This window comes from Tamandua tetradactyla, chromosome Y (assembly GCF_023851605.1).
Source record: "Tamandua tetradactyla isolate mTamTet1 chromosome Y, mTamTet1.pri, whole genome shotgun sequence".
NCBI classification, from domain to species: domain Eukaryota; kingdom Metazoa; phylum Chordata; class Mammalia; order Pilosa; family Myrmecophagidae; genus Tamandua; species Tamandua tetradactyla.
Genome location: NC_135354.1, coordinates 19,116 through 83,831, shown reverse-complemented (window position 1 = coordinate 83,831; position 64,716 = coordinate 19,116). Strand labels below are relative to the sequence as shown.

General features: G+C 46.6%; 2 long non-coding RNA genes across 4 annotated transcripts; both read left to right on the top strand.

Moving 5' to 3' along the window:
- The first annotated feature begins 4,126 nt into the window (after positions 1-4,126).
- Positions 4,127-17,332, top strand: LOC143672612 (uncharacterized). Of its 2 annotated transcripts, none has more exons than XR_013169912.1 (4): positions 4,127-4,149; positions 5,587-5,697; positions 15,575-15,712; positions 16,645-17,332. It is a non-coding gene; the product is annotated as an uncharacterized LOC143672612 (long non-coding RNA). The 2 variants fall into 2 exon arrangements; XR_013169913.1 differs by lacking the exon at positions 16,645-17,332 and adding an exon at positions 16,199-16,311.
- Positions 17,333-18,641: 1,309 nt separating this feature from the next.
- On the top strand, positions 18,642-39,830 carry LOC143672615 (uncharacterized). 2 transcript variants are annotated; one of them, XR_013169917.1, is made up of 6 exons: positions 18,642-18,707; positions 22,003-22,268; positions 22,807-22,880; positions 23,830-24,070; positions 25,348-25,528; positions 38,292-39,830. It is a non-coding gene; the product is annotated as an uncharacterized LOC143672615 (long non-coding RNA). The 2 variants fall into 2 exon arrangements; XR_013169916.1 differs by lacking the exons at positions 22,807-22,880; positions 23,830-24,070 and having other exon boundaries at positions 25,375-25,528; positions 38,292-38,521.
- The last annotated feature ends 24,886 nt before the right edge of the window (positions 39,831-64,716 follow it).

Sequence of the window (64,716 nt, the reverse complement as noted above, 5' to 3'; positions counted from 1 at the left end):
TTTGGACATTTTTATCACCTTAGAATAGTAAATTTGTACCCTAATAAATTCCCTTTATAAAAGTCAATCCATTCCTGGAATATTGAATGAGGATTAAAGGACATGGCTTTTCTGGGGTGCACAACAGATTCAAACTGGCACAGGAGATGCAGAGGGTCTAGAAAAGGACTCTGAGGTCCTAGTGGATGAAGGAGCCATAAAATGAATGGAGCCTGGGTCCCTGAATGACTGCATGGAGGAGAGGCCTCTCCCAACCCCAGGCTTGACTGGACTTTACTCCTTCTCTCATCTGGATCACTGGATGTTGGCCAATCTGGATCACTAGGAAGAACCATCCAGACCAGGGAAACAGCATGAACAAAAGCATGGTGGGAGACAGAGTCTTCAGAGGTCATGTAAGCATGCATGCATATGTATTTAATTTAATCCACTGTGGAACTAACTTGGACTGAGATAGAGAGCATCAGCCCTGGAAAGTCCCTGAAGAAGAATCATTGCTTCTAATGAACAAGTCACAATTTTGGCTGCTGCAGTGTAGCAGCCTGAGGATCTAACGGGCTTTCTAAATTTTTAATTAGAACAGATGCTCCATTCAGGCATTCTAGCTTCTCTTCAGCTCACCTTTCACATTTCCATCTCCATGTCTTTCGTGCACATCTGTCCTCCTGCCTAGAATATTCCCTTCCAAGTTCTTCCCAAAGACTGTCAGTCCTTCCAGGTGTGATTCTCCCAGGAAGTCTGTGCCAGATTGAAAGTATTACATATCCCAGAAAAGTCACGTTTTAATCCTGATCCAGTCTTGCAGGCGAAGCCATTCCTTCTAATCCTGATTTTATAATGTAGGTTGGAATCTTTTGATTAGGTTATTTCCACAGAGATGTGATGCACTCGACTGTGGGTGGGACCTTTGATTAGATGGAGATGTGACGCCACCCATCTCAGGTGGGTCTTGATTAGTTTACTGGAATCATTTAAAAGAGGAAGCATTTTTGAGAGAGTCAGAAATGACAGAAGCCTCAGAGCTGGCAGAAACTTCACTGCAGAGCTGACACAGATGCGGACATGTGGAGAACAGAGGCACGGATGTTTGGAGATGCTTGGAGCCCAGCAGACGTCGCCATGAGATATTAAGCAAGCCAGAACCTGGAGAGAGCCAAGGGAAGCCAAGAGATGAAAGCTAGCCCCAGAGAAGCAAAGTGAGGATCCCTCACAGGAACAGAGGCTGCAAGCAATGGAGCCCAGGAATGAGCGACCAGCAAATGCCAGTCACATGCCTTCCCAGCTGACAGAGGTGTTCCAGACAGTATCAGCCTTTCTTGAGTGAAGGTCACCTCTTGTTCATGCCTTAATGTGGACACTTCAACTTCCTTAGAACTGTAAACTTGTAACTTATAAAATTCCCCTTTATAAAAGTCATTCTAGCTCTGGTGAGTCACATTCTGGCAGCTTCCAAACTACCACGAAGTCTTCCCTGACCACCCTGGGACAAAGTGATCTTCTCTTTTACTAGCAATAGTGGAGGTTATAATAGTTTTTGGAGACTCGTTATGTGTCAAGAACTGTGCTTGGCAGAATGCATTCATTATCACACTTAATCTCTACAACAGCCCTATAACATAGGGGCCATTGTTATCCCCAGTTCACAGAAAGGGAAACTGAGGCACCATCAATATAATAGGAGCTAATCATGTCCCAGATGCTGAGCTAAGTACTTTTCGTGGATTACCGAGATTACCCTGCAATAGCCCCATGAAGTTGCTACTGTTACTACAAGTTCCACTTTACTGATGAGACAACTGAGAATCAGAAAGGTAAACTAGTTTCTTTTCCCAGAGATTAGATGATGGCACCAGAACCAAGTGAACATTCAGTCTCCAGAACTCGTGTTCTTAGCCCCACTGCCAGACCGGCTTCCATTGCCCAACTGTCCAGACCATCCATTTAGCTCTTCGCTTTGCTGTTAAAGTGCTGTATTTTGTTTCCATGTCTTACTTCTCTAACTGCACTGCAGTTTTCAGGAAAAGCAACATGTCCTTGAGATCTCAGTACCCCTCAGGATCCCAGCAAAGCACCAACAACACATGGGTGCTTTATTAGTATTGATTAATTGATTGATTAATGAGACATCTCATCTGTCAAAATAACAATTCATTTTCTTGAGTATGGAGAGATTTTGTAAATTACCAGCCCAAATTCATATTGCAGAAGTGGTGATTTCAGATTCCATTTTATTTTTATACCTTATAAAGCAGATCATAGCATCCAGGCGTGAAAGTCTCCCTGGCGCCATGGGAGATGACTCCCAGGGATGAGTCTGACCCAGGCACCGTGGGATCAATAATTCCATCCAGACCAAAAGGGTGAAAAGTGTAACTAATAAAGTTATCAATGGCAGAGAAAGTTCAAATAGAGTTGAGAGATTACTCTGGAGGTCACTCTTATGCAAACTTCAGTTAGACACTGCTACCTATCATAACCTGCCAAATCCCAACCAAAACCATTCCAGCCAATCCTTAAGAACACTAGGGCAATGTATACGATTCTACAATGGTTCCATGCATTAGGGTAACTTTCCAGAAACCTACAATCTCCAGATGGGCCCCTGGACCAGGTAAGTTCTAAAACCTAGAGGGCTGAGCCTTTCCAGAGCATCAACTATTTCTATCTCCCTACCCCATATTATTGACAGCCCCTTCCAACAAAAAATTAGAATGGCCATAACCCAAATACCCCTAAAGAGTTGGATAGAATGATCAAAGGTGATGGTAGAGTCATGCAGAAAAGGTAGGGTTTAACAAATGAATATGATTGCTGAATCATTAGATTGATATTTCTTTAGTATCCAGTATCTTAGATCAGCTAGAAGTAAAAATCTGAAATTGTGGAATGGTAACCCATACCAAACTCCAAAATCTGTTCTACAACTAATTGTTGTACTGTGCTTTGCAATTTTCTGTTTTTTTGTATATATGTTATTTTTCAAAAAAAAAAAATGAAGGAAAAAAGCCGATTGTGATGATAAAAAAATATTTAAGCCCTCTAGCCTCCTATATTCTGGAGCAGCTAGAAGGAAAAATCAGAGAGGATGGTATGGGAGCCCATGACAAACTCTGGTTCTGTCCTGTAACTACTTGCTGAAGAGTGCTTTGGAAACTATTGCTTTTTACTTTCTTTGCTTTGTATATATGTTGTAGTATACAATTTTAAAAGTATTTTTAAAAAGCAGATCACAGAATTAAAATGTTAGGTTTATTATGTTAGTGTGCTTAATAAAAAAATAATGAAACGTAAAAAAAAAAAAAGTCAATCCATTCCTGTTATATACTGCAGTCTCACCGTTTTAACACACTGAAAACCAACCAAAAAGAGAATCCTAGGCAAAAGAAAGAAAATGACCCTAAAAAATAAAATAATCAAGAAAATCAAATGCCTAGATGCCAGCAAGAAGTCATGCAAAGAAACATGAAAATATGGACCCGCATGCGCATGTCCGAGTTCACCACCAGGGGTCCTCTTCGTGCGCTTGCGCACACCCGACCACAAGCTCAGCGGATGCGAACACGATGCGCCTGCGCCCGCCCGGAGTCCTCGTGGCTCCCACAGCGCGCCTGCGCACACCGGCCCCCTGCTCGCCGAAACTCATTTGCCGCCCGTGGCGCCGCGTGAGGGTCACGGCAGTTGGTGTCTGTCGTGGCTTGGCGGGCGTTGGCGCTGGTTGCTGGTCCTCAGGGAGCCGCGGCGGTCCAGTCAGCGGCGGGCTGACCTGGCGTGGGGTTCCGGGCGATTGCGTGGGGCCGGGCGGCCGCGTCCGAGAGCGGAGGCCGGACAGAGCCGGAGCCGGAGCCGGATCCCAAGCGGAAGCGGCGGGGGCGGTGCGGGGCCCGCCCATGGCCGGGTGAGTGGGCAGACGGGCGCGGGTCCGCAGTCGCAGTGTTTCTTGTGCTGGTCCCGCGCGCACCCTGGGGCCGCTGGGACCCTCGGGAGGGGGCTTCGCCGAGACCATGAGGAAGTTCCACCTCAGGAAAGGGCTGGACGGCCTGACTGCCGGATCGTCCTCGGCCGCACAGCCGCCGCCGCCGCCCGCACCATCTGGCAGCCGCGAGCCGGAGATCACCGAGATGCTGCCGGGGAGCACTTCAGCTCTGCAAGGTGAGCCCGGGCGGGCGCGCGGTGGCAGAGCACCGGGGAGGGGGGTAGCGGGTGCGAGTGGGGGTGGGGGAGCACCCGGCGGGGTGTAGCGCTGGGCGGGCGGCGGGGCGCGGGGCACGGGGAGTAGCGCGCGCGGGTGGTGAGGCTCCGGGCCTGGGAGTGGGGCTCCGGGCCTGGGAGTGGGGCGCCGGGCGCCAGAGCAGGGCGCCGGGCGCGGGAGTGGGGCGGTGTGTGCAGGGAGTGGGGCGGTGGGTGCAGGGAGTGGGGCGGTGGGTGTAGGGAGTGGGGCGGCTGGGCGCAAGAGAGGGGCGGCTGGGCGCAAGAGAGGGGCGGCGGAGCCGCGTCAGGGAGCGGGGAGCGGGACTCCGGCCTGGGGAGCGGCCTGCTGGCTAGGCCGCAGGGTTAGGGTCCTTGTTCGCAGGGCTCTGACCCCGCCGGCAAGGCCTGGAAGCCTTCTGTGGGAGCGTTTTTGGCTTAACCAGCCGACTTTAGTTTCCTTTGGATGTTTGATCTTGGCTTTTCTCCTAAAATGTGCAGTGAGTGGCTGAAAATATGAAATTGCATTATGTTCCGTTAAGAAGTTAGGGCTTTGATTTTTGCCTGTTTAGGAGGTTGGTGCCATGGTGTGCAAAAGCCCCCTGTAGTGGTTGGTTTTAGATGTTTCTCCGGGGGGTGGGGGTGGGGGGGGGCTTGGACCCCATCTGTTTGGCGGGGTTTTCTGAGTTCCTCCAAGCATCTGTTAAAGACGAGGGGGGCTGGCCTCACCTATAGTGGGCCCCTTTGCATCTTTTTATTTTTTATATTTTTTACTGTGAATATAACATTTATACAATGAGAAATCTATTTTGAAGTACACTGTTAGAAGTAGTTATCAAACAAGAGTTTGATATGGGTTACAGTTCCACAATTTTGTGTTTTCTAGCTGCTCCAAGACACTAGTGACATAATAGAAATACCAATATAGTGGTTTAGCAGTCATGCTCATTTGTTACATTCTAAATTCTCACAAACACCTCCTTCTCCTTTGACCCTTCTCCCAGTCTTAGGGATATTTGGACTCTGCGCATTCTAACTTTTTCATGTTGCAGAGGTGTATCAGCAATATAAGATGGGGGGGATGGAACTAGTTGATGTTCTTAGAGAGGCTCATCCCTCTGCGTTTCAGGACTTACTTGGCCTAGGAACCATCTAGAGTTTGTAGGTTTCTAGAAGTAATCTTAGTGTGTGAAGCTTGTGTACAATCTCTGACAAAGCCGGGGGTGTTCTTTAGGATTGGCAGGAATGGTGTTGGTTGGAGTTGGCAGACCAGGGTAATTAACAGTGTCTAGCTGAAGCTTGTGTAAGAGTACCCCCCAGAGCAGCCTCTTGAGTCTACTTGAACTCCCTCAGCCACTGATACCTTATTTTATTACATTTCTTTTTCCCCTTTTGATCCAGAAGGCATTGTGGATCCCGTGGTGCCAGGGCTAGACTCAGCTCTTGGAGTCATGTCCCATTTTCCCAGGGAGACTTTCACCGCTGGATGTCATGTCCTATGAAGAGGGAAAGGTAATGATTTTACTTGTTATGTTGGGCTTAGAGAGAGAGGGGCCACATCTGAGCAACAAAAGAAGTTTCCTTGGGGGTGCCTCTTAGGCCTAATTTTAAGTAGGCTTTCCTATCCTTTGTGGGGGTAAGTTTCATATGAACAAACTCCCAAACTCGTGGCTCAGCCTATAGCTTTGGTTGTCCAGACTGCTTGTGAGAATATCAGGAATTCAACTTGGGGAAGTTGAATTTTCCCCCGTTCTCACCATTCCCTGAAGTGGACTTTCCAAATACTTTTTTATTCACTGTTCAGATGATTCTGGGACTTATCGGGGCATCACTCTGGACAAACCAACAAAATCTCCTGTCCTTCTCAAGGTTCCTTGTACTTATGGTGTTCAGTTAAGCTGTCTACATAAGTTGTATTAGGAAATGCAATAGTCAGAGTATAAATTTTGTACCAAATAAACATTTTTTGCTTTAGTCTCACACATAATTTGAAATTTAAAAATATTAATTACCATCTGTTTTCAGCACCCAGCAGTAAAGACATTCCTTTGTTCTTCCTCATGCAGAAACATTTTAAAAATTTGTACATGTAATCTAGTATCCAGAATTTATAAAGAGATTGTTCAACTCAACAACATAAAGACAGCCAACCCAATTGCAAAACAGGCAAAAGACGTGATCAGACACTTCTCAGAAGAAGAGAGACAAATGGCCAAAAGGTACATGAAGACATGCTCAACTTCCATGGCTGTTAGAGAAATGCAAATCAAAACCACAGTGAGATGTCATCTCACACCCACCAGAATGCCCATTATCAATAAAACAGAAAATGACAAGTGCTGGAGAGGATGTGGAGAAAGAGGCACACTTATCTACTGTTGGTGTGGCTGTCAAATGGTACAACCGCATTGTCTAGACATTCCTAGATTATACCACCTCAGTCTTTGTTGTCTATCTTTCTTTCTCATTTCATTTGTGCCCCCAGCTCTCCTCCCTCTATTATTCCCACATTCAGCTTCATTCAGTGTTTTAACATAATTATATTACACTTAGGTAGTACTGTACTGTCCATTTCTGAGTCTTTACATTCAGTCCTGTTGCACAATCTGTGTCCCTTCAGCTCCAGTTACCCAATGTCTTACCCTATTTCTATCTCCTGATGGTCTCTCTGTTACCAACAAAATTCTCCCAAGTTTATTCTGTAATGTCAGTTCATATCAGTGAGACCATATAATATTTGTCTTTTTGTTTCTGGCTAATCTCACTCAGCATAATATTCTTAAGGTCCATCCATGTTGTTACATCGTTCATAACTTTATTCTCTCTAACAGCTGCATAATATTCCATTGTATGTATATACCACAGTTTGTTTAGCCACTTGCCAGTTAACGGACATTTTGGCTGTGTTTCCATCTCTTGACAATTGTAAATAATGCTGCTATGAACATTGGTGTGCAAATGTCTGTATGTGTCCTTGCCCTCATGTCCTCTGAGTAGATACCTAGCAGTGGTATTGCGGGGTCACGTGGCAATTCTATATTTAGCTTTTTGAGGAAACAGCCAACTGCCTTCCACAGTGGTTGTACCATTTGACAGCCGCACCAACAGTAGATAAGTGTGCCTCTTTCTCCACATCCTCTCCAGCACTTGTCATTTTCTGTTTTATTGATAATGGGCATTCTGGTGGGTGTGAGATGACATCTCACTGTGGTTTTGATTTGCATTTCTCTAACAGCCATGGAAGTTGAGCATGTCTCCATGTACCTTTTGGCCATTTGTCTCTCTTCTTCTGAGAAGTGTCTGATCACGTCTTTTGCCTGTTTTGCAATTGGGTTGGCTGTCTTTATGTTGTTGAGTTGAACAATCTCTTTATAAATTCTGGATACTAGACCTTTATCTGATATGTCGTTTTCAAATATTGTCTCCCATTGGGCAGGCTGTCTCTTTACTTTCTTGATGAAGTTCTTTGATGCACAAAAGTGTTTAATTTTGAGGAGTTCCCATTTCTTTCTTTCTTTCTTCAGTGCTCTTGCTTTGGGTGTAATGTCTAGAAACCCGGCTCTAGGTATGAGATTTATAAGATATTTCCGTACATTTTCTTCTAACAGTTTTATGGTCTTAGATCTAATGTTTAAGTCTTTGATCCATTTTGAGTTGACTTTTGTATAGGGTGTGAGGTTTGGGTCCTCTTTCATTGTTTTGCATATGGATATCCAGTTCTCTAGGCACCATTTATTGAAGAGACTCTTCTGTCCCAGGTGAGTTGGCTTGACTGCCTTATCAAAGATCAATTGTCCGTAAGTAAGAGGGTCTGTATCTCAATACTGTATTCAATTCCGTTGGTCAATATGTCTATCTTTATGCCAGTACCATGCTGTTTTGATCACTGTAGCTTCATAATATGCCTTAAAATCAGGTAGCATGAGACCTCCAACTTCATTTTTTTCTCAGGATACTTTTAGCTGTTTGGTACATGCTGCCTTTCCTGAAAAAATTTGGTTATTGGTTTTTCTGTTTCTGAAAAGTAAGTTTTTTTTTGGATTTTAATTGGTATTGCATTGAATCTGTAACTCAATTTAGGTTGAATTGACATCTTAACTATACTTAGCCTTCCAATCCATGAACACGGTATGCCCTTCCATCTATTTAGGTGTTCTGTGATTTCTTTTAACAATTTCTTGTAGTTTTCTCTGTATAGGCCTTATGTCTGTTTAGTTAAATTTATTCCTAGGTATTTTATTCTTTTGGTTGCTGTTGTAAATGGAATTCTTTTCTTAATTTCCCCCTTAGATTGTTCATTATTAGTGTATAGAAATACTACAGATTTTTGAGTGTTAATCTTGTAATCTGCCACTTCGCTGTACTCATTTCTTAGCTGCAGTAGTTTTGCTGTGGATTTTTCAGGGTGTTGGTCATAGAGTATCATATCATCTGCAAACAGTGAGAATTTTACTTCTTCCTTTCCAATTTTGATGCCTTGTGTTTCTTTCTTTTGTCTAATTGCTCTGGCTAGAACTTCCAACACAGTGTTGAATAACAGTGGTGACAGTGGACATCCTTGTCTTGTTCCTAATCTTAGGTGGAAAGTTTTCAGTTTTTCCCCATTGGGGATGTTGTTAGCTGTGGGTCTTTCATATATTTCCTCTATCATTTTGAGGAAGTTCCCTTCTATTCCTATCCTTTGAAGTGTTTTGAATGGAAGAGTATGTTGAATTTTGTCAAATGTCTTTTCTGCATCAATCCAGGTGATCATGTGGTTTTTCTGCTTTGATTCATTGATGTGGTTTCTTGTGTTGAACCCTCCTTGCATACCTGGGATGAATCCTACTTGGTCATGATATATAATTCTTCTAATGTGTTGCTGAATTCGATTTGCTAAAGTTTTGGTGAGGATTTTTGGCATCTATATTCATTAGAGAGATTGGTCTGCAGTTTTCTTTTTTTGTAATATCTTTGTCTGGCTTTGGTGTGAGGGTGATGTTGGCTTCCTAGAAAGATTCTGGAATGTTTGATAAAATTCACATGTGAAGCCATCTGGTCCTGGACTTTTCTTTTTGGGGAGCTTCTTTTTTTTTTTTTTTTTTCTTTTAAAGAGGGAGGAAGGGAAGGAAAGACAGAGAGAAGGAAGGAAGGATGGAAGAAAGGGAAACATCTTTAAACATTTTCTTGTTTTATTATATTTTGTTTGTTTGTTTGTTTTTTACATGGGCTGGGGCCGGGAATCGAACCGAGGTCCTCCGGCATGGCAGGCAAGCACTTTGCCCGCTGAGCCACCGCGGCCCGCCCTTGGGGAGCTTCTTAATGACTGATTCAATTTCTTTACTTGTGATTGGTTTGTTGGTATTGTCTATTTCTTCTCGAGTCAGTGTTGGTTGTTCATGCCTTTCTAGAAAGTTGTCCATTTCATCTACATTGTTGTATTTATTAGCATAAAGTTCTTCATAGTATCCTGTCATTACTTCCTTTATTTCTGTGGGGTCAGTGGTTATGTCTTCTCTTCCATTTCTGATCTTATTTATTTGTGTCCTCTCTCTTCTTTTTGTCAGTCTTGCCAAGGGCCCATCAATCTTACTGATTTTCTCATAGAACCAGTTTCTGGTTTTGTTGATTTTCTCAATTATTTTCACATTCTCAATTTCTTTTATTTCTCTCTGATCTTCATTATTTCATTCCTTTTGCTTGCTTTGGGGTTAGTTTGCTGTTCTTTCTCTACTTCTTCCAAGTGGACAATTAGTTCCTCGATTTTTGCCCTTTCTTCTTTTTTTGATATAAGCATTTAGGGCAATAAATTTCCCTCTTAGCACTGCCTTTGCTGCATCCCATAAGTTTTGATATGTTGTGTTTTCATTTTCATTTGCCTCGAGATACTCACTGATTTCTCTTATAATTTCTTCCTGGACCCACTGGTTGTTTAAGAGTGTGTTGTTGAGCCTCCATATATTTGTGAATTTTCTGACACTGTGCCTATTATTGATTTCCAACTTCATTCCTTTATGATCTGAAAAAGTGTTTTGTATGATTTCAATCTTTTTGAATTTATAGAGACTTGCTTTGTGAGCCTGCATATGGTCGGTCTATCCTTGAGAATGATCCATGAGAACTTGAGAAAAAGGTGTATCCTGCTGTTATGGGGTGTAATGTTTTATAAATGTCTGTTAAGTCTTGCTCATTTATTGTGTTGTTCAAATTCACTGCTTCTTTATTAATCCTCTGTCGAGATGTTCTCTCCATTGATCAGAGTGGTGAATTGAAGTCTCCAACTATTATGGTAGACGCGTCTATTTCTCTTTTCATTGTTTGCCTCATGTGTTTTGGTGCATTCAGGCTGGGTGCATAAATATTTATGATTGTTATGTCTTCTTGCTGAATTGTTCCTTTTATTAATACATAGTCTCCTTCTTTGACTCTTTTCACTGTTTTACATTTGAAGTCGAATTGGTTGGGTATTAGAATAGCTACTGCTGCTCTTTTCTGATTGTTATTTGCATAAAATATCTCTTCCCAACCTTTCACTTTCAACCTATGTTTATCCTTGGGTCTAAGATGTGTCTCCTGTTGACAGCATGTAGATAGGTCCAGTTTTTTAATCCATTCTGCCAGTCTATGTGTTTTCATTGGGGAGTTTAATCCATTGATCTTTAGTGTTATTACTGTACGGGTAGTCTTTTCTTCTACCATTTGGCCTTTTGGATTTTATATGTCCTACCTAATTTTCCTTCTTTTTACTCATTTTACTCATAGTCTTCCTTTCTTCACTCTTCTGCACACCTCACCTCTCTCTTCTGTCTTTTCGTGTCTATCTCTACTGCTCCCTTGGGTATTTCTTGCAGAGCTGGTCTCTTGGTCACAAATTCTTTCTGTGATGTTTTGCCTGAAAGAATTTTAATTCCTCCCTCATTTTTGAAGGGCAGTTTTGCTGGATATAGAATTCTTGGTTGGTGGTTTTTCTCTTTTAGTAATTTAAATATATCATCCCACTGTCTTCTTGCCGCCATGGTTTCTGCTGAGAAATTGATGCATAGTCTTTTTGGGCTTCCCTTCTATGTGATGGATTGCTTTTCTCTTGCTCCTTTCAAGATTCTCTCTTTCTGTTTGACCTCTGACATTCTGATTTTAGTAAGTGTCTTGGAGTGTGTCTGTTTGGATTTATTCTCTTTGGGGTATGCTGCTGTTCTTGGATCTGTAATTTTAAGTCTTTCATAAGAGTTGGGAAATGTTCAGTGATCATTTCCTCCATTGGTTTTTCTCCTCCTTTCCCCTTCTGTTCTCTTTCTGGGACACCCACAACACATATATTCGTGCACTTCATATTGTCATTCAATTCCCTGAGTCCTTTCTCATATTTTTTCCATTTTTTCCCTATATTTTCATTGGCTTGTTGGATTTCAGATGTCCTGTCCTCCAGTTCACTAATCTTGTGTTCTGCCTCTCAAAATCTACCATTGTGATTTTCCATTATTTTTTTCATCTCTTCTACTGTGCCTTTTATTTCCATAAGTTCTGTGATATGTTTTTTCAGAACTTCAGTTTCTTCTTTTTCCTCATTCCTTGCCTTTCTTATATCCTCCATCAATTCATTGATTTGATTTTTGATGAGGTTTTTGATGTCTGTTCATATATTCTGAATTAATTGTTTTAACTCCTGTATCTCATTTGAAGTGTTGGTTTGTTCCTTTGGGCCATATGTTCAGTTTTCCTGGTGTGATTTGTTATTTTTTCCTGGTGTCTAGGCATTTAATTACCTTAATTAGTTTATTCTGGAGATTGTTTTCACTTCTTTTACCTAGGGTTTTTCTTGCTGGATGAATTTGTTGTCTGGCTGTTCTTTGACATTCAGTTCAGCCTTTTGTGGACCTCTAGCTTAGGTTTTGTTTAACAGAGGAGAATTGTTCAGTTCTTCTTTTCTTGTTTCTTGCTCTGCCTTTATTTATACTGTGCCTTACCTCCCTGTCCCACCCTCCACCCCACCCCCTGCCCCTGCAACTTGTACTCTAATTTCTGTCTCCCTGAGCTTGATTTTCTCTGATGTTTTGTTTGTAGTTACCGGGGCTTAACTTTAAGGTCCTTAAGCAATAGCGGTCTTGTTTACTTTGACACCAACTTCAGTAGTAAATGCAAACTGTGTTGCTATACCCCTCCAGCCCCCCATCTTTATGTAGTTCTTGTCTCTTAGGTGTTAGGTGTGGATTGAGTCCCAAACCACTGAATTATCATTGTGTTCTACTCACCTGCCTTTTAGATCCTGAGGGAGATAAAAAGTGCAGTTGCAAGCCAAGATTACACTAGTCCTGTCATTACAGGTATCCACATTGTTGCCCCACCAGAGATCTCTGCTTCTTCAGGCAGCTTTAGGTCTTGTCTGTTGTTCTTTCCTTTCAGCCTGTAGAGCCCTGTTGAGCATATGGGGTGGCTTGGGCCCTATGCACCCCAGAAAAACATGTTCTGTAATGCAGTCTGCTCGTGTGGTGTGTGCCCATTGTCAGTAGGAGCTTCTGGTGAGGCCACCTCAATGCAGATGTGGCCCAGCCGGCTCAGGATGGGTCCTGTGCTTTGACCAGAGGCCTCATGGGGAAGGAAAGCCACGGGAGAGAAGGCAGGAGGGTGCCTGTGGAGGCTAGAGTCCATGGGACACTGGAGAGAAGGGGCTGGCCAGGGGAGGCCACTGGGAACACTGTCCAGGGAGGGAGGAGGCTGGGCGCAGAGGATCCCAGAAAGGGAGGAGCCTAGGGAGGAAGGGGCCCAGGGTGGGAGGAGACTGGAGAGGAAGGAGCCTGGGTAGGAGAGAGCCCGGAGAGGGAGGAGCCTGATTAAATTTTTGGCCCCTGACAATAGTGATACGTTCTGGGATATGAAAGTTATAACTGACCAAGGTCAGCATGTTGGTAAATTAAAATGCAGTGGAAAATATTCTGTCATATGAATGTAATGAAATTTTCTATGAAGTTTTAAAGATTAATCAGAAAAGGGCTGTGTCTTATGTAATGGGTTAACATGGGCACCCACAGAAGCAGAGCTGGAGTATTAGTGGCAATTTGGTGCGTTGCCATGGCAGGGGTCTTTGTGGTGGGATCTGTGGCAGTCATGATGCAAGCTGCCGGCTCAGGCCTTGCTTGGTGTGGACCAGGGATGGTCAGTTGGGGAAGGTTGACCTGGTCTAGCTTCAGATCATCATCAGTGGGTTTTTTTGACCTCCAGAGACTTTCGGGTCTGGTGTGTCTCCTTGCTATGTTAGTCAGCATTCAGTGCAGAGACAGGAAGCACTCAGATGGTTCAGGCATGCAAGGTGTAATGCAGGACGTTGCTGTCTCGGAGGTGCTGGACCCTGTGAGTGGACATGTTGCTGCACCCCAGAGACCAGGTGCTGCGTGTAGACCCCTGCTGCCTGCTTTTCCTCCCTGTCCACAGAGCAGCAGAGCCAGCCCCTGAAGTAGCTGTAGGGATTCCCTCTACATCCTCGTGTGCTTCTACATTTACAAGATCCCTCACCATCCTCCTGTGCTTCTGCATTTGACAAGGTTCCACTCCATCCTCATGTGTCTCCTACACATACCAGACCTCATTCTTCGTGTGCTGAGGTCTCTCTCCATCTTTGTGTCTTCTACATGTGCTGAAGTCCATCTCCATCCTCGTGTGTCTCCTACACATACCGAGGTCCCTCTCCATCCTCGTGTGTCTCCTCCATGTACCGAGGTCCCTCTCCATCCTCGTGTGTCTCCTCCATGTACCGAGGTCCCTCTCCATCCTCGTGTGTCTCCTCCATGTACCGAGGTCCCTCTCCATCCTCGTGTGTCTCCTCCATGTACCGAGGTCCCTCTCCATCCTCGTGTGTCTCCTCCATGTACCGAGGTCCCTCTCCATCCTCGTGTGTCTCCTCCATGTACCGAGGTCCCTCTCCATCCTCATGGGTCACCTACATGTGCCGTGGTCCATCTCTATCCTCGTACGTCTCCTACATGTGACATAGTCCTTCTTCATCCTTGAGTTTCTTGTCCATGTGCTGAGGGCTCTCTTCTCCCTTTGAATCTCTCCTATACATACCGATATCCCTCTCCATCCTTGTCTCTCCCACATGTCTCCAGGGCGCTGTGGGAGGTCCAAATCAAGGTGTCATCAAGGTGATGCTTCCATTCCAAAGACGGTGGTGATTGGGGTCTGGCTGCCAGCATGATTGATCCTTGTCGCCTCTATCATGTGATAGTGTACATGCTGCTTTCTCTAGCCTCTGACTTCTCTTCTGGTTTTCCGTATTTCCTTCTGGCTGTTCCTGTATCTTTTTCTCTCTCTGAGCTTCCCTATAAGGCCTTCCATAGTAAGATTAAGATCCATCCCGATTGAACTGGGCCATACCTTAGCTGAACTAAGCTCATCAAAAGGTTTATCTATGAAAATTCACAGCCGCAGGAATGGATGAAATTTAAGAGCATGTTTTCTGGTATACAGAGCTCCAAGCTACCGTAATGGCTAAATGTCCAGTGCCATTTGTTTCATGGCTTCTTCCTGAAAATTGCTAGGTTTCATTGTGGGTCATGTTCTTAGAGTCGTTACATAACCCATAAATCTATGTTTTCTGTCACTATGGAGATATAAATACAGACACATGCATAGTCTTAAGTGTTCTAATATGCTGTCTCTTAATATTCAGTGGAATTGTCTTCTTAGTTTTACTTTTTATGTGGAAGACTTCTCAGTTATTCTTTAAATACTTTATCCTTTAAGCCCTCAGTACTCTTCCTGTATGTTCAGGGGTGTTGATGTCTTCTCACTAAGTGCTTGAGATTGTGGCGTCAGCTCACCTGTAGTTGACTCCCTGGTGGACACTGTAGAGGGCTCTACTAACCCATGGTTGACTCCCCCATGGACACTGAAGAGGGCTCTGCTAACCTGTAGTTGACTCCCAGGTGAACACTGTAGAGGGCTGTGCTCTCCCCTAGTTGAACCCCAGGGGAACATTCTAGAGGGCTGGAGCAGAGAGCATGTGCCTACAGGCCAGGAAGTAGACCCGGCCACTCCTCCAGGCCCCTGAGAGTTGGCCTGTGGACTGAAAGCCAGGTGAAAGCCAGGGGCGGGAGTGTCCTGCTGGGAAGCAGCCTGAGCCCAGGTGGGGATGGTGATGGGGCCAGTGACACTCATCTCATGGTGGCTTGGAAGGGCATATGGGTGGACCACCAAGGATGTGCTAGGCACCCCAAGGCTGCCCCCGATTCCTGACCCTTGCCTCCTCCTGCCCCAGCCCACGTGTTCATGTATTCTCACCCCCGTGGGGAGGGGCATGGTAGGTGGCAGTCCACCCTCCTCACTTTTCTGGAAGTACACGTGTGAGGGATCCTTTCACACAACTCCTGAAACCTGTGTGCCTTTTCTCTCATTGTCTTTTGGGTTTTTCCTCCAGCAGGGTGACATTTTGCCATCTCCCCTTCCAGAGTAAGTGGCTGTATGTGGGCACCAGACGAGGCAGCATCCCCATCGTGACCATGGAGGCCTTCTCGCTGTCCAGCCACGTCATCATGTGAAACAAAGCCATCGAGCTGTGAGTCTCTCACCTGTCCAAGAGTGCCTGGGCCTCCTGCTCTCCTGTGCACACCTGGTTGGCAGTTTACAGATTTGAGTGCTTTGTGCATACTCCTGCAGGAACCCTGTGCACACCACAGTATTTTCACGTGGGCATGAATCAGAACGTGCTGTGTAGAGCAGTCCTTGCTCTTGCTGGGTGAAAAGCCTCATCCTTCTCCTTCTCTTCTGATGCCAGTTACAACCCAGTAATGATTGTTTGAAAATATTGCCTCAACCCCACTTATTTTAAACCTAGTAATTGATACCTGTGACCTAATTTCTGGTGAAGGTCCACAGACTGCCATGTTAACCAAAGCCTGGTTTTTCTTAGTTTAGGTGTGTGGTGATTGTTTTAACTAATTTTAACAACAAAAACCATGGGACCCTAAGGATTCTAACTTGGTGAGGTGCTTTTTCAGTGCTGCTTTTTGTTCTTTCGTTTTCTCTTTTTTTTGGTGAACAGATAGCTTGTAGGTTGCACTCACGACATCCTCGTGTCTCTGACCCGAGAACAGCATTGACTGACCCCCACAGCTGTTGGTGCTGCACAGGGGTGGTGGAGCCTACACCCCTCCACAAGCTGGGTGCCCTGGTCACACAGGTGCTGGCCTCCTCACCTAGGCTCCTTGTTCTCTACACAAGGCTGCCTCCCTCTACCAGGGGAAGAGGCATTGCTGCCTCTCAGCTGCCCCACTGGGGGCTCAGGTGGTGTGCTGGTTTGAAAAAAAGTATTCCCCCTAGAAAATCCATGTTTTAACCAACATCCCATTTTATAAAGGTAGAATAATCTGTATTCAATACTGCATGTTTGAAACTGTAATCAGATCATCTCCTTGGATGATGTGATTTAATCAAGAGTGGTTGTTAAGCTGGATTAGGTGATGACATGTCTCTGCCCATTTGATTCAGAGAGAGCAGAGAATGCTACAGCACCATGAAGCAGAGAGTCCACCAGCCAGAGACTTTGGAGATAAAAAAGGAAAACGCCTCCCATGAGCTTCATGAAACTGAAAGCCAGGAGAGAAAGCTAGCAGATTATGCCGTGTCCGCCATGTGACCTTCCAGCTGATAAAGAAGCCCTGACTGTGTTCACCATGTGCCTTCTCACTTGAGAGAGAAGCCCTGAACTTCATCGGCCTTCTTGAAACAAGGTAGCTTTCCCTGGATGGATGCCTTAGATTGGACATTTCTATAGACTTGTTTTAATTGGGACATTTTCTCGGCCTTAGAACTGTAAACTGGCAACTCATTAAAATCCCCCTTTTGAAAGCCATTCTGTTTCTGGTATATTGCATTCTGGCAGCTAGCAAACTAGAACAGATTTTGGTATCTGAGAGTGGAGTGCTGCGGCAGTTTGCAAATGCCACATATGTTGGAATGGTGTTTTGGATGGCTAAGGGGAAGCTTCTGGAGGAATTGTGAAGAGAAGGAGAATTCCTGGAGTGCTTGAAGAGATGGTTGGTGTAAACGGAACCACTGCCAATCTGGACAAAGGTGGACACAAAAGGGAGAGATTGGAGTTTGCAGAGTAAGAACCATGGAAGCTCGGATCTGAAGCCAAGAAACCTCAGCCTGAAGAGTGGACCCACCCATATACATGGAGTTTACCCTAAAGGGTGAGGTTGAGTCTCCAACCTTGTTGCAGTGGAAGAGCCTTGCAGCCTCAGGCCTTGGAGAAGGTAGAACATGCTCATTGGGGGACTGGGGAGAGCCTGGCTGCCACCACATGGTGGGGTCCAGCATGTGCCCTGGAAATGGCAGAGAGCCCAGGGGTGGCCCTGATGCCTGGGGAGAGTGGAGCCAAGATAAAGGTGGTCTCCTTGATGTTCCTTGAGGTTGATTTGAAAAGAGGCGGGCCACTGTATAGGCCCTCGGAAAGGGTGGGATTGCCAGTTTCTAAAGCTGAAGGATAAATGACTTGACTTTGAAATCCAGTGGTGTTTGCCGTGCAAGTTTTCCTTCCAGTTTCTCTGATCCTGTGACTGTCCTCCTTTGCATATTGGCATCAGATAACTTGTTTTGGGATTCACAGGTCTGCAGCCAGAAGAGAATTTTTTGTACCTGTTTAAGGTGATGCTTGTCATTGCCAAGTTGACGAGGGGTGGACATGTGATAGTTAGATTCAGTTGTTAACTTGGCCAGGTGAAAGGCACCTAGTTTTGTTGCTGTGGACATGAGCCAATAGTATGTGAATCTCATCTGTTCCTGCTTACATCTGCAGTTGGCTAGGAGGCACGCCTGCTGCAATGAATGACATTTGACTTAATTGGTTGCTGCTTAAATGAGAGAGCACAATGTAGCACAGCCAAAGCAACTTAGCATACCTCATCTCAGCACTCACAGCTCAGCCTAGGCCTTTGGAGAATCAGAAAGAAATTACCCTGGGGAAAGTTGTTGGAACTCAGAGGCCTGGAGAGAAGGCCAACAGAGACCATTCTGTGTGCCTTCCCACGTAAGAAAGAACCTCAATAGAAAGTTAGCTGCCTTTCCTCTGAAGAACTAACAAAATAAATCCCTTTTTGTTAAAAGCCAACCCATTTCTGTTTTGTTGCATTCTTGCAGCTAGCAAACTAGAACAGGTGGCATGAGGCCAACACTGACAGTCGTGTAGAAACCTCAGCTTGGAGAACTCTTCTGGGTACCGGTTTCTGGGGTATGGAATGCTTTGACTGAATCCATGAGTCTTTCTTACACAGGAGGTCTTTATTTGCAAATTTTGCTGGCTTGTATCAACATACAAGTTCTTTCCATTTTTTTCCTCTTCCTGCTCTGATCCATATCAAGGTATTATTTACTGAAATGTTTGTATCCTTTATACAGACCTCTTTATTTCCCATGTATTTATTCTCCTTTAGTTGTATTTGAAATTTTTGAGAAAAAACATCTAACTAACTTTTTTCCCTTTTAGGTCATCTAAATTTCACCCAGGACCTGTGGTCCATATAAGGGACAGTCCAATGGATGAGAGAAAGGTAGAATTTCTTCTAAAATTTATATTTATAATATAAAAGAATGAATCTTGGTATCCTTAAGTATGTAAACTCTTCTAGTACTGTAATTATGCAAACCTGAGGTTGCTTACAAAGGTTGTGTATCTCATATACCAAATGGCTTATTTATACATTATGAAAAACAAGTGAAAAAAGTAGAATCATTTAAAATTTTAAAGAACCAAAAAGTACCCTAAAATATCAATAAAGTTAAATACATTTGAAAGTGTTTTTTTTTATGTTTGGCTTGTTCTAAATAGTTTACCAGATTTTTCTGATAATCCTGACTAAAAGTATTCTTTGATAGTTTTGAATTATTTTCAACACACTTGATCAGTTTTTATGTTATTACATGTTGCCTTGTGTTAGCATCATGTCTAGATCTCATCTCCTCTAAGTGTTTGTTCATAAATTAACAATGTAGGTATTAAAGTGCATTATTTAATGTAGCATTTTGAACCATCTTATGTCAATTATATATAAGTTTTAAATTCTGAAACTAGTTTCTTACAGTCAGCATCTCAATAAACTTAAAAAGCATAGAGTTTCCTTTCCCATAAATCTGGTTGTTAATCAAAGCCAGCCTGTGAGGTAGTTCTGTGTAATCATAACCTTCCTTCTGCCATAGAGTTTTCTGTGATAGCCTAAGTGAGTGCTGGGCAGTGTCTGTGCTCCCAGGGCCTGGCCACCTGGACGTCTGGGCTTGGGGTTGGGGTTTGCCCAGGTCTGCCCACCTTCTGTCCGTGGAGGCCCACAGTGTCTGTCACACTGCCTTCTTGGTGGAAATTATGATGAACCTGTTTACATAATGGTTTGCATTTAGAAAATTATCTTCTATCTCTTCTTCCTATTTCTAGTTCATTCATTCATTGACTCAGCAATTATTCAACAACTATTGGTACCTACCCTGTAACTTTTTTAATTTTGGTTTTACATTGTCTGTATTATCTTTTTTAATTGAGGAATCTTCAGACACATGCAGTCCATACATAGTGTACCATCAGTGACTCACATTACCATCACGTTGGTGATCACCATAATCATTTCTAGAACATTTGCATCACTCCAGAAAAAGAAAGAAAAAGAAAAAAGAAAAAGCGTATACATTCCATACCCCTTATACCTCCCTCTCATTGACCACAAGTAGGTCAATCTACCCAATTTTTTACCTTTTATTCCCCCCACCCCCCATTATTTATTTATTTTAACCTTATTTTTTCACTCATCTGTCCATACCCTGGATAAAAGAAGCAGTGAGACACAAGGTTTTCATAGTCAAACAGTCATATTGTGAAAGGTGTTTAGTTATATAGTCGTCTTCAAGAATCAACACTTCTGGAAGATAGCTCAGTGGTTTCAGGGACTTACTCCAGCCACTCCAATACACCATAAACTAAAAAGGGATATCTACATAATGCATAAGAATAACCTCCAGGATAATCTCTCTACTGTTTGAAATCTCTCAGCCACTGAAACTTCATTTTGTCTCATTTCCCTTTTGGTCAGGAAGGGTTTGTCAATCCCATGATGCTGCTACCCTGTAACACTTTTCAAGGTGCTAATCATCTTCCTATGTATCTACTTTATATCACTTTCATGGCTGTTTTGACATTCTCTTAGGGATGGGGGGCAAGTTGGATGAAAAGTTCATAAAAGTGTTTTATTCATATCTTGACTCTCTTCTTTCTTTTTCTGTCTTCTTCCTGCCTGCTCAGCTTTCCCCATACCTGTTCTCTCTCTCACATACACACACATACACACACTCACACACATGTATTTTTTATTTACTTCTGAGTTCCTTTTTTGCTATACTTTATTTTAGTCCAGAATGACTTCTCGTAGTGGAGCATTTCACTGGGGAAAATTCAAGTTTCAGCTGTCAAAGTGTTGTGGTGGCTCCTTTATTGAAAGAAACATCCTGCTTTTTTGATGTGGGTCTCTGGTTAATGACATTAAGTCCTCTTAAGCCTTAGCCTCCAACTGCCACCTCCCTTCAGTTCCACAAAGATGAACTAGTGATAATAGTTTATATTCTAGGTTTTAAACTTTTATGCAGGGCCACGGTGGCTCAGCAGGCAAGAATGCTTGCCTGCCATGCCAGAGGACCCAGGTTTGATTCCCGGTGCCTACCCATGTAAACTTTTATGCACATCCTTTGTTCTCTTTCCTGTTTCCTGATTCCGTACCCCCACCCTCTTCCTGAGAACCAGTGCTGTGTTCATGTATAAATTCATGCAGAAGGATAAAGGAGAAACTGGAAAGAGGTTCTGCCCACCTGTATGCTTCCACCTCCATTCTCAGAGCAAAATGGAAAGGAACATTCTTGGCTCAGGATATGGGAATCAGAATGGGATTTTTGCCCCACTTCTCCTCATCCAGCTTTCTGTCTCCTGCTCTCCTTCTGAGAAGGAAAAGAGAGTTCTCTGTCTGCATTTTTTGAGATTCTCTGTCTGGCTGTCTTGAGTTGCTACAGAGGTACAGTGTGGCCTGGGATGACATCTTAACATGTTCATTGAAAGTTCATTTCAGGGGTGTGTGGCAGAACAGCAGGTGAGCTTCTTTGGCAAAGAATTCAGGGAATGTTCTCTCTTCTTGCTGTGCTCTCACAATCTTTCCAGAGCAAATTATTATCCTTTCAGACCAGATGAGAGTTAAAACCACGTGCCTCAGTGGACTTATTCACCAAATAAACTAAGATTTAGATGGCATGCCTGACATACTTCTTGAACAGCCGTCCTGAAAATATATTTGTTTTTATTTGAATGTTAAGGTGATGCCTGGAGGGTGATTCATTTGCAGTGGTCATATTTTAAGTTAAATCACGTTAATTTGGTTCTGTTTGTCTTTTTTAAATCCTATGTAAAATAAAAAAAGTAAAATAGAAATAAGATTTTGTTCAAATACAGGACTATAGTTTTCAGCCACAGGCAATTTTAAACAAGGTTCAAGGGGTATCTGGGAGATTGCAGCTTCCCTTTCTAGGGGTTGGCCTGTGGCTTTAGCTACTCTGGCTGCATCCTCAGTATGCCTATGTTATGCCTTCCTTTCCCCACCATCCATGGTGGTTAGGGGCTCATTGATCAGTTAACTACCAGCCTCCTCTCCCCACTGGAGACTTGGAGCATGGGGCACCTAGTACAAGTTCTGCAGGGCCTGGCCACTCCCTCAGGTTGCCAGGAACACTTACCCTCTGGGGCTCTCTGGCCTTACCCCCCTAACCACTGTGCACTCAGTGTGCACTCAGGTTTCTCTCTCATGGTTCCCACCTGTCCTGCAGGAGCTCCGCACCTGGGAGGAGGAGCTGACGTGGGCTGCGCTCCAGCAGAAGAACCTGGAAGAGCTGCTGTGGCACAGGGAGCAGGAGCTGGCTGAGCAGGAGATCGACATCTTGGAGTGGGAGCTTAACATCATACTCCACCAGCTGTGCCAGGAGAAGCCCTGACTGAAAAAACACATGGACGAGTTTAGGAAGACCTGGCTGAAGCTTAAGGATGGCAACTGCATCAGCCTTCCCTCTTGTCAGTGGCCAGGAGCCTGCTGGAAGTAAGAACAGAGAGCCTGGTTGTGGGGTGGGGCAAGGGCTTGGTATGGGCAAGGATCCCTACCTATTCTGTCCCAATAGTAGGGACTGAGCTTTTGGAAACACAAGACCTAGGGTTTCAAAATGGACCTTTGTTGAAATCGGCCATTCTGTTCAGTACAAAGATGCTAGCCTCCTGAAAATCTCGCCCACTTTAGGGGCATTATTGACTGTGACTGAACACAGAGAGTGAACTGATAGGTGAGTGTGGTCCAGGCTGCTAGAAGCATGGCTGCTCACATAGGCACCTTTCCTTTTAGGCAGACTTGGAGAAGGAAGCATGTGATTGGGGTGGGGTGGGAGAGCAGTTTGTAAATTTCAAGGTGTATATGTGTGAGACAGGAGAAATCTTGCCTTTGCAGAATAGCTCATGTCAAGGTTTATTTAAATGACTAGTTCTCTGAATGCATTTGAGTTTATGTTTAACTCACAGGACTTTGATTTACACATAAGCTTTAGAAACACATTGGCTAAAAAAATATATATTTTTGACTTGTACAGACTTGGAAAAATGCAAAGAAATATGAAGCTATGAATTAGAATCTTTGTGGTGTATAATGCACCCATTGAAGAAGGTGAGTGTTCAAGTGTATGTTTGTATAGATAAAAATGTTCACTTATGTTCTGATATTAAGGCCCAAGGAAGCAAGCTTATTAGAAGTATAAGGAACTAAGAAAAAATAGCATGATAGAAATAGCAGTGGTTGGCTTTCAATGGTAGTATAGACAAGGGAATTAATTCACTGAAATTCAGTGAATGCATTCATGGGATGTGTTTACTGATCTCCTTGTTGCATATCTGTTTCTTTTCGGACAACCTTGAGTCTTTGAGCACCTCTTGAGCATCTAACATGTGTTGCGCATATTGCCAGGTGCTGGGAATACAACTTAGTGGGGAGACCCAGGTGCAGACAAACAGCTGTTGTTATTCCTCTTTGACAGATGAGGAAAGTGAAACTCAGAAATTCAGAGCTAAACACAAACCCTGGTTTACTGTCCTTAAGTTCTGCATTCTTTCTGCTGTACCATAACTGCCTTTGGAAGATATTAGAGTTTGGACCATCTCCCTCATTTCCTTAGGTTTTCTCACCAAGCACTAGTTCTTAATACCCACCTCTGCCCCCCCATAGTAAAAAGCATCAGTCCCTCTGCTTTGTTCCCTGAGAAAAGGGGGCAAGTACTAATAGATCATATGAAATAGAGACTTTTCAAGTTAAATTTCCTAGAATAATATACAAGGTCTCATTGTCTAAAAAGCTGTTCTAGATATATAATCATATTACCTATAAATCTGTATTATATATACAGCTTTCTGAAGACTGTTTAATGAAAAGTCACTCAGAAAATGAATTTTCCTCCTTTCCGTATACCCACCTTCCATGTCCCTTTGGGAAAAAGAGAGGATTCTGAAAGAACATTTTCCAGGTCAACAATGAGCTTTTCAGGCCTGCCAGTTTTCTTACATGAATTTCATTATAGGAAAATTCAAATGCACATGCTATCTGTCTGTGTTTCCTCAAGCAGATTTCCAGCAGAATTTTATGGTGCAGGCATCTCCATCCATGAACAAAAGGAAAAGTCTGATCAGCAGCCACTATAGTCCTCCTGCAAACCCCGCCATCATTCCTCGCCTTTGTGCCATCCAGCGTGAAACCATTTCCTTAATTAGTTGGGGTCAGGACACACCAGATGTCTGCTCTGTCCAGCCACCAATGGGTCCAGGCTTGCTCCATCCATAACTTCTGCCACCTGTCCTTGACAGCATGTATGTACATATACATACATATGCATACACGTAGCCTTTCCCTTTGTCTCTTTCCATTAACTTTACTATGGTCTCCTTTACCTTTTATTCTTAGTCAAATATCAGCAAAGGGTTTTGGGGGTATCAATGGTAGCTCAACTGATTTACGAAGTGATTTGCAATCTAGGGTCTTGTGTTGATATAGGTTGGTACCCTGGCCTGGGGCCCAGGCATGTCCTCTGCCCTATTTGGGGCATCATTGTTTTTCTTTTGTCCATCCTTCCCAGAAAAGGGCTTTTGCAAAGTCTGAGTCCTGAAGAAACTTGCTAAATCCTTTTTATGGTTAGCTGGATCTCGACCAATTTTGCTTTTGTTGCAGTGTGAAAAAATAAATAAATAAAATAAAGAAATAATTTTCCTAATTTATAGATAGAGAGATTTCACCAAAACAAAGGGGAAAAAATTAAATTAATAAAAACAGGGACAGGCCACAATGGCTCAACAGGTAGAGTTCTTGCTTGCCAAGCCGGAGACCCAGGTTCAGTTCCTGGTGCCTCCCATGCAAAAAAAAAAAAGGAAAAAAAAACTAAAACTAAAAACAGAATTTATGACTTTTATTGAAAGATCAAATCACTGGGGTCTTTTACATGTGTCCACAGTTTGCTGGAACTGATGGGCTCTTTCATATGCTCTAAATTTCGCTTCAGTCCCCTCAACTTCCTGTTTGATGGTAACTGGCTCCGTTCACACAGTTTAGATAGAAGCAGTTGACTTTTGCTCCAAGGTATCCATGTCAGAAGAATGCTCCTTTTCTCTTTTGTTTTGTATTTCTCTAGGCCTGTTCTTTTCCCATCACCTCCTACTCTTGACTTTCTTCTCCTTAAGCTTGAACTCCTCATTTTCTTAGTTTCAGACCTTTCTTCTTTTGCATTTTTCATCTTCCTTAACCCCTTCTCCTCTTCTTCTCTCCCACCTCTCTTCTCATCACCCACCCTTGCCTCCCCATCCCACCCAACAGAGGAAGTTGCTTAAGTCAGATCTGTTTGGAACTCTGATGTCTGGTTGGTCTGAGCTTCAGCTTTGTGTTGGACTTAGGGGAATTTAGGAAATTTTTCTATGTGCTTTGAGAAAGGTAAATGATTGGTGGCTGAGGCCTTTATTACTTTCGTGGAAGGCTCTACTTGGGTACAGAGGTTTTTTTTATGAAGTTTAACTTTTTTTCCTGCAGCTCCAAATGTGGGTGTTTGTCTGGCAGAGTAAGGGTTAATCTGGGAAGGGCTCTGTGTGTCTTTTTCCAGATCCCACCCATCCTTTGTAATTCACAGTGACACCAGGTGAAAGCAGCAAAACCTGGGGGAACAGCTCAGTCATTCCTAAGGAGGAAGGTGAGGAAGAGGAGAAGAGGGCCCCAGTGAACAAGGAATGGACATGGGGGCCCAGTATTCTTGGACAGAAGGAACTTGCCTCGGGAGATGAAGGGTAAGAGCCAGATGATGTGAAATTCTTTCTCACTGAAAGATGGATGCAGTATTTTAAAATACCTTTTTCTATGTTGAGTGTTTCAGTGCTTTTTGAGAAACCACCTGAGTTTTACAGCAGAGTTTTCCAGTGTCTTTGTTCTCTGAAACTTCCTAGTACAGAGATCAGCAAACTTTTCTCTAATGAGCCAGATGGTGAATGATATTTTAGGCTTTTCAGGTCATAGGGTTTCTTTCACAACTAATCATCTCTTTTGTTGTAATGCAAAAGCAGCCATGGACCATGCACAGTATGTAAATGAGTGAGCTTGTCCAGTAAAACATCACTGATAGAAACTGGTGGTGGGCAGGTGTGGCCCACCAACTGTAGTTTACCAGCCCCTAATGGTGTCCTACTGAAAGTGGTGAGCAGCCCAGGTATTAACCAGATACAAGTATTCTGGCTGAGTATGCTACTTATACCTGGCTCTTCCTCTTAAAAGGTCTGTTCAAGAGAGGGATCAGAGGACTCTCTTTTTTTATGACTTTATTGTGTTCTGTTAGCTTTTACAAACCTTATATGCAAATATGGCTGGCTAAAACATTCTTTAAATGCTTCCTAACAAGAATCAGTGGGCAGTGGTGGTTCAGGGGATGGCTGAAATCAGACAGGGTCAGAATCCCAGCTCCACCTTCCCAGCTGTAGTGACCTTGGGCAAATGACTCAACATTTCTATGCCTGCAGCTTCTCCCCAGGAAAATGGAGACGTCCATCACAGAGAAGGTGGTCATACATACTTGCCGCTGATTTTTTTTTATTATTAATTAATGGAAAAAAAGATATTAACCCAACATTTAGAAATCATACCATTCTACATATGCAATCAGTAATTCTTAACATCATCACATAGATGCATGATCATCATTTCTTAGTACATTTGCATCGGTTTAGAAGAACTAGCAACACAACCGAAAAAGATATAGAATGTTAATATAGAGAAAAAAATAAAAGTAATAATAGTAAGAACAAAACAAAACAAAACAAAAACCTATAGCTCGGATGCAGCTTCATTCAGTGTTTTAACATGATTACTTTACAATTAGGTATTATTGTACTGTCCATTTTTGAGTTTTTGTATCTAGTCCTGTTGCACCGTCTGTATCCCATCAGCTCCAATTACCCATTATCTTACCCTGTTTCTAACTCCTGCTGAACTCTGTTACCAATGACATATTCCAAGTTTATTCTCGAATGTCGATTCACATCATTGGGACCATACAGTATTTGTCTTTTAGTTTTTGGCTAGACTCACTGAGCATAATGTTCTCTAGGTCCATCCATGTTATTACATGCTTCATAATTTTATCCTGTCTTAAAGCTGCATAATATTCCATCGTATGTATATACCACAGTTTGTTTAGCCACTCATCTGTTGATGGACATTTTGGCTGTTTCCATCTCTTTGCAATTGTAAATAACGCTGCTATAAACATTGGTGAGCAAATGTGCATTTGAGTTTTTGCCTGTAATTCCTTTGAGTAGATTCCCAGCAATGGTATTGCTGGGTCGTATGGCAATTCTATATTCAGCTTTTTGAGGAACCGCCAAACTGCCTTCCACAGTGGTTGCACCCTTTGACATTCCCACCAACAGTGGATAAGCGTGCCTCTTTCTCCGCATCCTCTCCAGCACTTGTCATTTTCTGTTTTGTTGATAATGGCCATTCTGGTGGGTGTGAGATGGTATCTCATTGTGGTTTTGATTTGCATTTCTCTAATGGCCAGGGACATTGAACATCTCTTCATGTGCCTTTTGGCCATTTGTATTTCCTCCTCTGAGAGATGTCTATTCAAGTCTTTTTCCCATTTTGTAATTGGGTTGGCTGTCTTTTTGTTGTTGAGTTGAACAGTCTCTTTATAAATTCTGGATACTAGACCTTTATCTGATATGTCGTTTCCAAATATTGTTTCCCATTGTGTAGGCTGTCTTTCTACTTTCTTGATGAAGTTCTTTGATGCACAAAAGTGTTTAATTTTGAGGAGTTCCCGTTTATTTATTTCCTTCTTCAGTGCTCTTGCTTTAGGTTTAAGGTCCATAAAACTGCATCCAATTGTAAGATTCATAAGATATCTCCCTACATTTTCCTCTAGCTGTTTTATGGTCTTAGACCTAATGTTTAGATCTTTGATCCATTTTGAGTTAACTTTTGTATAAGGTGTGAGAGATGGGTCTTCTTTCATTCTTTTGCATATGGATATCCAGTTCTCTAGGCACCGTTTATTGAAGAGACTGTTCTGTCCCAGGTGAGTTGGCTTGACTGCCTTATCAAAGATCAAATGTCCATAGATGAGAGGGTCTATATCTGAGCACTCTATTCGATTCCATTGGTCGATATATCTATCTTTAGGCCAATACCATGCTGTTTTGACCACTGTGGCTTCATAATATGCCTTAAAGTCAGGCAGTGCAAGACCTCCAGCTTCGGTTTTTTTCCTCAAGATGTTTTTAGCAATTCGGGGCACCCTGCTCTTCCAGATAAATTTGCTTATTGGTTTTTCTATTTCTGAAAAATAGGTTGTTGGGATTTTGATTAGTATTGCATTGAATCTGTCAATCAATTTAGGTAGGATTTTTTTTATTAATTAAAAAAATTAACAAAACATTTAGAAATCATTCCATTCTATATGTATAATCAGTAATTCTTAATATCATCACATAGTTGCATATTCATCATTTCTTAGTACATTTGCATCGATTTAGAAAAGAAATAAAAAGACAACAGAGTAAGAATTAAAACAATAATAGTGAGAAAAAAAAGCCTATACCTCACATGCAGCTTCATTCAATGTTTTAACATAATTGCATTACAATTAGGTAGTATTGTGCTGTCCATTTCTGAGTTTTTATATCCAGTCCTGTTCATAGTCTGTATCCCTTCAGCTCCAATTACCCGTTCTCTTTTTTTTTTAATTAACGGAAAAAAAGAAATTAACCCAACATTTAGAAATCATACCATTCTACATATGCAATCAGTAATTCTTAACATCATCACATAGATGCATGATCATCATTTCTTAATACCTTTGCATCGGTTTAGAAGAACTAGCAACACAACCGAAAAAGATATAGAATGTTAATATAGAGAAAAAAATAAAAGTAATAATAGTAAAAACAAAACAAAAACCTATAGCTCAGATGCAGCTTCATTCAGTGTTTTAACATGATTACTTTACAATTAGGTATTATTGTGCTGTCCACTTTTGAGTTTTTGTATCTAGTCCTGTTGCACAGTCTGTATCCCTTCAGCTCCAGTTGCCCGTTATCTTGCCCTGTTTCTACCTCCTGCTGGACTCTGTTACCAATGACATATTCCAAATTTATTCTCGAATGTCCGTTCACATCAGTGGGACCATACAGTATTTGTCCTTTAGTTTTTGGCTAGACTCACTCAGCATAATGTTCTCTATGTCCATCCATGTTATTACATGCTTCATAATTTTATCCTGTCTTAAAGCTGCATAATATTCCATCGTGTGTATATACCACAGTTTGTTTAGCCACTCTTCTGTTGATGGAGATTTTGGCTGTTTCCATCTCTTTGCAATTGTAAATAATGCTGCTATAAACATTGGTGTGCAAATGTCCGTTTGTGTCTTTGCCCTTAAAACCTTTGAGTAGATTCCCAGCACTGGTATTGCTGGGTCGTACGGCAATTCTATATTCAGCTTTTTGAGGAACCACCAAACTGCCTTCCACAGTGGTTGCACCCTTTGACATTCCCACCAACAGTGGATAAGTGTGCCTCTTTCTCCACATCCTCTCCAGCACCTGTCATTTTCTGTTTTGTTGATAATGGCCATTCTGGTGGGTGTGAGATGATATCTCATTGTGCTTTTGATTTGCATTTCTCTAATGGCCAGGGACATTGAGCATCTCTTCATGTGCCTTTTGGCCATTTGTATTTCCTCCTCTGAGAGATGTCTATTCAAGTCTTTTTCCCATTTTGTAATTGGGTTGGCTGTCTTTTTGTTGTTGAGTTGAACAGTCTCTTTATAAATTCTGGAAACTAGACCTTTATCTGATATGTCATTTCCAAATATTGTCTCTCATTGTGTAGGCTGTCTTTCTACTTTCTTGATGAAGTTCTTTGATGCACAAAAGTGTTTAATTTTGAGGAGTTCCCATTTATTTATTTCCTTCTTCAGTGCTCTTGCTTTAGGTTTAAGGTCCATAAAACTGCCTCCAGTTGTAAGATTCATAAGATATCTCCCAACATATTCCTCTAACTGTTTTATGGTCTTAGACCTAATGTTTAGATCTTTGATCCATTTTGAGTTAACTTTTGTATAAGGTGTGAGAGATGGGTCTTCTTTCATTCTTTTGCATATGGATATCCAGTTCTCTAGGCACCGTTTATTGAAGAGACTGTTCTGCCCCAGGTGAGTTGGCTTGACTGCCTTATCAAAGATCAAATGTCCATAGATGAGAGGGTCTATATCTGAGCACTCTATTCGATTCCATTGGTCGATATATCTATCTTTAGGCCAATACCATGCTGTTTTGACCACTGTGGCTTCATAATATGCCTTAAAGTCAGGCAGCGTGAGACCTCCAGCTTTGTTTTTTTTCCTCAAGATGTTTTTAGCAATTTGGGGCACCCTGCTCTTCCAGATAAATTTGCTTATTGGTTTTTCTATTTCTGAAAAATAAGTTGTTGGGATTTTGATTGGTATTGCATTGAATCTGTAAATCAATTTAGGTAGGATTGTCATCTTAACTATGTTTAGTCTTCCAGTCCATGAACACGGTATGCCCTTCCATCTATTTAGGTCTTCTGTGATTTCTTTTAACAGTTTTTTGTAGTTTTCTTTATATCAGTTTTTTGTCTCTTTAGTTAAATTTATTCCTAGGTATTTTATTCTTTTAGTTGCAATTGTAAATGGGATTCGTTTCTTGATTTCCCCCTCAGCTTGTTCATTGCTAGTGTATAGAAATGCTACAGATTTTTGAATGTTTATCTTGTAACCTGCTACTTTGCTGTACTCATTTATTAGCTCTAGTAGTTTTGTTGTGGATTTTTCCGGGTTTTCAACGTATAGTATCATATCGTCTGCAAACAGTGATAGTTTTACTTCTTCCTTTCCAATTTTGATGCCTTGTATTTCTTTTTCTTGTCTAATTGCTCTGGCTAGAACCTCCAACACAATGTTGAATAATAGTGGTGATAGTGGACATCCTTGTCTTGTTCCTGATCTTAGGGGGAAAGTTTTCAATTTTTCCCCATTGAGGATGGTATTAGCTGGGGGTTTTTCATATATTCCCTCTATCATTTCAAGGAAGTTCCCTTGTATTCCTATCCTTTGAAGTCTTTTCAACAGGAAAGGATGTTGAATCTTGTCAAATGCCTTCTCTGCATCAATTGAGATGATCATGTGATTTTTCTGCTTTGATTTGTTGATATGGTGTATTACATTAATTGATTTTCTTATGTTGAACCATCCTTGCATACCTGGGATGAATCCTACTTGGTCATGATGTATAATTCTTTTAATGTGTTGTTGGATATGATTTGCTAGAATTTTATTGAGGATTTTTGCATCTATATTCATTAGAGAGATTGGCCTGTAGTTTTCTTTTTTGTAATATCTTTGCCTGGTTTTGGTATGAGGGTGATGTTGGCTTCATAGAATGAATTAGGTAGTTTTCCCTCCGCTTCGATTTTTTTGAAGAGTTTGAGGAGAGTTGGTACTAATTGTTTCTGGAATGTTTGATAGAATTCAGATGTGAAGCCGTCTGGTTCTGGACTTTTCTTTTTAGGAAGCTTTTGAGTGACTAATTCAATTTCTTTACTTGTGATTGGTTTGTTGAGGTCATCTATGTCTTCTTGAGTCAAAGTTGGTTGTTCATGTCTTTCCAGGAACCCGTCCATTTCCTCTAAATTGTTGCATTTATTCATGTAAAGTTGTTCATAGTATCCTGTTATTACCTCCTTTATTTCTGTGAGGTCAGTAGTTATGTCTCCTCTTCCATTTCTGATCTTATTTATTTGCATCTTCTCTCTTCTTCTTTTTGTCAATCTTGCTAAGGGCCCATCAATCTTATTGATTTTCTCATAGAACCAACTTCTGGCCTTATTGATTTTCTCTATTGTTTTCATGTTTCAATTTCATTTATTTCTGCTCTAATCTTTGTTATTTCTTTCCTTTTGCTTTGGGATTAGTTTGCTGTTCTTTCTCCAGTTCTTCTAAGTGGACAGTTAATTCCTGCATTTTTGCCTTTTCTTCTTTTCTGATATAGGCATTTAGGGCAATAAATTTCCCTCTTAGCACTGCCTTTGCTGCGTCCCATAAGTTTTGATATGTTGTGTTTTCATTTTCATTCATCTCCAGGTATTTGCTAATTTCTCTAGCAATTTCTTCTTTGACCCACTCGTTGTTTAGGAGTGTGTTGTTGAGCCTCCACGTATTTGTGAATTTTCTGGCACTCCACCTATTATCGATTTCTAACTTCATTCCTTTATGATCTGAGAAAGTGTTGTGTATGATTTCAATCTTTTTAAATTTGTTAAGACTTTCTTTGTGACCCAGCATATGGTCTATTTTTGAAAATGATCCATGAGCACTTGAGAAAAAGGTGTATCCTGCTGTTGTGGGATGTAATGTCCTATAAATGTCTGTTAAGTCTAGCTCATTTATAGTAATATTCAGATTCTCAATTTCTTTATTGATCCTCTGTGTAGATGTTCTGTCCATTGACAAGAGTGGTGAATTGAAGTCTCCAACTATTATGGTATATGTGTCTATTTCCCTTTTCAGTGTTTGCAGTGTATTCCTCACGTATTTTGGGGCATTCTGGTTCGGTGCATAAATTTTTATGATTGTTATGTCTTCTTGTTGAGTTGTTCCTTTTATTAGTATATATTGTCCTTCTTTGTCTCTTTTAACTGTTTTACATTTGAAGTCTAATTTGTTGGATATTAGTATAGCCAGTCCTGCTCTTTTCTGGTTGTTATTTGCATGAAATATCTTTTCCCAACCTTTCACTTTCAACCTATGTTTATCTTTGGGTCTAAGATGTGGTTCCTGTAGACAGCATATAGAAGGATCCTGTTTTTTAATTCATTCTGCCAATCTATATCTTTTGATTGGGGAATTCAGTACATTAACATTTAGTGTTATTACCATTTGGATAATATTTTCCTCTAACCTTTTGCCGTTTGTATTATATATATCATATCTGATTTTCCTTCTTTCTACACTCTTCTCCATACCTGTCTATTCTGCCTTTTTGTATCTGACTCTAGTGCTCCCTTTAGTATTTCTTGCAGAGCTGGTCTCTTGGTCACAAATTATCTTAGTGACATTTTGTCTGAGAATGTTTTAATTTCTCCCTCATTTTGAAGGATAATTTTGCTGGACATAGGAGTCTTGGTTGGCAGTTTTTCTCTTTTAGTAATTTAAATATATCATCCCACTGTCTTCAAGCTTCCATGGTTTCTGCTGAGAAATCTACACATAGTCTTATTGGGCTTCCCTTGTATGTGACAGATTGTTTTTCTCTTGCTGCTTTCAAGAGCCTCTCTTTCTCTTTGACCTCTGACATTCTAAGCAGTAAGTGTCTTGGAGAATGCCTATTTGGGTCTAATCTCTTTGGGGTACACTGCACTTCTTGGATCTGTAAGTTTAGGTCTTTCATAAGAGTTGGGAAATTTTCAGTGATAAGTTCTTCCATTAGTTTTTCTCCTCCTTTTCCCTTCTCTTCTCCTTCTGGTACACCCACAACACGTATATTTGTGTGGTCATATTGTCCTTGAGTTCCCTGATACCCTGTTCAAATTTTTCCATTCTTTTCCTGATAGTTTCTGTTTCTTTTTGGAATTCAGATGTTCCATCCTCCAAATCACTAATTCTATCTTCTGTCTCTTTAAATCTATCATTGTAGGTATCCATTGCTTTTTCCATCTTTTCTACTTTATCCTTCATTTCCATAAGTTCTGTGATTTGTTTTTTCAGTTCTTCTATTTCTTTATGTTCAGCCCATGTCTTCTTCATGTCCTCCCTCAATTTATCGATTTCATTTTTGAAGAGGGTTTCCATTTCTGTTCATATATTCAGCATTAGTTGTCTCAGCTCTTGTATCTCATTTGAACTATTGGTTTGTTCCTTTGACTGGGCCATATTCTCAATCTTCTGAGTGTGGACCGTTATGTTTTGCTGCTGGCGTCTGGGCATTTAGTCAGATTTCCCTAGGTGTCGGACCCAACAAGGTTGAAAGATTTTTCTGTGAAATCTCTGGGTTCTGTTTTTCTTATCCTGCCCAGTATGTGGCGCTCGTGGCACACGTTTGTCTCACATGTTTGGAAGGGATCCCCCCGGTCACCGATCCCTGCGGTCTGGGATTTCCGATCCAATTCTCTCCGTTGGTTCAGGGGGCCACGTGTGGTAGGGGCGTCAGCCGCTGTGGCTTGAGGGGACCCTGTGGCTGGTCGCCGGCCGCAGCGGTTCCGGGGAATTCGCCACCAGACCAGGAAGTCGCCCGTGGGGGAGGGGCGTCGGTCACTGTCTGCCGTGGCCTGTGAAATTCCCCACCGGACCAGGAAGCCGCCCGCGGGTGAGGGTCACTGCGTCTTGGGTAGCCCTCTGATCTAACACTCGTAGCCGGACCAGGAAGCTGCCCGCAAAAGAGGGGCTCCGGCCTCCTCGGCTTGGGAAATGTGCCTCTCCAAGACTCTCAGCCGGCCTGGGAAGGAGGGAGGGAGGAACTCCGGCCGCCACAGCTGCCGCTGCTTGGGAAATCGTGCCCCGCTTGGGGATCTCACCGCAGCCGAGTCTCGCAGTCAGACTAGCCCGTCCAGACTGGGGTATGCTGTGTGTCCATTCCCTGTCGTGGCCCCGGGAGCTGTTCTGCACTGTTTCAGTTCACCTAGTAGTTGCTTTGGAGGAGGAACTAAGATGCACATCTCGCCGCTGATTTTGCTCTGCTTCCAGAGGACTCTCTTGCTAGAGGTTCATACTGAAGCAGGGGCCAGCAGAATAAACCCAGCCTGGTAGTGCAGTAGGATTTAAGTCTAGGGCACCAGTGCTTCTTTCAGTTCCCCTACTGCAGCCACACTGACATGTGTTTGTGCCCCCTCTGAACAAAGCACAATGCATGCCTTGGTACCTTGCTTGTGCTTGTGTTCTGTTTGTGGTCTTGTGGCATAGGAGTTAAATTATCCTAGGTCCCAGCTCTTCTCAGGCCCATCACTCTGAGTCCATGACTTCCTGGGAGTGAATCTTGCCTCCACTATTCCATTATTGTGATCCTCTGCTTCAGTGTCCTCATCTACAAAAGTGGAATAAAACTAGTCCCCATCTCATAAAGTTGATGTGGTGACTACATAAATCCACATTTGTGAAGTGCTTAGATTGTCTGGCTCATCATGAGCATATATGAGAATCAGCTGTGGTGATGACTATTCTCAGCTTCTCAGGCAACTTTGTTTCTATACCTGAAGAATGGCCATAGTGGTTTATACTTTTTGTTCTTGGTGCGAGTGTCTAGAACTTAGACTTCCCTAAGTGTGAAGGTAAGCAGCACACCACCCTACCCCTCACCCTGGCTGCCCTTTTTAGTGACTTTCTTAGGGGCATGTGAGATTGAATATTAGGCTTTAGATCCCTGCTTACAGGTGTCTTGAATCTGTAACTGGCCTGGGTAGTCCTTCAAATACTAAGATTTCATATTCAAAGTTTGTCTTTCCCTATGTCATATTTTGGCTGAAGGTGAAAATAACTTATATAAAAGATGAACTCTCTGAAGCCAGGCTTCAGAAAGCAATTAAATAACTTTGGGATGAAAAATTAAAATATGTAGAACACACTACCTAAGCTACAGTGATTGACCCTTCATGGGATGAAAGTTACTCTTCTGTACTACATTCTGTAGGAGCAAAAGCTAGTCTGTCCTTTGAACCCTGACTGGAATGGAGTTGAGCCCAGTCTGAGAAACTCAGTTAACCTGAATCCCTTGATACTGTTAACATTAGCACGATTCCAGATAAGATTTGCGGGGTGGCTATAAATTCCAATAGGTTCAGTGGTTCTGCTTCATTTAAAGGTATTTCCTGCTTTTATATTAATTTTAATTTTATTTTGCATTAGGAAATATTAACTTTTGACATTTTCTTCCTCCATATGTAAATTCGCCCTTGTAAACTTTTGAAACACATCAAAATATATGATGTAAATTTCCTGATTCTCAATTCTTATTGACATAAAATGTCAAGTAAAAACCACTTTAATGCCAGAAGTTTTTGAGAAGCCCAGGAAGGTAATGTTTATATTTTAGTATTTGTCAATGGAATAAAATATGTAATGACAAAAGGTATCTTGAATTCAGTAATGTTAATTGAATCTGTTTTGTGAATCTTAGCATCATAGCCCTTTTTAAAAAATAGTACATATTGAGGAGGAGCCAAGATGGTGGCTTAGCAAAGTGTGGGATTTAGTTCGTCCTCCAGAACGGCTACTGAATAACCAGGAACAGTACAGAATAGCTCCTGGGACCACATCAGTGACTGGACACATGGCATACCCCAGCCTGGACCAGTTGGACCGGCTGCAAACCACCCCCCCAGAACCATGAGTTCCCCAAGCAGAGGCGGCCAGTGCTGCTCCCCAATAGGCTGCTTTCCAGAGGGGAAAGGAAAGGGACTTGACCAGCAGGAGGGGCTGATCACAATTTAGGTTCAAGTGTGAAATTAATTCACAAATTCTGACTACTAAAAATAGGCCCCCAGCTCAGGTGAACCTGGTCAGAGCAGAGCTGGCTCGTTTTTGCCCTGATGCTAAGGGGGCAGGGCTGACAGAAAAAGAAAAAAAAATGAAACAGGTTTTTGTGGCTGTGTTTCTATGGAGGCTTGGCTGCCTTTGGATATAGTGGCAGGACTTCTGGAGCTGCAACTGCCCCAGGCATAGGCAGAAACAAGCTTCTTTGAGAGCTTGTCTGGAGCCGGTGCCTTCCCCAGGGGAGGGGTGAGGCCCAGTTCTGGTGGAATCCCTCCCTCAAGGAATTCAGACATCAGGACTTGGTAATTTGAAGCCATTAAAACCAGCCTACAACCTCTCCTCTGTCTCTGCCATGCCCCCAGCAGGGAGAGTCTGCCAAAGTTAAGGGTACCACATCATCTTATGCTGGTGGGGCCTGCAGGCAGACAAGCGCCACATACTGGGCAGGACAAGAAAAACAGTGTCCAGAGACTTCACAGGAAAGTCTTTCAACCTGCTGGGTCTTGCCCTCAGGGAAAACCAATGCAGGTGACTCTTTCCTCCTGATAGGAGGCCAGTTTGGTCTGGGAAAATACAGCTGGGTTCTATAATACCTAAGTAGACTCTCCTAAGGGTGGGTGGGCAAAGGCACCATATAGGCCAGGCAAGAAACAAGAAAACAAGAACCGAAAAATTCTCCTCTGTTAAACAAAACCTAAGCTAGAGGTCCAGAAAAAGTGAACTGAAGGTCAAAGAACAGATAGAGAGCACATTCATCCAGCAAGAAGTCTCTAGATAAAAGAAGTGAAAACAATTTCCAGAATAAACTAATTAAAGTAATTAAATGCCTGGACACCAGCAAAAAATAACAAGTCACACTAGGATAATTGAAGGTATGGCCCAGTCAAAGGAACAAACCAACAATTTAAATGAGATACAGGAGTTGAAACCATTAATTCAGAATATGTGAACAGACAATGAAAACCTCATCAAAAACCAAATCAATGAATTGAAGGAGGATATAAAGTCAAGGAATGAACAAAAAGAAGAAATCAAAAGTCTGAAAAAACATCACAGAACTTATGGGAATGAAAGGCATAGTAGAAGGGATGGAAAAAAATCAATGGAAACCTACAATGGTAGATTTCGATAAGCAGAACATAGGATTACTAAACTGGAGGATGGAACATCTGAAATCCAACAAGAACAAGAAAATATGGGGAAAAAGGATAATTTAATTCCCTGAGACTCAGGAATTGAATGACAATATGGAGCACACAAATATACATGTTTTGGGTGTCCCATAAGGAGAAGAGAAGGGAAAAGGAGGAGAAAAACCTAATGGATTAAATTATCACTAAAAGTTTCCCAACTGTTATGAAAGACTTAAAATTATACATCCAAAAAGTGCAGCATACCGGAAAGAGAATAGATTCAAATAGATGTACTCCAAGACACTTACTATTCAGAATGTCAGAGGTCAAAGAGAAAGAGAGGATCTTGAAAGCAGCAAGAGAAAAGCAATCCATCACATACAAGGAAAGCCCAATAAGACTATGTGTAGATTTCTCAGCAGAAACCATGGAGGCGAGAAGACCTTGTTCACTGCCCTCCCTCACGGCCCCAGGACTGTGAGTGTGAGTGTGACTCCTGCTGTTGGAGCTCGGGTGTCCACATGGAGCCCAGATGTGCACTGTGAAGAGGTACCCAGGCTGTACCCCTGGCAGTGTCCCCCATCTCGGGGCTGTGAGGTGACCGGGGTCCCTGTGCTGGGTGCCCAAGGGAATGCCCCGGCTGCATCCCCGGCAGGGTCCTCCATTTGGGGGCCTGTGAAGTGACTGGGGGGCTCTGTGCCCATTACTCAAACATACACAGGCTTGCCAGCTCCTATCCCAGCTGTCAGCATCCTTCACTCATCCCTTCCTCTGCCTCGTGGCTGTCAGGGTGTGAAAGTGTTGGAGCTAGCACCCTTGTGTCTGCAGAACTGTGAGTTGTCTGGGTGGGTTTGCATTAAAGAGTCACCTTTTCTCTTCCAGAGAGCTCCTGTGAAGTGATGTGATGATGGAGTTCAGTATGGCTTGCATCTACCTGCATGAGGCTACGAGTCCCAGGAGCAGTTCACAGTAAGCTGTCATTGGCCTGGGACCCCAGGGTGAGGCCATGGGTGGCTGGAAGCACGGCTTTCCCTGGTGAAGTCCATCACCTTGGTCTGAAAGGTCTCTGTACCTCACAGAATGCGATGGCACTTTAGGTGAAGACCCAGCTGCGTCTCTGCAGCCCTTAAATGGTGGGGTGGAGCCTGCAGTGGGAAGGGCCTGCTGTGTAGAAGGAGCCTGTTATATGTGGTGGAGCCTGCTGTGTGGGTGGAGTCTGTCATATGGGGTGGAGCCTGCTGTGTAGGGCAGAGCCTACCAAGTGGGGTGGAAGGTGGAAAGCCCAGAGGGACAGAGTGCTGCATGCAGGTGGCTCTGAGACTTCAGAGGAGTGTGGCACCTTCTGCAAGGCTGTGTATGGCCACTTGGAATGGCTAGAGTCTTGTGGGGGCCAGCTACAGATAGGCCAGACCCTCTGCTCAGGATAGGTGGAGGCACCTCTGAGCAGAACCACTCGAGCAGGATTTTGGTAGCTGTTTTCTGGGTGGGAGCATGATCGTCTCAACACCCCGCCTCTAGGGAAGCCCCAGCTTCCCTCACAGTGGACCGTTTCCTCACCTGTCCTCCCTGCCCCCCCACCCTTGCAGTGTGTGCAGCACCCATGTGGGATCTGTCTTCCCCACAAGGCCTGGTCTGTGTCATCGGCTCGTCCTTGAGCCCAGCAGAGGGCTTAACACTGGCAGGAGCATGGCCCACCTGGGGCTGGATGGAGTGCTGGGTGTGAGTGCCTAGGCCAGTGTGGGGGAAAAGCATGCCATTGGAGGGTACAGGGGAGCGGGGAGTGGGCCAGGGTTTCTAGTGTTGTTAAATTGGGATATCTGTGCCGGCGATAGCAAGGAGCTGTCCTCACCCTTCCTGGCCCCCAATCCCAGCCTCACTCGGCCTCTTCACCTCATCCAGCCTCACCGTTCCCAGTGCTCAGGCACACCCACAGTGTCCTGGCCTCGGGCAGAGTGCGGCGGGCGCACAGGGGTCAGAGTGCATGGACAGAGCAGTGCCCAGCAGTGCTCCACCTCTTCGTCTGGAGCTCATCCAAGAGTCCGCCCCTCTGCCTGTTCCCTGCTGGGGTGATGGCACCAGGCCAGCCCACCAGCTTCCTGCTCTGCCATGCAGCCCTCTCCCACCAGCCTGGCACTGTCTCCCTCATGCTGGACGTGGTGAAGTAGATCCTGCACTCCAAGGCGTCTGGGAGGGCTGGGCCGCACTGGCCCTGGTGGTCAGCCTCCCCGCCCCAGTCCCCTGGCCTCTGGCTGTCAGAGGAGGGAAATTGTCAGAGGAGGCCCATCACCCTGGCCCCTGAGAGCACCCGCCACCACCCTGCAGTGGGGAATGAGGCAGCATTCATGGGCTGGCGTGGAGGGAGGTTTCCCCTGCAGGGCTTCATGCTGGATGGCCAGCTCAGCCTCAGGAAGATGAGGCTGGGGGCCCAGTTTGGGAGAAAGGAAGATCTTCTGGGGGGGTGTTGAGGAGGGAAGGGACCCAAGGGGTGGGGAGATGGGGTGTGGCCGGGTGCCCTGCGTGGCTGGGTCTGCGGAGCTGAGCAGGTCTTCCTGGGGCCGCCGTCCCCTCTGGGCTGGGTTTCGGGCCCAGTCCAACCTCCGGATACTCACCAGGACCTTCCCTTGTGTGGCTTCTCATCAGATCGTGGAGGGCAGGCAGGCCTCGGGGTGAGACCCTGAGCTCAGTGCTGTGACTGTGCTTTTTTGGCCACAGCTTGGGTGGGCTTAGTTGAGGCCATGCATGTGGTCGGCCTGCCCAGGACAGCACCAGGTGTGGACAATGCTGGGTGTGGACAGCAGTAGGTGTGGACACGGCCAAGTGCTAGAACAGTGCTGAGTGCTCAGGAGTGTATACTGTGTGGACAGCATTGGGTGCTCAGGACAGCATGGGGTGTGAACAGTGCTGGGTGCTCAGGACAGCATGGTGTGTGGACAACATACTTAGGACAGCAGGGGTTGTGGACAGTGCTGGGTTCTCAGGACAGTGTGGTGTGTGGACAACATTGGGTGCTCTGGACAGTGCAAGGTGTGGACAGTGCTGGGTGCTCAGCACAGTGCTGGGTTTCCAGGACAGTGTGGTATGTGGACGTCATCGGGTATGGACAGCACAGGTATGGACAGGTCCAAGTGCTAGGACAGTGCTGCCTTCTCAGGACAGTGTGGGGTATGGAGAGTGCTGGCTGCTCAGGACAGTGCCGGGTGTGGACAGCACTGCATGTGGACAGTTCTTGCGTGTGGACAGCATCTAAATGTTAGCTGCTGCTGCTGCCTGCCCTCCTCTCCAGGTGGTCTATGTTTGCTGAGCCCAGACCTGTGCAGCCCAAGGAGTCAGTCCATCCACTTCTCGCTGTTACAAGGAGCACTGGAGAGAGATCTGTGTCACTTCACTTTCTTTCAGCCAGTGCACCCAGTGGGCATCCCTGCCGGCCCATAGGGAGGACGATGGTGAAAGTGAGGAGTGGTGGGCAGCAGGGTGTGTGTCCAAAGTAGAGATACAGGGATCAGCCCAGGCTTAGGGGCAGTTGAAGCAGAGGCCACAGCACCCATGTGGTCTGGGTGGTTGGGTCACCAAGATGGCACTGCACACAGCCTTTCACCCCCATGCTGGCCCTCTTGTTCCCCACCTGGTATCAGTTAGCTCCAACGTGCCCTCTGCTCCCCAGCTCAGAGTCTCTTGTGGTTCTCATTTCCCTGAGAAAATGCCCATGGCATAATACCTTCAGGGTCCTCCCAGCCTGGGCCCCCTCTCCCAGAGCATCTCTGGTCCCACCTTGGTCCTGGGTCCCAACCACACTGCTGACTGCTGTGCAGTTCTTGGAATAACCTACATGTTCCTACCCCAGGACTGATGCTTGTGCTGTCCCTTGGACATTTCCTCACTGCAAGTGCATGGACACCCCCCCACCTCCGTGTGGCCTCTGCCATGGTGTCCTGTGGGCAGGGAGGCTGCTGGGTGAAGGATCTGGAGCAGCCCTTGTAGCCCCTCCATCCTTCTGGGGCATTGTGCTAAGTGAATGGCTTTGGGTTAGTGGCTGAGTCCCCAGGGGCCAAGCAGTGCTGGGGGTAGGAGGGCCCGTGAAGTCCATCTGTGGATTAAATGCGAGTGCCTGTTACCTCCAGCAGTGAGACAGGTGTCCACGTGTGTAGAGCTCAAAGGCGAGTCAGGTCGAGGAGCCAGATGGGGGCCCTGGGGGTGTAGCTGTTCAAGTCAGGGGCTGGTGAGCTACCCCAGGTGTTGAGCTTGGTATTGGTCTATCCTGGGAGGGAGGCATCCTGCAAGGCTCATGTAGTCGATGACTTGCAGGAGGAGGGCGGACTGTGTGTCCCTGTTGGGGATTGCTCTCTGCCCGGCAGCCAGCCTCCCAAGGCCCTGAATCCTTCCTGTGGCTGCCCGAAAGGATGACTCTGTCCTACAGGGTCCTGCCAGAGAGCCAGAGACCACAACCCGCCAGGAAGGCCATGGCCTCTGAGTGGGTGGGCTCAAGGCGAGGGGCTGCACCATTTGGTTTCTGTATTACAACCTTAAACATGTTGGGTCTCCTGCAAACTTTGATGAATCAGCACCCCAAGAACATTTCTGTATGGATTCCATATTGAATCACCAACGAGTTTTTAAGAGTTTCCAATTCTATCCTCTGACCATGGGAAATAGAACATTAGCTTTGTTTCCAGAAGAGAATCAAAGAGAGGAAATTGCTGTGCCCTGGAGGGCTCCTGAGAGCCCACCGTGCCACACACCAAGCCCTAACCAACCTCATGGGTCATTCAAGCACTCTCCATGGGGTGAGCTGAGCCTGGGGATACCCGTGATCAGGGAGGAGTGCTCCCCAGAGATACCCATCTTGAAACCTGGGTCCACCCCTGCCACAGAGATGGGCACCTACCTGGCCTAGAGTACTGGGGTCTGGCATCAGTGCAGCTCCAGCAGGGGTCAGGCTTTCCAAGGGTCACCACACCTCTGGTCTCAGCATGCACCTCCCCTGGAGGACCTTTCCTGCTGTTGCCCTTGGGATGGGTGCGCCTCCATGGATATGATTCAGGTGAGTCCTTCCCTGGCCTCTGGCACTGAGCAAGTGCTTTGTGGGGTTTGTGACCTTCCAAGGGGATGGCCTGGCCCCTTCCGAGACATGAAACCATGCAGCCCACAGAGGAGCATAAAAAACTCATCCCTCCTTCCCGAAGCCAGCTCGTCAATAGAAGGACGCTATGGCAGTGACTTCCCTGGTCCCTGGCTTCCAAGTGGCTGAATGAGGTAGAAATGGCAAGTTTATTTTCATATGATTTCTTGTCACCTTCTCTGGCTGCATCAGCATGGCATCACCCCAGGAAGCATCGTGTACTCTCCTGATTGTCTGACTTAAGAATGTTGAGAGAATGGGAGAAAGGGGCCATGGAGCCATTGCCAGTGTCTACATTGGTCAGTCGTGACCCTGAAGCCAGACTCTCTGTGGGGCCTCTCTTCCAGGCCTTGCTCTAGGCAGGGTCCAACAGCTGCAGAGAGATCCTCAGATCCTATAGCTGGAAGTAGGGTTTGTGCTGAACTGAGGGACGGAGTTCAGCAGGTTTGTGCTGAGCCAAGGCAGGTTCGAACCTGCAGTGTGGCAGCTCCTTCCACTGTCCAGGCCACACCGTCCCTACTGCAGCTTTCTTCAGGGGTGTTGCTGGTGGCTTGGCCTGGGACAACCAGTGCCCCAGCCCTGTTGACCAGCAGGTGGGCATGTCTGTTCCTGCTGCCATTGGCACTGCCAAGAAGCCTCCTTCCGTGGAGAGCCTGTCATGTTTTGAGGGCAGGCTGAGCCCAGAAGACTCTCCCACTCCCTGCAGACAGCTGGGAAGGAGCTGTGGGCCCTGTAAATCTGCTCCTGTGCCAGAGCCTCCTTGGCAACCTGGCGGACCTGAGTTGTGGGTGCTTGTGGTTGTTCAGGACCCTGTAGCAGCATGATGGAATGCCAGTCAGTCTTGTTTGTCTTGAGATGCTTTTCATTACTAAGGCACTCTGAATTTGGGACTAAACCCCCAGTGCACCATGCAGCTCCGTGCAGCCTGGACTGGGAGAGTGCAGGTACTGCGGACAGAGGAAAGGAGCCCAGGGTGCAGGTGCCGGGACAGAGGGAAGGAGCCTAGGGTGCAGGTGCTGGGACAGAGGGAAGGAGTACAGGGTATAGTTCTTCAGAAGAAAGGCAGCTAACTTTCAACTGAGATTCTTTCTTACATGGGTAGCCACGGGGAGGGTGTAGGGGTGGGGTATCTCTGTTGGCCTTCTTTCCAGGCCTCTGGGTCCCAACAGCTTTCCCTGGGGTGATTCCTTTCTGCATCTCCAAAGACCTGGGCTGAGCTGTGAGTGCTGAGATGAGGTATGCTGAGCTGCTTGGATTGAGTGCTCTCATTTAAGCTTCCAGCCAATCAAATGAAACATCATTCATTGCAGCAGACACGCCTCCTCGCCGACTGTAGATATGATCAGCAACAGATGAGCTTCACTGCCATTGGCTCATGTCCACAGCAACAAAGCTAGGCATCTTCACCTGGCCAAGTTGACACCTGGACCTAACTACCACAGCCAGTAACATTCAGGGTTTCTCCCTCAGCTTGAAAGGCACATGGCCAACATGGCAGCATCTGCTGGTTTTCTCTCCAGTCCTCTTGTTTATTGAAGTTTCCCAGGAGGCGTTTTTCTTCTTCACCTCCGAAGGTCACCAGCTGGTGGACTCTGTGGTTCTCTCATCCTTCTGTTGTGGTTCTTTGGCTCTCTCATTCTCAAAAGGAACTCTCTCCAAAATGTCTCCTCTTTATAGATTGATCAAGTCCCACATAGAATGGATGGAGACGCTTCTCCATCTAATGAAATTTAAAAACCAGAATTGAGTGAGTCACATATCTGGACATAACCTAATCAAATTTCCAAATGATATTACTGAATGGTGATTAGAGGAAATGGTTGCTTCCACAAGATTGATTAGGATTAAAAAATGGCTTTTCTGGAGGATGTAAGCCCTTTCAAACTGGCACACGCCCCCACACAAGTTCTCGAGCAGAGGTGTGAGCTCCTGCAACAGAGCTCTACAGCTGTCTGCCAAAGACTGGCAGTGGGTGGGCTGCCCAAGGGGGTGGGTAGGGTGCCAAGTGAGGGAGTGGGGTCTGCACACTCCTGGCTGTGAGCTCCCACACTGCCATGTCCACACATTGGATGGCCTCTCCCCACGTGGGTCTAGAGATTCAGGGCAAAACCATTCAAAGTCTGACTGGGTTCCTTGTGAAAACTTGAGAAAGTGGTTCTGAATTTTATAAGAAAATATCAACAACCTAGAATAGCCTAAACAACTTTTTGAAAGTACAAAACTGGAGGCCTCCATTACCCAACTATGACATGCCACAGCTCAGCTGAGTGAGACAGTGCAAGGCCATTGCAGGCCAGGTAAGTGGCCAGAGAGCAGTGCCAAGAGCTGGGAGCAAACCTGTAAACAGATGGACTTTTGAGAAACTCACCAGAGTAGGTTCATCTCAACAAATGGTGCTGTAGCAGCTCCATGGCCATAGGCAGAAACAGAACCTCAGCCATCCCTGACAGCAAAACATGCTAAAAAAATGAACTCAGGTTGACCAGAGGCCTAAATGAAGCTAAAACTGAAAAATTTCAAGAAAACATTACATTTCAGTACGTCATTACATCTTGAAAACATGGCTTTGACAAAGATTCCTTAAATGTTACACTTGAATCACCAACTATTGTAAAATTCAAGATCAAATTCAATTAGAGTTCATCAAAATGGAGCCCATTTACTCTTCAAAAGACATTTGTAAAAATAAGTAAGCAATTCACAACCTGGGAAGAAATATTTGCAAACATGTTGAAGAAAAGACTTGTACCTAAACACTGTATAAGTAACAAAGTGCCAGAACCCAGTAAGACAAACACCCAGTTTAAGAAAGATAGTTAAAGGTCTGAATGGGCCCTGTTGTAGTTTGCCAGTTGCCGAATGCAACACACCAGAGGTGGATTGGCTTTTAATAAAAGGGGATTTATTTTGTTACTTCTCCAGAGGAAAGGCAGCTAACTTTCAATGGAGGTTCTTTCTTACGTGGGAAGACACAGGACGATCTCTACTGGCCTTTTCTCCAGGCCTCTAGGTTCCAACGACTTTCCTCATGTATTTCCTTCCTGCATCTCCGAAGACCTGGGATGAGCTGCAAGTGCTGAGATGAGGTATGCTGAGGTGCTTGGGCTGTGCTATGTTGAGCTCTCTCATTTAAGCGCCAGCCAATTAAATCAGACATTGATTGCAGCAGGCATGCCTCCTGGACAACTGCAGATGTAATCAGGAACAGATGAGGTTCACGTGCCATTGGCTTATGTCCACATCCCTAGATGTCCTCTAGGGATCTTCACTTGGCCAAGTTGACACCTGAATCTACCTCCCACAGACCCCTCACCCAGGATTCAGAGTGGCAAACTGTGTGTGCGAGATGTTCAGCCTCACTTGTCATGTAGGAAGTGCAGTCAAGGCTGCGGTTTCCCCCTAAATACCACTGAGTTTCCAACATTTGCTAAAATAAAAAAGACTGATCATGCCAAGTATGGGCAAAAATATAAGGGAACTGGTACTCTCACAGGCTACAGGTGGAAATGGACAGTGGAACCCCACCTAGAGAAGCATCCAGCAGCCTCTTGGAACATTAAAATATGCCTCTCCCATGACCCAGCCATTCCACTCCCAGGTATTTCCCTAAGAGACATGGAGGCCCACGCGTTCAAAACTGTTCATCGTTCATTGTTTGGCTTCATTCATAATCGCTAAACATGGCAAACTACTCAGATCACACTCAGCAGCGAATGGATAAACGCTGTGGTACATCTGTGCTGTGGGACATGCTCAGCAATACACAGGAAAGAGCACCCGTACTACCTGGGCATGGATGGATGTCAGCGTGATGTGCTGCATGGAAGCAGCCAGGGAAAAACAATGTGTCCTTTGGACTCAATGTCATAGTCGCGAAAAGGCAGACTTCTCCCTAACAACAGAAAGCAGATCGGTGGTTTCTGGGGAGGGTCACAAAGGGGCCAAGGAGACTTCCGGGTGGCAGACTCACCCAGGTGGGTCCTCAGTGGGTGGGTCCCCAGGGAGTGGGTCCTCAGGGTGGATCCTCAGGGGCAGTTCCTTGGGGGTGGGTCCCCAGGGAATGGGTCCTCAGAGGGTGAGTCCTCGGGTCCGGGTCCTCAGGGGTGGGTCCTCGTGGCTGGGTCCTCGGGGGTGGGTCCTCCGAGGGTGGGTCCTTGGGGGCAGGTCCTCAGAGGTGGGTACTCAGGGGTGGTGGCTGCCCAGACCAGTAGCACTTTGGGACCTTGCTGGGCCTATGGATTTCTGGGCCCCACCTGTTCCTGTGGACTCATAACCTGGGGTAGGCCCTCCAGGGACTCCGGTGGAATTTGAGCCAGATTTCTGACCCTCCAACTTCCTCTGCCCCTTGAACAGGTATGGGCTGCAGCCACTGTGAGGTCAGTCCTCCCAGACCACCTACCTCTCCTTAGTTAGATATATTTTGTATGTCAGCCTCTTTGTTTTTTGTGATTAAGAATTGTTCAGAACTAGAGTGTGTTCAGAAAAATCTTGATTTGTAGAGTGGGTCAGTGCCCACAGGTTGCTGGTACCTGCTCGGCAAATGTGAGCCAGGGCATCTCTTTTTCCAAGGAGGCTTGCAGAAGGCTTCATATTCCAGGTCTGCTTTCACCATCAAAACTTGCTGTTCCTAAATTCTGATGTTTATTCATCATTTGTCCAGCAGATCTTTCCTGCCACCTTGCTGTGGGGTCACTGGCCTTGCCCGTCCTCACAGGGTAATGGGGATCCCATGGTATGCTCCAGGGGCTGCGGTTCTGGGGGTCATGCCTGGCAGGGCACTGAGGTTTGGGTCTTCACAGCACCCCATGTCCCTTGCCCTGGGTGCTCTGTCCAATACCAGGCACCCAGTAGTGTCCTGGAGATCACAGACCAGCACCCCCTGGAAACCGGATGCCTCGGGAAGCCTTGGGTGCATGGTTGTGGCCAGTGAAAGTTGCCCCATGCCCCCCAGGAGGCCCTACCCCACAGAATCAGCATGGGTCACTCTTATGATGCACACGGTCAGGTGTGCCTCCTGTGCAGCTCTGTGATGGCAGTGTACAGGTCAGATTTGGCACCGTGTGGGCTGTAATTAAAATGTACAGAAATTAAATATGATTCTCCTCTGCCTGAGAGGATGCAGCACCCCTGGATGGGTGTCCACCTGGGCTCTGGGTGCCGACTGCTGATGCACTCCCATGGGTGTCCTTTATGCCTTGAGTGCTGGCAACTGGCAACTGGCAGCTGGGGTGCTCAGCTGTGCTCGGGTGACAGGAGTGATGATGGCGCCAGTCTCGCCGTCTCCCCCCGGCCCATCCTCTGCTCACCTGCTGCCCAGTTCTGCCTGACAGTTCCCGTTCTGGATGCGATTTGGGAAGCTGCTGGCCTCCTTTTCAAACCAGTTGCCAGGTGCTGACATGTACATACTAAGTGCAGGCCATGCCTGTCAGGAGACAGGCCCCATATGTCAGGGCTGGATCCTAGGAAGAAATGGGCAGCTGAGATGTGGCAGGGAGGGCAGCACCCCAGGATAGGAGGTTAGCAGGGACAGGGGAGGGTGGTGTCCTGGGGGAGGGGTCAACAGGGACTGGGTAGTGGTGCCCCGGGGGAGGGTGTCAGCAGGGGCGGGGGAGGGTGTCAGCAGGGGCAGGGGAGGGTGGTGGTGTCCTGCAGGAGAGGACCAGCAGGTATAGATGAAGGGCAGCAGGGAGGGAGGGAGATTACCCAGATTCTGAGGGTTTCATTTTAAATTGGGGCCTGGTGGGCGGCCTCCTGTCCGGACCTCAGCCAGGCCTCACTTGCTGGGGAAGCCTCCTCCCCAACTACAGTCTCTCTGCAGTGGGCAGGGCCCCCTCTCCTGTCGGAGCTCCTGCCCCAGACCGTTTTGTCCTGAAGCCTGCAGGTCAGGGGTGCTGAAGGGTTGGTCCTTGGGACGCATTCGCCACACAATATCCTTGTTTGCTTGGTTTTTAAGAATCTTCGGTTAGAAAACAACAGAGTTTTTAGCTTGTCTTTTATTTTTTAATTACCAGTTTTATTAACACATTGCTGTAATTGGTTTGTTTCTCTGTAGGCCTGTGACATTGAACACAAATAAATCATTGTATTATATATTTAATTATAATGACAGTTTTGAATTGGAGATTTAAAGGATTTTTCTTCCAGGCAGTTCAGTTCACTTGATAAACATTAGCCAGTGTTTCCAGCTGCTGGCTTTGTGTAAAAATAGTGATTCCATTTTATCAAAATGGAATACTAAAGGTTTCTGAATTTTTTTCCCTCATCTGTCTGGGGGACTTGTTCCAGAAACTGGAGGTTTTGATCTCCCCTCATTGAGCATCTGCTCAGTGTTCACTAATCTTAATGCCTTTTTCTGTATCTTTTAGCAGTTCATCCTTGATTTTGAATTGTTCCCTCTGTGCCGTAGGGTGGCCTAAGCCTGTGGGTGGTGGGCATGGAGCGGATCCTGGGGCTGTGCTGAGCTGCTGTCCTGGGGGTGCCGGCCTCTGCCTGTGCTGAGCTTCAAAACCTGAGGCTGTGTCTTGGAAGCCGCACGTGTTGGGAGGGCCTGTTCCTCCTGCCAGCCTGGGGCTGGGCAGGCTGGCCAGGGGGATCGGGTGGTGTCCTCATGAAGGCCATTGAGGGGGCCCAGGCTAAAGGAAAATTGCGGATGGTGCATGATGCAGCCAGATGCCTGGACAGCATGCTCCGAGGAGGAGCCAGGGCTCTCTTTTATAACATGCCATGGAGTCCTCCGTGGTGGGACAGGGCAGGCTGGCCTCGGGCGCCCCAGGCACATGGTGCCTGCATGCCTTCACCACTCTGTTATCCCCATGTTCATCTTTTCAGGGCTGGGGCACAGAACAACCTTGGCATGAGATGGAAGGATCTTTATTGCCTGTTGCTTTTCTAGATGAGCAGTTGACAATGTGAGAGAAGGAGGCTGCAGGGCTCCTGGGTGCTTACATAACCAGCCCTTCATAACGGCGCTTTCCATGGATTGTGCATCCTCGCCCCTCAGGCTCAGGGACAGCTGACCCTGGTCCCCCAGGCCTGCTTCTGCTGATGCAGGCTGTTTCAGACCCAGAGTCAGGACCCTTCTTGGCAGCCATAAGTAAGTTTCCCTTTTCCAGGTCCTGAGGCACACCAGAAAGGGCTCTGAGGGAGAGCAGGTCCGAGTCCATGAGAGGAGCAGCAGGTGGACGGCTAGACTGAGGGCAGCTCATTCCAGCCTCCCTCCTGCAAGCCTTGGGTGATATCCAGTGGAAACCCAGAAAGGGCATTGTCCCATCTCTTGGTTCTTTTGGTTAGTGTCTGTTAATGACCCTCCTTTCCTACGTCTGTCCATCCTCCCTACCCTGAAACCCACACAAAATCCTCACGGTGCGTTTGCATCTTTGGAATGATCCTGGTTGGGTAAAGGTGTTGGATCTGACTCTGCTTTGGTGCTTGCATGTACAGCTGGGGCCAGGCTCACTGTGTCCCTTTGGGAAGACCCCATGTGGCTTCTGCCCTCACCCCCAGCCCCTATGAGGCACCTTCCCTTGAGTTGGTGCTGCAGAGAGTGTGCTGGTCATTAGGTCTGGGAGTCACCAGCCATGCTAGACCTTCATTTCACCAGCTAGGTGCCAGCTGCATTGTCAGCTTCACAGAGCTATGAGGGTGCACGTTGCCGGGTCATGACCCCAGTTGGTCTGTGAAAATCAATTTCCATCCTGGCTTTCCTCTTGCCAGTGCCACACCCCCTTCTCTGGTGCCCCCCATTTGCTCCAGCTGGGGGTGGCCTGGGGCCTCAGAGCGAACTTGCCTGATGCAGCACCTGCATGAGCACTTCCATGTGATGGGGAAGGATGCTGAAGGCCAGGCCATGGGAGCACAGGGACCCTGGCCATTCCATACCACCATGCCAGTTCCATCCAAAACAGCATGGCAGATGGCAGATGGCAGAGTTGGACTGCGCTGGCCGTTCTCGGCTTCTGCCTCTCTTCAGCCATCTCTTTCAGTGTCCATGTCTCATCCCACACCTGTGGGGAGCTCATGAATCATGGCACCAGGGGGCCATCACTGCCATGCCCATCTCAGACAGCACAATCACCTGGTGCCCACCCTTGCACTGGGGCACCATCCACAGGGAGCTCTTCCGCAGACCCACCACCGGAGCCCTGTTTCAGAGCTGCAGGAATGGGGGCCTACCATTGGCACCTCCAGTCTGCTGCGTGAATGTGTCTGCAGGGACATCTGTGGATGGTGGTTACCAGGGACAATGCCCACTCGGGGCCTGTGCTCCCAAAACTCAGATTAAGTCTGAGCGCTGGAGGTCCATAGGGTGGAGTTTGTTGTTTGGATTTTTCATGCTCTGCAGTGGCAGCATCTCAGCACACTGCTGTGTTCTCTGATGGATCAGTGTGATTCGGCATTCCTGAGGCATGCTTCTTAGTTCCTGGAGGCAGTTCTGGGCAGCACAACTTGTGAGTCCATCATAAATGAACAAATCTAGCACAGGAAGAGCCGTTTCAGCTAATACTTCTACAGTAAGATCATTATGTTGATTTGATAGTATTCTATATGGAACACAGATTTATATCTATAGTGAACAATACTGGAGAGGTATTCACAGCACAGAACATCATCTTTGTTCTCTAGAGTGAATTCTATTTTCTAGAGTCCTTTGAAAAAATTTAATTTGAAAGGTAATTTTCCAATAACTGGTTTTAAGGAAAACTCTTGAAAAGGACTCAGGCCTTTCTTTATAAAGCATTTTTTCAGAATCCTTTCCAATCATCTCTTTAATCACTGCTCCATGAGAAATGTTATGTGGAGCTTTCAGTTGTATGCGTTTTTATTTTTAGACAATTTTGTGACTAGAGTTTAATCAAACGTTATAGTATTCTGAGATCAGCAGAGGTGAATTTCTACCTAGTGGGCCTGTGGTCAGTGTTTCAGAAAAGCCATCTTGCATTTTCTGAAGCTCAGGTCCCAGCATTTACTGCATGAACATCAGGTTTCTTTGATATCATAGCAGTGTCCTGGGGAGGAGGGCAGAGGCAGGAAACCTCAGGATTTCAGATCTAAGTCAGGAATGCAGCAGTGTCCACCTCTGTGCAGTCCCCGCAGTCTCTGTTGGGCTGACACAGTGCCAACCACCTCCGTGCGGTCCCTCTCCAAGCACAGTGCCAGGACTCCGCATCCACTCCCAGAGGCACTATACCCAGAATGAGCATTGATGACTGGGTGCTCATTTTAATCCACTAGCTGATGTGATTAAACTAAGGCCTGTTAGCCACATGAGCAGCCCCAGTTTCAAGACTGAGTGAAAGCGAGAGCATGTGTGCTAAGGGGAAGCTGGCTCACACAGGCCAGAGCAGAGCAGGGTGAATGCCGGCCAGGCTAGGAGAAGATGGGTGTGAGGCCCCAGGCTGCGGTTAGACGACCCACTGAACTCTACACTGCAGGTCATTCATGTGGAGAGGCCAGGCAGCTTTCAGGAGGGTGTGAGATGGTTGACACGAGCTTCCCGGTCACCCACCTTGTTCTGCAAGCAGCCAGGAACTACCTGGAAGCTGGGGGCACAGGCAGGGTGCAGGGGCCCATCCTGTATGCTCGCACTGGGGGTCTTGGGACAGCCTTCATCCCAGTAGCTCTGGCTGTCAGAGGCCTGTGCCTTTTGCTCTCTGGGGAGCCCCTGGGTGGATCCTCTCCCTTCAGTCTAGCACGTGCGTGGTGAGAGCCCCCCACACCCCTTGCAGGTTTCCTGGCACGGATCTGTGCTCATTTTTTCCCCCTCCTTTTCAGGAAACCTTGCTGATAGTGGCACAGGTTTCTATAAATGAGCAAAGCCAGCAGCCATGATGGACTCAGGCCAATGGACAGAGCCATTTTGTAAGCAGCCGTGAGATCCTCAGCTTCTGAGTCGGGTTTGAGCTGTGCATGGGGGCGCATGGACAGGAAGGTGCTGGGACTTCCCAGTGCCATGTGGATCCTCTGCTGAGATTTATCCCTGATGGGCCTGCTGCCTCTAGATGCTTTCATTCTGAACCACTGCATATGGCAATTTTCAGGCCCATTTCTTTTGCAGGCTTTTCCTTTGGGTTCAGGAATTGGGTCCCGCACACATCTGCTCTCAGCCCCCATGTGGCGCGGCCAGGCCTGGGCCCCACTGCCCTCTGTCTATCCCCTCAGGCTTTACGATTCCTCACTATCGGGGGCCTCCTTGTTCTGCATTGTGAAGTTGTCTGAGGGTGGAGGCTCAGAGCAGCGTCAAATTTAGAGGCATAGGCATAAAAAATTGGTGAACGTGCCTGCAGAGTCACCTACCAGCCCTGCATCCCCAAGGTCGGGTTTGCACACGGCAGTGAGGCTCATGCCACAGCTGGGACTGGCACTGCACTACAGGGTGTCCTGTCCATGCTTTGGCCGCCTTCACTTATCCCTTCAGTGTGTCAGTCGGATGCCCCCAGTCCCGCGTAGAAGTTTGCTTAAGATCCAAGCACTTTCCTTACAATGGTACCTGTTCCTCTTTGTCAGCCTGAGAAGGAAACTTCTGCATGTTTAAACTCAGTTGTTTAATTCATGCCATGTCTGTGGTGGCCCTAGAGGTGACAGTTCTGCCTGCGTGCTCTGAGCACCAGGCCTCTCCCTGGTCTGGGCATGCGGTGTGCATGGGTTCCTTCCCCCCAGGGCTGGGCTGCGGGCTCTGGCTGCACTCGAGTCCCAGGAACATCCAGCCCGAGGCATGGCCACTGGCCTTATGTCAGAGCTGCCACCTCTCCATTTTCTAGCATGTGGATGTCCTAAAATAGACACTTCTGAATTGTGAGTGGGGGCCCAGGCAGCCATTCCAGCCACATGGCACCTCAGAGCAGCAGCTGATTGGTCCAGGTCCTTGGCACGGCTGCCCACGCCACCCTCCTGCCCTCACAGTCAACTCTGGGGCTCCATTCAGTCGCACCTACCAATGACCATTATGACTCCCGGAGCTCTTCCTGACCCCAAGGACAGGCACTACTTGTGTTTCTTCATTTGAAGATTCTTTGATTTTCAATTTATGTGAGCCAGTGGGGGCAGCCCTCTTCTGTTTGGAGAGATGGCCGTGTCCATTGTGGGGAGGGGCACCTGCCAGGGAACATGCATCCTGTGCCCTGAGACCCCGCGGCACCTGCTGCCTGTGGGTTCTGCATGCAGGGCTGTGACCTGCCCTCAATTGGGAGATCCTGTGTTGAGGCAGATGGGTGCATGGGGTCACTTGCTTTTAAAATGTCTCGAGTTTAGAAAAAGAGTCACTTCTCTTAGCAGTTCCATAAGAAGACACTCTCACGTTTCCCTTGACAGCTCTTCACACAGTGTGTATGTGTGGGGGCCACGTGGATTTTGTCTTTCATTTTGATTTCTTTTAACTACTAAAACTTGTGCTTTTGCTCCCCAAATTGGAGGGAGGCAGGTTGTGAGAAGACCCTGCTCTTGAGGAGATAAAGGCGTTCTCAGCCCCAGGTTTGCTTGTCTGGGAAGCTCTGTGGATGTCAGAAGCTTGGGCCATCGATCGACTGTTCGGACCTGCTCACCCAAAAGTGTGCGTGAGCTCCTCTTCCCCTTTGTGGGGCCCTGAGACAATGGGTTCCTTGCTCCTGAACCAGCCATTGCTCCACAAATGGTGAGGCATCTGGGGGACCCAACAGAGGTCTCGGGGTGCTTGGGCCCTGGTCCCCACAGCCAGGGTATATGCTTCCTCATTGTTGCTGCTCCTGGATATGGGTGTGTGGAGGCGGGGCCAGGACTGGGCCTGCTCCTTGGGGGCCACGGGCAAGCAGGATCCCTGGACCTGGGGTCTCTGGCATCCTGTGGGTGCATCACAAGATGCTGCAGTTGCTGAGTGGCACTGTCCCGTTTTGTCCGGGGCTGACCCCCTCACCTCCCCCTCACCCTTCTGGACCACTCCTGGTCTATGACCCTGGACAAGCCTGGGTGGGCCTTCCCATTGCATCCATGGTATCAGCTCAACCTTGTCCGTGGCACCACAATGAGCTGCAGCATGCAGAATGTAGGCACGGCCATCCACAGCCCCTGTCCCACCCCACCAGGCACCTCCTTGCCCCACCGAGCACCCCCACATCCCCGCCGAGGCACCCTTTACCAAGCTCCAGGGGTGCTCTGTTCAGCCAGGTCCAGGAGGGCAGGGCCAGTGACTGCTCTACTGGGCATGTCCATCCTGGGGCTCTGACTCCCTGCCCACAGCAAGAGCCTCCCTGGGCACCTCCGGGGCTCCCGTTCTAAGTAGGTGCTGCCAGAGGTGAGCAGACATGTAGCTTTGAAAGCTGCTGGTGATTGTCGGTCGAGAGGCTGTGTTTTCAGTGGAGGGTGCAGCAGAGCTCTCATTTACCACGTAGACCTTTAGCAGGTGAAAGGAGAAAAGCTTGCAGAGGCACACGCCCTCCCCACACTGTAGGCTGCCTTCCTGGTTTTGTCATTCTTAGCAGTAAACACTCTGTCTCTGTGCCTTTACCATGACATATATCTCACACAAGGCACACACATGTTCCCCACAGAGCTGTATTGTGCCTGAGCGCCAGACTCCCCAACCCTTGAGCAGAAAGGAGAAGCTCACTTAGGCCCTTGGTTGACTCCGTCCAGTGGTCCCAGAAGCCAAGCACCCTGGGTGCTGCTTCTAGAAGCTAAAGAGGAATGGTCCTAGGAGATGGAAGGGTTGTGCTTCCGGGCAAAGGGCCCCACAGCAAATGCCACTCCTGCCATAGGGGTGGGCACAGCCAGAGATGCAAACCATAGCCCAGCCAAGTGGTGGCTGTGAGGTGCCTACCCACCATCCCTGTGCTGCTGACTGCCGAGTGTCCTGCCCCTGACTGGGTGCACATTGGGTGGCATGCCTGCCCTCTGGCTCTGTGAGGAATGGTCAGCATGGCAGGACAGATGTCAGAGGGCACAGGCCTGGGGTCTGAAAGTCTCACCCACTTCTCATGGCCCGCTGTCTGGTTGGAACATCTATTTATCCAGCCCAGCAGGTTTGTTCACCTGTTGTGTCCCTAGCTTGAGCTTGTGTGACCTCTGTCCTTCGCACTCAGGGTATCATGAGTGCCCCTGTGCACCTGTTTAGGCCTCAGTCAAAAGTCTCAAAACAGATCACTTAAAACTCCATGCATATAGTGGAGAGCCAGCTGCCTCCCATCTGCTGCCTTCTCATGGGTCTGTTCTAGTGAGGCATCCCTGCCATCCTGGGAGAAATTGTGGAGGTTAAAATGGGCAGGGCCAATCCGGGTGAGAGGAGGATGCTAGTGTGGGGTGGGGCCTTCTTCTGGGCGATGCAGGGGCGTGCCCAGATGTGCTGCCCAGGACCCAGTGGGGGTGACCTGTCCTAGGAGGCTTGGGGACCCCTCACTCCTCACTGCCCAGATGGCAAGACATTGGGAGCTGTGATGCAGGAAGCAAAGTCTCCAGGGGTTGTATGGGTGCCCTCTGGGGTTGCTGGACAAGTGAAAGCCCCCCTTTTGAGCCATGCAGGGCTGGCCCACTAAGGACGGTTAGCCGAGGTCTTTCCAGCAAGCTGAGGAGGTGGCACCACGCTTCTTACAAAAGCCACTTCTCCTTCAGAGGTCCCTTGGCAGGGAAAGACAGGACCTGCAGGCCCAACCAGCCTTGTGTCCTTTGTGCCCTTGACCCCAACATTCCACCTCTGTTTTATTCACAATGAGTCTGCTCAGTTTTTATCAAGGCCTCTCGTGAAATGATGCCTTCGTAAGAGTGGAAATTTCCTGTGAGCCGTCTCATCTCGGGGGCGGCCCTGCTCCCCTTGGCACGTACCTACAAACCACTTTTCCAGGGCAGGGCTGGGGTTCTGCACATTGTGACACATGGTGATTTTTATCTGGGAGCAGCCATAGGGACTGTCCCCTGTTTTGTCTGGTGCTTCTTTAAGAGAACATCGAGAATGGTGCCAAGTGCTTTCCACACCTTCCCTCAGGTCTGCAGAGCAGTGTGAGGGCGGCCGAGGGGTTGAGGGTCTCCCCCTGGTGCAGAGAGCGAGTTCCATGGAGCAACACTGCTACGTTGTGTAAAAACAGAACAAAATGGTCAGCTACCCATTTGTCCTTTTTAGTAGTAAAAATGAAATGTGGTCCTGGAATTGAATTTTATAACTGTGTGACTGGAGTAACACATAGTGGTTTTGGTTTTGTGGTCATTTAGTAGTTGTAGTTAAACGTTTTGCTTTCTGTCATGAGAATTTATTTGTGATCCTATCTCCCCTTTCTGGAAACGTTTTCCTTTCCTGTGTGACCAACTTTGCATGAGATGACATGCCCACCCCTAACCCCGAGCACCGGGCCCCCTTCCAGGGGGCATCCACACGTGTTCTCGGCCTTGCTCTGAAACTGCTTCTACCCTACTTGATTTCTCATCGAAGCTGTCTCTTCCTGTCTCCTTCTCCAGCCTGTTTTTTAACTCTGCTCTCAACCTATGCAGTTCTTTGCTATTACTTGGTCTTTGGAAACACTGATTTCTTGGCAGTGACTTTTTTACTGGGAAGTAATTGCTAGTCATGTGGTAAGCAGTGCCTGGGGGGGAGGAACCAAGCCAACATAGGGGTTGGCTAGATGTATGTCATTTCTCCCTGACCTTTATCAATAAGGTCTGCTTTACAACAAGGCTGTGAATGGGAGATGGCTTTCTTTGGAAATCTCCTATGAGGGCGATTCGTGATTTGGCCTCAGAAGAGAGGTAGGGAAGAAAAGGTCTTTCAGATGATAAACCTGAAGTGGCTGGCTCTTCTGAAGACCAGAGGTGCAGGGGCACCTCTGTGATCAGCCTCTCCTTTCTGTTGGAACTTGAGGGACCTGGCCCTCGCCCTGGCCCTGGCCCTGAGGGGCTATGGAGACACACCTGGGGAGTGATTTCAAGGCAGCTTCTGCCTCCATGGCACATTCGAAGTAGAAAACCATACTTGACTGGCACACCCCTCCCAGCCATGCCTGTTTCAATTTTAACATAATCCAAGAACACACTTGCAGCCACATTCTATTGTTTTTCCAGCATGGTAAAGGTCCCAGCTCTGAGAGGAAGTAATTCATAGCATCATTTAATTGGAATACTCATTACATGACTCTTAAGGTACTCCCCTACCTGCTTTACCTATATCCCATTTAGAACTCAAAAACAGTTTGGTGGAGTAGATGGTAGTGTTGTCTTGCCAATTTGACAGATGGCAAAACTTAGATGTCCTCAGCAGTGGACAGCATGGCAGCCTTCCTTTGTGGGAAGGGTGGGGAAAGGACTTTGGAAAGGACTGCTGCAAGGGAAGGATGAAGTGGGTGAATTCAGTCTCAGGGTCTCTGTGTGCCTGCTGTCCCCAAAGCCTCCCGGCCTCCTCTGCCTGGGCTGCTTCGTCAGGATGGGCCTGAAACATACAGAGGCGGCCTTGATTTCCCCCGTGAATGGGCACACATTGCTCCCAGGACTTTTGGGCCTCTGCTGGGCACAGCTGGGCTCCTGGCTCTTTTTCAGCTCCTCCTCAGGCTCCCTCTGCCCCACTCTGCCCCACCCTGCCAGACCCCAGAGCCACCCAAGTATTTGGCCCTCATGCCTCCTAGCAAGCCCCCTTCCTCCCCCTGAGGTTTGAGCCACCATGGGGCCAGTGCCCTTGAGCCCCCTGATGTCTTAAGACAGTATTGTAGATGTTTTTTATAATTTGAGGTAGGTATGTGTGTGTGTGTGTGTGTGTGAAGTATTGAGGAAATGCTTTGTTAGAGAAAGGGGTGTGGCTTTGACTGGAGAATGTGGAAGGCAAACCATGGATGAACACGGACAGTTGAGGAAGTGTGTTGAAGTGAATTTTGGTTTGGGTGGTAAGTGCTGACTAGAAGTTGATGAACTTGTCTAAGGGAGTGTGGTTTCGTAAATGCCTGATTTCAGTGTGTTAGACGAGAGCTGTCTCGATAAGGAAAGTTGGAGAAGGTTGTGAGAGGGAATTGTTGGATGTACTCAATGCTACCCCCAAAACTGATAGGCTTGTTTGCAATATTTTGCAAGAGATTTTTGCATCAACGGCGTATCCGTAAAGAACTGGAGTTTAGTTTTCCCTGTTAAGATAATGCAGATGATTGGTCTGATCTTAGTGGAAGGCTATAATAAGCTCTTCTTGACTAGAAGGAAAGTGCTCTGAGTACTCTGACTAGAAGACAAAGGGTCTGTGCCATATCAGAATAAGATTCCTTGTGAGGTTTAGGTTGACCTTACCATCCATTAATTTAGAAGACTTTCTGTAGTCACTTCCATTAAATCAGCAACCAACTCTTGTGTCACAGTAACCTATTTAACATAGTGTTCAAACCTGAGAGCTTTTGACATTTTTTGCCCTCCCCAAATCAAACCCTAAAGGCTATCTTTTATTGAAAACTGCTGCCCAGTATTTGTTCATTTTAATATTTTTTTCACTTGAACACCAGTGTTCATGGCAGCATCGTTGACATTAGCCAAAAAGGGGAGCACAAACGTCCATCCACAAGTGAATGGATCAACAAAATGAGTACATGCACACAACAGAATGTCGTTGGCCATGAGAAAAGCTGAAGTTATGAGATGTGCTACGACATGGGAACATCTTGAAATATGTTCAGTGTGACAAGGAAGACACACAAGGACAAAAACGTTATGATAGTTGTAAGTGTTTACTGGAAATGGTAAATTCACAGAGAGAACAGATTCTGGATTACTGGGGGAGGGTGTGCAGTGGGATGGGGAAGGGAGCATATTGGCAAACTTTTTTTTACAAATTAAGTTAATAAATCCATTACATGTTCACTTAACATTTCTTTGTGGGCAGAACCTGTTTACTGAGAATGAACAGTGAAGTGAAAGTAAAAATAATCAGTATCACTAGGGTAAACACACTATTCCCCCTCTTTCTTCTGTACTGTACCAGGTATCAATGAATAGAGTTGCTATTCTCACTTGGGTGCAGACCCTATTCCCACGTCCTTCCTCTCTGCTTTTCCATATATCAATAAAGAAGTTTCCATAGATCAATGAAGAAGTTTCCCCATATATCAATAAACACCAGACTCCATTACCCAGCCCCAGCCTCCACTGTTCAACAGGGTGCTGTCCTGCCTCCAGGATATACAAAATGTCCCACATTTGCAGTCTTTACACTCTGAGGGGGCATCGCTCTTGCCACCAGCCCATGCCCTTGCCTGAATAAAAGTGTAAATACTGCCCAAAAGAGAAGCTGAAGTAAACGGCATCAGTGTGCCCACCAGTGCCTCTTAAGAGGGGGCATCTGAGTCCCTGAGGATAAAGACTGAATCCACCCCTCTAAAGAGGGGTTGGATGAGTCCCTTGTTCTAAGGTGACAGATTGGTAGTTCTGGGCATGAGAGTTTATGTGCTGGAGACTTCCATTTATTCTAAAAAGACCAATTATGCTCCTTCTGCGGTGGAAGGAAGTCTACAGCTCATCCCCATTAATTCTCAAGTTGCACGTCAGTACTTCTTCTACCTGGAGAGTCAAAGGCCTGACGTTATCAAGCAGGATTCTACAAGAAAATGTCCTGCTTTCTTTATATATACATGTTTTAGTTATTTTATTCCATGTTTAAAACATTTTTGATTGTTATTTTGTTTTTTTGTTTTTTGTTTTTTTCTTTTATTTTCTTAAGACTAAATATTGATAGCCCAGAAATTGAAACATTGTCCTATCCTGGCCAAGGTAGCAAGGGGTCTAAGAGGCTAAGGGGAGGCCCTCAGGGTCCCCACTTTGCTACTGTAAATAAATAATAAATAAATAAATAAATAAATAAAGGGTGGTAGGAAAGGGGGTGGGGAAAGAGTGTTAGGGATAAAGTGTGGGCCAGGGATAGGCTTAGATGACCAGAACCTTGGCTTCTCCATACTTCTCAGCGTGGAAGAAGAAGGGGATGCAGGGATTATCGCCCTGGCCATGGTGATCCTGGGTGTATTGAGTCTCATGTAGCAGTTGCATTTTCTGCTGGGCAGTGGAAGTCTCGGGAACAGTTTTATTAACTTAATTTATTAACTTAATTTGTAAAAAAAAGTTTGCCAATATGCTCCCTTCCCCATCCCGCCATCACACCCTCCCCCAGTAATCCAGAATCTGTTCTCTCTGTGAATTTACCATTTCCAGTAAACACTTACAACTATCATAACGTTTTTGTCCTTGTGTGTCTTCCTTGTCACACTGAACATGATATTTCAAGATTTTTCAGTGTCGTAGCACATCTCATAACTTCAGCTTTTCTCATGGCCAACGACATTCTGTTGTGTGCATGTACTCATTTTGTTGATCCATTCACTTGTGGATGGACGTTTGTGCTCCCCTTTTTGGCTAATGTCAACGATGCTGCCATGAACACTGGTGTTCAAGTGAAAAAATATTAAAATGAACAAATACTGGGCAGCAGTTTTCAATAAAAGATAGCCTTTAGGGTTTGATTTGGGGAGGGCAAAAAATGTCAAAAGCTCTCAGGTTTGAACACTATGTTAAATAGGTTACTGTGACACAAGAGTTGGTTGCTGATTTAATGGAAGTGACTACAGAAAGTCTTCTAAATTAATGGATGGTAAGGTCAACCTAAACCTCACAAGGAATCTTATTCTGATATGGCACAGACCCTTTGTCTTCTAGTCAGAGTACTCAGAGCACTTTCCTTCTAGTCAAGAAGAGCTTATTATAGCCTTCCACTAAGATCAGACCAATCATCTGCATTATCTTAACAGGGAAAACTAAACTCCAGTTCTTTACGGATACGCCGTTGACGCAGAAATCTCTTGCAAAATATTGCAAACAAGCCTATCAGTTTTGGGGGTAGCATTGAGTACATCCAACAATTCCCTTTCACAACCTTCTCCAACTTTCCTTATCGAGACAGCTCTCGTCTAACACACTGAAACCAGGCATTTACGAAACCAAATTCCCTTAGACAAGTTCATCAACTTCTAGTCAGCACTGACCACCAAAACCAAAATTCACTTCAACACATTTCCTCAACTGTCCGTGTTCACCCATGGTTCGCCTTCCACATTCTCCAGTCAAAGCTACACCCCTTTCTCTAACAAAGCATTACCTCAATACTTCACTCACACACACACACACACACACACACACACACACACACACACACACACACATACCTACCTCAAGTTACCAAAAACATCTTCAATTACTGTCTTAAGATATCAGGAGGCTCAAGGGCACTGGCCCCATGGTGGCTCAAAGCGCAGGGGGAGGAAGGGGGCTTGCTAGGAGGCAAGAGGGCCAAATACTTGGGTGGCTCTGGGGTCTGGCAGGGTGGGGCAGAGTGGGGCAGAGGGAGCCTGAGGAGGAGCTGGAAAAGAGCCAGGAGCCCAGCTGTGCCCAGCAGAGGCCCAAAAGTTCTGGGAGCAATGTGAGCCCATTCACGGGGGAAATCAAGGCCGCCTCTGTATGTTTCAGGCCCATCCTGACGAAGCAGCCCAGGCAGAGGAGGCCGGGAGGCTCTGGGGACAGCAGGCACACAGAGACCCTGAGACTGAATTCACCCACTTCATCCTTCCCTTGCAGCAGTCCTTTCCAAAGTCCTTTCCCCACCCTTCCCACAAAGGAAGGCTGCCATGCTGTCCACTGCTGAGGAGCTGATGCCAGACCCGGGAGCTGATTGCAAAGGGAGAGGGGCCCCACACATGTCCCCTCCCCGCAGGGTCCCAGACAAACACCGGCTCCTGTGCCAGGACAGCGTCGGGGCACACGCATTAGGAGCCAGGTCTCGGGGATCCTAGGAGATTACCAGGGGTGACAGGCAGCAGACACGACAGGGGACTGACTGCGAGCCTCAGCCAGTCTTGTCGGGGGGCAACAGGGGCAACAATGGGGGCGATGTCACGGGGTGTCCACGTGCCGAGAACACCCTCAGCGGCTGCATGGGGCACGCGCAAGCTCTGCTGAGGCCTCTGGCCCCACAGCCATCACCGGGCTACAGGGACAGTGCAGGGAGGGCTCACAGAGGCCCCTTTCCCGAACACCAGTAGAGCCTCCTGCCTGCTGCAGAAACGCATCCAACACGGCCCCGCCTCTTGGCCACAGCATCTCACAGGAGCCACCACGTTGGCTCTATGTTTGTTTAAGTACTGGCAAAGCAGAGCTCACGGCTGTGGTGAGGAAACAGCACTTTGGCCGGTAACAACCGATAAGTGAGAGAGGAGACAAGACCCCCAGACAGGAAGCTGCCTGCACAGGGATGCAACAGGGCTGTGCTGGATGTCAAGGGACACGACGGGGCCGAGGCAAATGCCGAGGGGATACACTGAGGCTGTGCTGGACACCGAGGGAGACGATGGGGTGGTGCTGAACACCAAAGAACCATCACAGGGCCGTGCTGGACAGCAAAGGGACATGACAGGACTGTGCTGGACGCCAAAGGACGGTGGGGCCATGCCAGACACCAGGCGACACAACAAGGTTATACCAGGCACCAAGGGGCACGATGGGGCCATGCCAGACACAGACCGTGATGAGGGACGGATGCCGAGGGACCTGAGAGATGGACACCAGGGGACATGGGGCCGTGTTGGAAGCTGAGGAAATAGACACATGGCAGGGAGCATGCTACTGCATCTGGGAAAAAACTGAAGTTTCCCCACGAAAGGATCAGGCTGTCGTTGCCAGGAGGTGATTACTCTCTCACACACGTTTGAAACTGTTTGCCATAGTACAGCTTCTGTAGTCAAGTGTAGTAGAGCCTCCTGTGATATGATCAGAGCTGCTGAGGAATTCACCCGAAGAAAGCCATCCCTGGAAAAGGGTGAGATGGAGGCAGGAAGGAGGGAGGAGGGAAAGGAATTTGAAAAAATGTGACAGAAAATATAAAAAGACAAAGCCAGGATTTCCAGAAAGATCAATGAACAGGGTAGCTCGAGCTCACTACTGCTCCATGGACAAGTGAGAGAAGGGACAGGAGGCCGGCTGAGGTCGCGGTTCCAGATTATCACTGAAAACACAGGGAATAAAACTAAATTACACGGGGAACAAATGCTAAAGTTAATTTAGATTGAAATGCTCATGATCAGTGAAAGGGAGCAGTTAGGTATATGACACGTATGAACTTTTTTCTGTTGTCTTTTTATTTCTTTTTCTGAATTGATGCAAATGTTCTAAGAAGTCATCGTGATGATAAGTATGCAATTATGTGATGAAACTGGGAATTATTAATTATATATGCAGAATGGAATGATCATTAAGAAAGAAAAAAGACTTTCTCCGCCGGCCCGCCGCGTGGCGCCCACACCCCACAGCAGCCGAGCCGCCTGACCTCCTTCCCCCCTCTCTTTCTCCGCCGGCCCGCCGCGCGGCGCCCACGCCCCGCAGCAGCCGAGCCGCCCGACCTCCTTCCCCCCTCTCTTTCTCCCCGGCCGCACGCGGCGCCACGCGAGCAGCTGAGCCGCCGACCTCCTTCCCATCTTTTTCGCCCGGCCTGCGCGCGGCGCCAGCCCGCAGCAGCGAGCCACCCGACCTCCTTCCCCCTTCTCCCTCCTGCTCCGGCTGTCTCACCACGGTGCCTCTTCCCGCCTTCATCGTGTCTCCGCACAGTTCGACAGCTTGCCACCTCACTTTCCTCCTCCAGAACAGCTATGGGGAGTGGAGATACAGAGCAGTCCGGAGCACGAGGAGATCAAAGGGACAGCGTACCCCATCCTGGAACGGCTGATATCTGTGAGAACCAGCTCGGTGAGATCACAAGGGGCACGGGTTTCCTGGGTGGGACGGCAAGCGACCGGAGTCCTCCCTTCCACCTTCCCAGGCCAGCTGGTAGAATTGGACAGGTGTCCCTTGGCTGTGGCGGCTGGTGCCCCCAACACGGGCCCCCGGAACACTGAGATAGTTGCGTCGGAAATCCCAGACTGCGGAGAACAGTGACCGGGGGATCCCTTCCAAACACGTGACTCCGTCGGCTGGGAACAGTGCACTCTCGGGCTGCGACAGCTGGCGCCTTCCGCACGCTTGGTTCCCGGGCCGACTAGTAATTTGGGGACGCTCTCCTGTGCTGCGACGGCGGCGACCCTCCCGCATTCGGAACCCGAGGCCGGTGGCATTCTTCAAGACGCTTCGGCTGCGAACCTCCTACGGCGAGAATTTTCCAGAGTTAAAGGACCTACAGCAACTTTCATGGTGGAACCCACAAACGTGTGCACGAGCGCCACTACTGGGCAGGATAAGAAAAAC